The 64,874-nt window shown below is 49.4% G+C and overlaps 4 long non-coding RNA genes and 3 pseudogenes across 4 annotated transcripts; 3 read left to right on the forward strand and 4 right to left on the reverse strand.

Moving 5' to 3' along the window:
* Positions 1-3,954: 3,954 nt before the first annotated feature.
* Positions 3,955-5,209, reverse strand: LOC119142152. The gene is made up of 3 exons (XR_005102173.1): positions 5,161-5,209; positions 4,786-4,899; positions 3,955-4,199 (listed from the first exon to the last, which is right to left on the reverse strand). It is a non-coding gene; the product is annotated as an uncharacterized LOC119142152 (long non-coding RNA).
* A 4,957-nt stretch (positions 5,210-10,166) lies between these two features.
* On the forward strand, positions 10,167-11,525 carry LOC119142146 (annotated as a pseudogene).
* Positions 11,526-13,063: 1,538 nt separating this feature from the next.
* Positions 13,064-14,381, reverse strand: LOC119142148. The gene is made up of 3 exons (XR_005102172.1): positions 14,337-14,381; positions 13,962-14,075; positions 13,064-13,374 (listed from the first exon to the last, which is right to left on the reverse strand). It is a non-coding gene; the product is annotated as an uncharacterized LOC119142148 (long non-coding RNA).
* Positions 14,382-17,976: 3,595 nt separating this feature from the next.
* Positions 17,977-19,335, forward strand: LOC119142145 (annotated as a pseudogene).
* Positions 19,336-19,436: 101 nt separating this feature from the next.
* Positions 19,437-22,191, reverse strand: LOC119142147. Its single transcript, XR_005102171.1, has 4 exons — positions 22,147-22,191; positions 21,772-21,885; positions 21,000-21,184; positions 19,437-20,506 (listed from the first exon to the last, which is right to left on the reverse strand). It is a non-coding gene; the product is annotated as an uncharacterized LOC119142147 (long non-coding RNA).
* Positions 22,192-38,657: 16,466 nt separating this feature from the next.
* LOC119142154 lies at positions 38,658-40,016 on the forward strand (annotated as a pseudogene).
* Positions 40,017-41,597: 1,581 nt separating this feature from the next.
* On the reverse strand, positions 41,598-42,873 carry LOC119142155. The gene is made up of 3 exons (XR_005102175.1): positions 42,829-42,873; positions 42,454-42,567; positions 41,598-41,867 (listed from the first exon to the last, which is right to left on the reverse strand). It is a non-coding gene; the product is annotated as an uncharacterized LOC119142155 (long non-coding RNA).
* Positions 42,874-64,874: the final 22,001 nt, after the last annotated feature.

The following is a 64,874-nucleotide window of genomic DNA, read 5'->3' on the forward strand; positions in this document are numbered from 1 at the left end:
ATTCTCCAACCATCAAAGTAATTCCACTACTGTTCAGGCTCCCAAGGTACTTTCACCCGTTCAAGCCATCGCAGGCCTGACGGCCCTTTCTCTCCTTGTACCACCACCACTCCAGAAAAGCAGAGGAAAGTGATGGAGACAGCACACGGGTGAGCTACAGAGCCCTGATACCATTACTAAACACGAAGAGTGTGAGCAGGGAAGGACTAGAAAGGCACTCCACTTACCGTTTAGCTGCTTTCTGCCAATGAGTGTCGGTGGAATTGGGGTCAGCCTTGATTATTGCGTAATCCGTCCGTGGATCTAAAAAGAATATTTTTTATATCTATCTATATATGTAGATGACATTTTATATTATAATATAGGGCCAGGTAGGACAGGCCACCGCTTCTGTCTCGTGCCCTAAGTAACTGCCTACTGCCAGTATTGGCACTGACTCACCAGCGGTCAGCTACAAGCACTTCTGCTCTTCAGCAGAGCACAAGCATTCCTCTGCTTTGAGAAGAGAGCATTGTGCTCATGAAACATTGAAAAGACTGACTTCTATGCCTCTCAGCTATAACCAAGAGAATCCTTCCTTCTCCGCACCAAAAAAATTAATGCTGACTTTTCAAGGATGCTATGGATGAGTTTCATAACCAAGGGTTGTCATCCACCTGGCCACACAATTTGTCTCCTGCAAGTTCGATTAAGCATGCCAAGACATCCTATGGATGTGACAACACCTCATCACCTCTGCTCTGTTGCCCCTTCTTCCCCCAGTTTCTTACTGGAACTAGTAACTCCAGCTCACCAGTTCCTTGAGCATGGCTTCAATCGGTTCCTGAGCCACATGCACATCTTCTGTAGGTCCTTCCAAAGTGATGTTATCCTGTGGCGAGCAGCCTCACAGTTTGCCCTCTTGCCTGTGATAACAATTGTCTCCGAGTTGCTGTTCTTTGCTGGGAGATCAATTATGGTGTTGCTTTCTTTACGGATCTGCCACAAAGGAAAAAAAAAAAAAAAAATCATCTCAGAAGCGTCCCATGTCAGAAGAAAAACCCTCGCAGGCTATATTGGACATCACCAATGGGCAGGAGAGAGCATCCAGTGGGATTGTGCTGCAGGCAGTGATCATCACGAGCACTTGAGTTAGGAGCAATATCTCACCTTCTTGATGTTGGCACCTCCTTTCCCTACGATGTTCTTGTGGAACTGTTTGCAGATGGGGACAGAAATAGAAAAGCTGTTTTCAACCTAAGGGAGAAAGGAAGGGAGAACTGAAGATTACACTGTCGTGGCAAGGGAGGCCCGACTTCAGGAACTCTGATAAACGAGCTTTTGAAAAGAGGCTTAGACCCAAGGAAGTTCTCTATACGAGGGACTTGTAAGACTAAACAAAGGCAAGGACATTCCCCTATAGCCTTCCCATAACAGGTACTACCCCCTGCCTCCATTCAGCCAAAACAGCGTCGACAGCTCCCTCCTCTTGAGGTGTTTTAGCTCTACCCAAGCCAGTAGAGCTCTGCTTTGCCCCAGGGTTATCCAGGCACGGAGGAGGGAAGTGCAGGCAGAAGACCTCCTTACCAGGTCTGCCACCGTCTTTTGCATGTACTCGGTGCACTTCTCCACCTCGTTTTTGGGACCTCGGAGTTGGACGATGTCACTCTTGCGTGCAGGGTCTGGGAAGTTGATGATAACCTGCAGGAGCGGTCATTTAGAGTTAGCTCAAGCAAAAGCAAGAACCCTTGTGTCAGACACATGCAAAGGTTGGGGGGATCCTACACATGCCCTTTTCCCATTCAGAAACGGGGAACCGTGTTAGCGGCCTCTGGCTAAAAGAACTATCTTCTCAGACACTTGCGCTACAGAGCCACTAAAGTTACGACTTCTGTGACGACAGGCCTACTACCCATGTAGGAAAGAACCCCTCTGGATTCCTCCTCTCCTACAAAGCCTTACCTCTGGGAATTGCTCCCGGATTTCCCAGACCCGCTCAGCCTTCTGCCCAGTGATGGTCCGGTGGAATTTCTGCTCAACGATTAGGTCCGCAGCGTGTTCATTTTCCTGACGGGAACAGAGGGCACACTGAGTGTTCAGCCGGAGAGCCATCTACTTTGACTTAGCGGTTTGCTGCCCGACGGTTTACTTGCCAGCACTGTCCCTCTTTTCTCCAGACCAAATTCACTCTGCGTTGACAGAGAAGGGCTACCCGAGGGAACAGGGGAAGACATTTGTGAAGAGGAACTTGCACTTGTCATGAGATCCAAGTGCTCCGTGGGCAAGGGGCACACACTCGCACCAGAAGGTTACAAGGGAACACGAGAGCGCAAACCCTGCAGTCTCCCAAACATCACGTCCTACCCACTCACCATACGGGAAGCGAGTTCCAGCAGCTCGCTCTTGGCCTGTGGGACCCCCTGTGGGTCTCCTTCCATTCTGATCGGGTTGCTCTTCTCGTTGTCCGGGGGAATGCGCACAGACACCTTGTACAGATCCTTCATCCTGTTCACTTCGAGGCAAGGACTGTGGTGACGCCGTCTGCTAGGCAAAGACCTGGAAGCAAGGCACCTGGATTATCACTGCTCAGAGGCTGATGAAGAAGTAAAGCCGCCTCTGGGAAGGGCTCGGTGGGGTAGGGTTGAGCCAGGGGAAATTGCCTCTTCCCCCTGGAGTTCAGCGAGAGCAGACCTGTGCCACACGAGAGCCTGTCCAAGTAAATACCGTGGCATCTACAGAGCCCATTGTTCCCTTGTCAGAGCCAGGCGTGTTTCTTCCCCAAACAGTATCACATTTAGAGCAGAGGATAATCGTTCCTTTCTACCCCAAACTCTTGGCTGGGGACACGTTGCAGTGCTATCAAACTAGCAGACCGCAACAAGGCTTTAGCGTTGGCCATATTCTACTGCCGGTGCTGTAGCACCTTCCTCCAGAGGCCAGACCACACTGCTCCTCCTCCAGCTGACACCCTCTCCCACAAGCCACAGGGCTATTTAACCCCTTAGCGGGAACCAGCTACACCTGCACATCGCCCATGTCAATCAACCCACTGCCTCTGAGGCAAGGCCACAGCTGCGTGTTATCAATGCTAATCAACCCACCGCCTTCATTCCTCTACAGGGACAAGCTCACCAAGCACATTTCCACCACCCACAACTGGCTGCTAAAATGTCATTCGCACAGAGCAGCGTGTGGAAAAAAAAAAAAAAAAAAAATTCCTCCAGGACACATCAAAGTAATTCCACTACTGTTCAGGCTCCCAAGGTACTTTCACCCGTTCAAGCCATCGCAAGGCCTGACGGCCCATTTCTCTCCTTGTACCACCACCACTCCAGAAAAGCAGAGGAAATGTGATGGAGACAGCACACTGGGTGAGCTACAGAGCCCCTGATACCATCTACTAAACACGAAGAGTGTGAGCATGGGAAGGACTAGAAAGGCACTCCACTTACCGTTTAGCTGCTTTCTTGCCAATGAGGTGTCGGTGGAATTGGTGGTCAGCCTTGATTATTGCGTAATCCGTCCCGTGGATCTAAAAAGAATTATATCTTTTATATCTATCTATATATGTATGGATGTACATTATTTTATATTATAATATATAGGGCCAGGTAGGACAGGCCACCGCTTCTGTCTCGTGCCCTAAGTAACTGCCTACTGCCAGTATTGGCACTGACTCACCAGCGGTCAGCTACAAGCACTTCTGCTCTTCAGCAGAGCACAAGCATTCCTCTGCTTTGAGAAGAGAGCATTGTGCTCATGAAACATTGAAAAGACTCACTTCTACGCCTCTCCAGCTATAACCAAGAGAATCCTTCCTTCTCCGCACCAAAAAAAATAATGCTGACTTTTCAAGGATGCTATGGATGAGGTTCATAACCAAGGGGTGTCATCCACCTGGCCACACAATTTGTCTCCTGCAAGTTCGATTAAGCATGCCAAGACATCCTATGGATGTGACAAACACCTCATCACCTCTGCTCTGTTGCCCCTTCTTCCCCCAGTTTCTTACTGGAACTAGTAACTCCAGCTCACCAGTTCCTTGAGCATGGCTTCAATCGGTTCCTGAGCCACATGCACATCTTCTGTAGGTCCTTCCAAAGTGATGTTATCCTGTGGCGAGCAGCCTCACAGTTTGCCCTCTTGCCTGTGATAACAATTGTCTCCGAGTTGCTGTTCTTTGCTGGGAGATCAATTTTGGTGTTGCTTTCTTTACGGATCTGCCACAAAGGAAAAAAAAAAAAAAATCATCTCAGAAGTGTCCCATGTCAGAAGAAAAACCCTCGCAGGCTATATTGGACATCACCAATGGGCAGGAGAGAGCATCCAGTGGGATTTTGCTGCAGGCAGTGATCATCACGAGCACTTGAGTTAGGAGCAATATCTCACCTTCTTGATGTTGGCACCTCCTTTCCCTACGATGTTCTTGTGGAACTGTTTGCAGATGGGGACAGAAATAGAAAAGCTGTTTTCAACCTAAGGGAGAAAGGAAGGGAGAACTGAAGATTACACTGTCGTGGCAAGGGAGGCCCGACTTCAGGAACTCTGATAAACGAGCTTTTGAAAAGAGGCTTAGACCCAAGGAAGTTCTCTATGCGAGGGACTTGTAAGACTAAACAAAGGCAAGGACGTTCCCCTATAGCCTTCCCATAACAGGTACTACCCCCTGCCTCCATTCAGCCAAAACAGCGTCGACAGCTCCCTCCTCTTGAGGTGTTTTAGCTCTACCCAAGCCAGTAGAGCTCTGCTTTGCCCCAGGGTTATCCAGGCACGGAGGAGGGAAGTGCAGGCAGAAGACCTCCTTACCAGGTCTGCCACCGTCTTTTGCATGTACTCGGTGCACTTCTCCACCTCGTTTTTGGGACCTCGGAGTTGGACGATGTCACTCTTGTGTGCAGGGTCTGGGAAGTTGATGATAACCTGCAGGAGCGGTCATTTAGAGTTAGCTCAAGCAAAAGCAAGAACCCTTGTGTCAGACACATGCAAAGGTTGGGGGGATCCTACACATGCCCTTTTCCCATTCAGAAAAGGGGAACCGTGTTAGCGGCCTCTGGCTAAAAGAACTATCTTCTCAGACACTTGCGCTACAGAGCCACTAAAGTTACGACTTCTGTGACGACAGGCCTACTACCCATGTAGGAAAGAACCCCTCTGGATTCCTCCTCTCCTACAAAGCCTTACCTCTGGGAATTGCTCCCGGATTTCCCAGATCCGCTCAGCCTTCTGCCCAGTGATGGTCCGGTGGAATTTCTGCTCAACGATTAGGTCCGCAGCGTGTTCATTTTCCTGACGGGAACAGAGGGCACACTGAGTGTTCAGCCGGAGAGCCGTCTACTTTGACTTAGCGGTTTGCTGCCCGACGGTTTACTTGCCAGCACTGTCCCTCTTTTCTCCAGACCAAATTCACTCTGCGTTGACAGAGAAGGGCTACCCGAGGGAACAGGGGAAGACATTTGTGAAGAGGAACTTGCACTTGTCATGAGATCCAAGTGCTCCGTGGGCAAGGGGCACACACTCGCACCAGAAGGTTACAAGGGAACACGAGAGCCCAAACCCTGCAGTCTCCCAAACATCACGTCCTACCCACTCACCATACGGGAAGCGAGTTCCAGCAGCTCGCTCTTGGCCTGTGGGACCCCCTGTGGGTCTCCTTCCATTCTGATCGGGTTGCTCTTCTCGTTGTCCGGGGGAATGCGCACAGACACCTTGTACAGATCCTTCATCCTGTTCACTTCGAGGCAAGGACTGTGGTGACGCCGTCTGCTAGGCAAAGACCTGGAAGCAAGGCACCTGGATTATCACTGCTCAGAGGCTGATGAAGAAGTAAAGCCGCCTCTGGGAAGGGCTCGGTGGGGTAGGGTTGAGCCAGGGGAAATTGCCTCTTCCCCCTGGAGTTCAGCGAGAGCAGACCTGTGCCACACGAGAGCCTGTCCAAGTAAATACCGTGGCATCTACAGAGCCCATTGTTCCCTTGTCAGAGCGAGGCGTGTTTCTTCCCCAAACAGTATCACATTTAGAGCAGAGGATAATCGTTCCTTTCTACCCCAAACTCTTGGCTGGGGACACGTTGCAGTGCTATCAAACTAGCAGACCGCAACAAGGCTTTAGCGTTGGCCATATTCTACTGCCGGTGCTGTAGCACCTTCCTCCAGAGGCCAGACCACACTGCTCCTCCTCCAGCTGACACCCTCTCCCACAAGCCACAGGGCTATTTAACCCCTTAGCGGGAACCAGCTACACCTGCACATCGTCCATGTCAATCAACCCACTGCCTCTGAGGCAAGGCCACAGCTGCGTGTTATCAATGCTAATCAACCCACCGCCTTCATTCCTCTACAGGGAGAAGCTCACCAAGCACATTTCCACCACCCACAACTGGCTGCTAAAATGTCATTCGCACAGAGCAACGTGTGGAAAAAAAAAAAAAAAAAAATTCCTCCAGGACACATCAAAGTAATTCCACTACTGTTCAGGCTCCCAAGGTACTTTCACCCGTTCAAGCCATCGCAAGGCCTGACGGCCCATTTCTCTCCTTGTACCACCACCACTCCAGAAAAGCAGAGGAAATGTGATGGAGACAGCACACTGGGTGAGCTACAGAGCCCCTGATACCATCTACTAAACACGAAGAGTGTGAGCATGGGAAGGACTAGAAAGGCACTCCACTTACCGTTTAGCTGCTTTCTTGCCAATGAGGTGTCGGTGGAATTGGTGGTCAGCCTTGATTATTGCGTAATCCGTCCCGTGGATCTAAAAAGAATTATATCTTTTATATCTATCTATATATGTATGGATGTACATTATTTTATATTATAATATATAGGGCCAGGTAGGACAGGCCACCGCTTCTGTCTCGTGCCCTAAGTAACTGCCTACTGCCAGTATTGGCACTGACTCACCAGCGGTCAGCTACAAGCACTTCTGCTCTTCAGCAGAGCACAAGCATTCCTCTGCTTTGAGAAGAGAGCATTGTGCTCATGAAACATTGAAAAGACTTACTTCTATGCCTCTCCAGCTATAACCAAGAGAATCCTTCCTTCTCCGCACCAAAAAAAATAATGCTGACTTTTCAAGGATGCTATGGATGAGGTTCATAACCAAGGGGTGTCATCCACCTGGCCACACAATTTGTCTCCTGCAAGTTCGATTAAGCATGCCAAGACATCCTATGGATGTGACAAACACCTCATCACCTCTGCTCTGTTGCCCCTTCTTCCCCCAGTTTCTTACTGGAACTAGTAACTCCAGCTCACCAGTTCCTTGAGCATGGCTTCAATCGGTTCCTGAGCCACATGCACATCTTCTGTAGGTCCTTCCAAAGTGATGTTATCCTGTGGCGAGCAGCCTCACAGTTTGCCCTCTTGCCTGTGATAACAATTGTCTCCGAGTTGCTGTTCTTTGCTGGGAGATCAATTTTGGTGTTGCTTTCTTTACGGATCTGCCACAAAAGAAAAAAAAAAAAAAATCATCTCAGAAGCGTCCCATGTCAGAAGAAAAACCCTCGCAGGCTATATTGGACATCACCAATGGGCAGGAGAGAGCATCCAGTGGGATTTTGCTGCAGGCAGTGATCATCACGAGCACTTGAGTTAGGAGCAATATCTCACCTTCTTGATGTTGGCACCTCCTTTCCCTACGATGTTCTTGTGGAACTGTTTGCAGATGGGGACAGAAATAGAAAAGCTGTTTTCAACCTAAGGGAGAAAGGAAGGGAGAACTGAAGATTACACTGTCGTGGCAAGGGAGGCCCGACTTCAGGAACTCTGATAAACGAGCTTTTGAAAAGAGGCTTAGACCCAAGGAAGTTCTCTATACGAGGGACTTGTAAGACTAAACAAAGGCAAGGACGTTCCCCTATAGCCTTCCCATAACAGGTACTACCCCCTGCCTCCATTCAGCCAAAACAGCGTCGACAGCTCCCTCCTCTTGAGGTGTTTTAGCTCTACCCAAGCCAGTAGAGCTCTGCTTTGCCCCAGGGTTATCCAGGCACGGAGGAGGGAAGTGCAGGCAGAAGACCTCCTTACCAGGTCTGCCACCGTCTTTTGCATGTACTCGGTGCACTTCTCCACCTCGTTTTTGGGACCTCGGAGTTGGACGATGTCACTCTTGCGTGCAGGGTCTGGGAAGTTGATGATAACCTGCAGGAGCGGTCATTTAGAGTTAGCTCAAGCAAAAGCAAGAACCCTTGTGTCAGACACATGCAAAGGTTGGGGGGATCCTACACATGCCCTTTTCCCATTCAGAAAAGGGGAACCGTGTTAGCGGCCTCTGGCTAAAAGAACTATCTTCTCAGACACTTGCGCTACAGAGCCACTAAAGTTACGACTTCTGTGACGACAGGCCTACTACCCATGTAGGAAAGAACCCCTCTGGATTCCTCCTCTCCTACAAAGCCTTACCTCTGGGAATTGCTCCCGGATTTCCCAGACCCGCTCAGCCTTCTGCCCAGTGATGGTCCGGTGGAATTTCTGCTCAACGATTAGGTCCGCAGCGTGTTCATTTTCCTGACGGGAACAGAGGGCACACTGAGTGTTCAGCCGGAGAGCCATCTACTTTGACTTAGCGGTTTGCTGCCCGACGGTTTACTTGCCAGCACTGTCCCTCTTTTCTCCAGACCAAATTCACTCTGCGTTGACAGAGAAGGGCTACCCGAGGGAACAGGGGAAGACATTTGTGAAGAGGAACTTGCACTTGTCATGAGATCCAAGTGCTCCGTGGGCAAGGGGCACACACTCGCACCAGAAGGTTACAAGGGAACACGAGAGCCCAAACCCTGCAGTCTCCCAAACATCACGTCCTACCCACTCACCATACGGGAAGCGAGTTCCAGCAGCTCGCTCTTGGCCTGTGGGACCCCACAGTAGCGTCGGTGTCGGTATCGGCTGCCTGCGGTAAAGGTTCACGGAAAGGTCTTACATTCTTCGCTGGGATCCATCTAGGTCCTTTTCCTGTAGAGACACAAGCATAACCTTTTCCCCGTGTAACAAGAGGATATGGTCCCATAATTTTACCTGTTTCTGCATCTCGGACCGATACCGGGCCTTTAACCCGTGCCTCGACGGAGGTAGCTGCAGTGAAACGTCGACCTATCGGTGGGTCGTTATCTATTCAAGAACAATTCAAAAAATTAAAAACATACAACGCTTTCTGTAACCGTTCCTCGGGAATAGCCATGCCCATTCCCCCTTTTTGTTGTTGTCATAAACGTTTCAGAGACCGATGAGACCCTTCAATGAGAGATCGACCGGTGGGGGAATGAGCAATGCCGGTAATGTGAGTTCTACCCCATAGGGCAAAAGAGGTTTTTACAGTTGTTGAAACGTAAAGATAAAGACCGACAACGGTCCAGCTTAAGGGAATACCTAAAGCAGCAAAAGCACGCATTAAATGTCTACGAACAGCTCGTGCCTTTTCTCCTGTGTGACACGAGGCAACCAAGGCACCTGAAAATGTATCAATGGAAGAGTGGATATATTTAAGGCTACCAAATTCAGAATCATGCGTGACATCTGTTTGCCATAACGGTAGGCTTTGTAATCCTCTAGGATTAACTCCTGCAGCAACTGATGGGAAAGAATGTTTTTGACAGTCGGGACAGACAGCAATAATACTTGATGCTTGTTGAGCAGCAAGGCCAAACTGTCGCTTAAGAGCTCCAGCGTTTCGATGGAAAAAAAGAGTGCCTTCGCTTAGCTTGTGCAATACGGTCTGGCAGTACTTGAACTGGTCACGGCAATAGGTCAGCTCGTCGATTGCCTTCTGCAAGAAAACCAGGTAGCGAGGTATGAGACCTAATATGCATAACAAAATAAGGCGCAGATCGAGAGTCCAAAAGGAAAATAAGTTCCTGTAACAGGGTAAAGGGTTGTGAATGCGAAACACTCCGCAGCACAGAAGCTTCAGCTCGTGGAACAATACCTGCAACATAAGCAGAATCAGTAACAAGGTGGAGTGGTACATTCCATTCTCGGAAAACACGAACAACTGCATTCAGTTCTCCTGTTTGAGGTGAACCGGAGACCGTCTCTATGTCCGAATCCCATTGTCTCCGTTGAAAACCTTAGGAAGACAGGAATTGAACCTGCACAGAAGAGATCAAAGCGCTCCATACTCCCCTTATATTACTTCCCAGTAGGGTCAGCTAAACAAAAGCTATCGGGCCCATACCCCGAAAATGATGGTTTAACCTCTTCCTCTACTAAATGAGCCCCGTCACAAAACTAACGTTCTCCTTAAGCCTTCTACTAGGAACAACCATCACAATTTCAAGCAACCACTGACTGCTAGCCTGGCCTGGACTAGAAATCAACACCCTTGCCATTATCCCCTTCCTTTCAAAATCACACCACCCTCGAGCTATGGAAGCTGCAATCAAATACTTTCTCGTCCAAGCAACCGCCTCCGCATTAATCCTCTTCTCAAGCACAATCAACGCACAGTTCACCGGACAATGAGACATTCCGCGACTAAGCCACCCAACAGCCTCCCTACTACTAACTACAGCAGTCGCAATAAAACTAGGCCTAGTACCCTTTCACTTCTGATGTCCAGAGGTCATACAAGGCTCACCTATAACCACTGCCCTACTCGTCTCTACATGAATAAAACTCCCCCCACTCACTCTTCTTTTCTTAACTGCCCCCTCACTGAACCCACTCCTACTGACAACCGTGGCCATTGCATCCGCAGCCATCGGAGGGCGAACAGGACTTAACCAAACACAAATCCGAAAAGTCCTAGCTTTCTCATCGATCGCCCACCTAGGCTGAATAACCATCATCCTCATATACAACCCCAAGCTAACATTAATAACCTTCTACCCATACTCCTTAAGAACCGCCTCCATTTTCTTAGCCCTCAACACAACCAACTCCTCAAAACTATCCACAATAATAACCTCCTGAACAAAAATACCATCACTAAACGCATCCTTGACGCTAGCACTACTATCCCTAGCCGGCCTGCCCCCACTCCCTGGCTTTTTACCAAAATGACTCATTATCCAGGAACTAACTAAGCAAGAGATATCAACCGCAGCCATAATTATTTCAATACTCTCCCTACTAGGTTTATTTTTCTACCTACGCCTTGCATATTGCTCCACACTCCCACCAAACACTACAAGCTTCATAAAACAATGATACAATAACAAATCCACAGGCACACCAATTGCTACCTTAATTTCTCTGTCAGTCCTCCTTCTCCCCCCTTCTCCCGCAATCCTGACCGTTACCTAAGAAACTTAGGATCCCCTGCCTACCAAACCGAAGGCCTTCAAAGCCTTAACTAAGAGTTAAATCCTCTTAGTTTCTGCCCACACCACTAAGGCCCGCAGGACACTAAACCTGCACCATCTAAATGCAACTCAGATACTCTAATTCAGCTAGGGCCTCCACGATAAGCCTAGACAGACGGGCCTCGATCCCATAAACTTCTAATTAACAGCTAGACGCTCAAACCAACGAGCTTCTGTCTACCAGACTCCGGCACACTCTCAGCGTACATCAATGAGTTTGCAACTCAACATGAACTTCACCACAGAGTCGATAAGAAGAGGAATTCAACCTCTGTAAAAAGGACTACAGCCTAACGCCTAAACACTCAGCCACCTGACCCGTGACCTTCATCAACCGATGACTAGTTTCAACAAACCACAATGACATCGGCACCCTATACCTACTCTTCGGAGCATGGGCAGGCATAGCCGAGTACCGCCCTCAGCCTCCTTATTCGAGCAGAACTTGGCCAACCAGGAACTCTCCTAGGAGACGACCAAATCTACAATGTCATCATCACCGCCCATGCCTTCGTAAGAATCTTCTTCACAGTTATAGCTATTATAATCGAAGGGTTTGGAAACTGACTAGTCCCCCTTATAATTGGAGCCCCAGACATAGCATTCCCCCGCATAAACAACATCAGTTTCTGAACTACTTCCTCCGTCCTTCCTACTGCTCCTAGCGTCCTCCACAGTAGAAGCTGGAGTCGGAACAGGATGAACCATATACCCGCCCCTAGCAGGCAACCTAGCCCATGCTGGCGCCTCAGTAGACCTAGCCATCTTCTCCCTACACCTCGCAGGTGTGTCTTCCATCTTAGGGGCCATCAACTTTAACACAACAGCCATTAACATAACCCCCCCTGCCTTATCGCAATATCCAACTCCCCTATTCGTATGATCCATACTCCTAGTGCCCTCACTTCCAGTCCTGGCCGCCGGCATCACCATACTACTGACCGACCGAAACCTAAACACTTTTCATTGACCCCGCTGGAGGGGGAGACCCCATTCTCTACCAGCACCTGTTCTGATTCTTTGGCCACCAGGAAGTTTACATCTTAATCCTTCACGGCTTTGGAATCATCTCACATGTTGTAACGTATTACGCAGGCAAAAAAGAACCATTCGGCTACATAGGAATAGTCTGAGCTATACTATCGATTGGATTCCTGGGCTTTGTCATATGAGCCCACCACATATTCACTGTCGGAATAGACGTAGACAGCCGATCATACTTCATCTCCGCCACTATAATCATCGCCATCCCAACCGGCATTCAGGTATTCAGCTGACTAGCCACACCACACGGAGGCACCATCAAATGAGATCCACCGATACTGTGAGCCTTGGGCTTCATCTTCCTCTTCACACTTGCCAATAAGGTGTCGGTGGAATTGGTGCTCAGCCTTGATTACTGCGTAATCCATCCCGTGGATCTAAAAAGAATTTTATATATATATAATATTGTACGCACATACATACATATATATATTATATAGGGCCAGGTAGGACAGGCCACCGCTTCTGTCTCGTGCCCTAAGTAACTGCCTACTGCCAGTATTGGCACTGACTCACCAGCGGTCAGCTACAAGCACTTCTGCTCTTCAGCAGAGCACAAGCATTCCTCTGCTTTGAGAAGAGAGCATTGTGCTCATGAAACATTGAAAAGACTGACTTCTATGCCTCTCCAGCTATAACCAAGAGAATCCTTCCTTCTCCGCACCAAAAAAATTAATGCTGACTTTTCAAGGATGCTATGGATGAGGTTCATAACCAAGGGGTGTCATCCACCTGGCCACACAATTTGTCTCCTGCAAGTTCGATTAAGCATGCCAAGACATCCTATGGATGTGACAAACACCTCATCACCTCTGCTCTGTTGCCCCTTCTTCCCCCAGTTTCTTACTGGAACTAGTAACTCCAGCTCACCAGTTCCTTGAGCATGGCTTCAATCGGTTCCTGAGCCACATGCACATCTTCTGTAGGTCCTTCCAAAGTGATGTTATCCTGTGGCGAGCAGCCTCACAGTTTGCCCTCTTGCCTGTGATAACAATTGTCTCCGAGTTGCTGTTCTTTGCTGGGAGATCAATTTTGGTGTTGCTTTCTTTACGGATCTGCCACAAAGGAAAAAAAAAAAAAAAATCATCTCAGAAGCGTCCCATGTCAGAAGAAAAACCCTCGCAGGCTATATTGGACATCACCAATGGGCAGGAGAGAGCATCCAGTGGGATTGTGCTGCAGGCAGTGATCATCACGAGCACTTGAGTTAGGAGCAATATCTCACCTTCTTGATGTTGGCACCTCCTTTCCCTACGATGTTCTTGTGGAACTGTTTGCAGATGGGGACAGAAATAGAAAAGCTGTTTTCAACCTAAGGGAGAAAGGAAGGGAGAACTGAAGATTACACTGTCGTGGCAAGGGAGGCCCGACTTCAGGAACTCTGATAAACGAGCTTTTGAAAAGAGGCTTAGACCCAAGGAAGTTCTCTATGCGAGGGACTTGTAAGACTAAACAAAGGCAAGGACGTTCCCCTATAGCCTTCCCATAACAGGTACTACCCCCTGCCTCCATTCAGCCAAAACAGCGTCGACAGCTCCCTCCTCTTGAGGTGTTTTAGCTCTACCCAAGCCAGTAGAGCTCTGCTTTGCCCCAGGGTTATCCAGGCACGGAGGAGGGAAGTGCAGGCAGAAGACCTCCTTACCAGGTCTGCCACCGTCTTTTGCATGTACTCGGTGCACTTCTCCACCTCGTTTTTGGGACCTCGGAGTTGGACGATGTCACTCTTGTGTGCAGGGTCTGGGAAGTTGATGATAACCTGCAGGAGCGGTCATTTAGAGTTAGCTCAAGCAAAAGCAAGAACCCTTGTGTCAGACACATGCAAAGGTTGGGGGGATCCTACACATGCCCTTTTCCCATTCAGAAACGGGGAACCGTGTTAGCGGCCTCTGGCTAAAAGAACTATCTTCTCAGACACTTGCGCTACAGAGCCACTAAAGTTACGACTTCTGTGACGACAGGCCTACTACCCATGTAGGAAAGAACCCCTCTGGATTCCTCCTCTCCTACAAAGCCTTACCTCTGGGAATTGCTCCCGGATTTCCCAGACCCGCTCAGCCTTCTGCCCAGTGATGGTCCGGTGGAATTTCTGCTCAACGATTAGGTCCGCAGCGTGTTCATTTTCCTGATGGGAACAGAGGGCACACTGAGTGTTCAGCCGGAGAGCCATCTACTTTGACTTAGCGGTTTGCTGCCCGACGGTTTACTTGCCAGCACTGTCCCTCTTTTCTCCAGACCAAATTCACTCTGCGTTGACAGAGAAGGGCTACCCGAGGGAACAGGGGAAGACATTTGTGAAGAGGAACTTGCACTTGTCATGAGATCCAAGTGCTCCGTGGGCAAGGGGCACACACTCGCACCAGAAGGTTACAAGGGAACACGAGAGCCCAAACCCTGCAGTCTCCCAAACATCACGTCCTACCCACTCACCATACGGGAAGCGAGTTCCAGCAGCTCGCTCTTGGCCTGTGGGACCCCCTGTGGGTCTCCTTCCATTCTGATCGGGTTGCTCTTCTCGTTGTCCGGGGGAATGCGCACAGACACCTTGTACAGATCCTTCATCCTGTTAACTTCGAGGCAAGGACTGTGGTGACGCCGTCTGCTAGGCAAAGACCTGGAAGCAAGGCACCTGGATTATCACTGCTCAGAGGCTGATGAAGAAGTAAAGCCGCCTCTGGGAAGGGCTCGGTGGGGTAGGGTTGAGCCAGGGGAAATTGCCTCTTCCCCCTGGAGTTCAGCGAGAGCAGACCTGTGCCACACGAGAGCCTGTCCAAGTAAATACCGTGGCATCTACAGAGCCCATTGTTCCCTTGTCAGAGCCAGGCGTGTTTCTTCCCCAAACAGTATCACATTTAGAGCAGAGGATAATCGTTCCTTTCTACCCCAAACTCTTGGCTGGGGACACGTTGCAGTGCTATCAAACTAGCAGACCGCAACAAGGCTTTAGCGTTGGCCATATTCTACTGCCGGTGCTGTAGCACCTTCCTCCAGAGGCCAGACCACACTGCTCCTCCTCCAGCTGACACCCTCTCCCACAAGCCACAGGGCTATTTAACCCCTTAGCGGGAACCAGCTACACCTGCACATCGCCCATGTCAATCAACCCACTGCCTCTGAGGCAAGGCCACAGCTGCGTGTTATCAATGCTAATCAACCCACCGCCTTCATTCCTCTACAGGGAGAAGCTCACCAAGCACATTTCCACCACCCACAACTGGCTGCTAAAATGTCATTCGCACAGAGCAGCGTGTGGAAAAAAAAAAAAAAAAAAAATTCCTCCAGGACACATCAAAGTAATTCCACTACTGTTCAGGCTCCCAAGGTACTTTCACCCGTTCAAGCCATCGCAAGGCCTGACGGCCCATTTCTCTCCTTGTACCACCACCACTCCAGAAAAGCAGAGGAAATGTGATGGAGACAGCACACTGGGTGAGCTACAGAGCCCCTGATACCATCTACTAAACACGAAGAGTGTGAGCATGGGAAGGACTAGAAAGGCACTCCACTTACCGTTTAGCTGCTTTCTTGCCAATGAGGTGTCGGTGGAATTGGTGGTCAGCCTTGATTATTGCGTAATCCGTCCCGTGGATCTAAAAAGAATTATATTTTTTATATCTATCTATATATGTATGGATGTACATTATTTTATATTATAATATATAGGGCCAGGTAGGACAGGCCACCGCTTCTGTCTCGTGCCCTAAGTAACTGCCTACTGCCAGTATTGGCACTGACTCACCAGCGGTCAGCTACAAGCACTTCTGCTCTTCAGCAGAGCACAAGCATTCCTCTGCTTTGAGAAGAGAGCATTGTGCTCATGAAACATTGAAAAGACTGACTTCTATGCCTCTCCAGCTATAACCAAGAGAATCCTTCCTTCTCCGCACCAAAAAAATTAATGCTGACTTTTCAAGGATGCTATGGATGAGGTTCATAACCAAGGGGTGTCATCCACCTGGCCACACAATTTGTCTCCTGCAAGTACGATTAAGCATGCCAAGACATCCTATGGATGTGACAAACACCTCATCACCTCTGCTCTGTTGCCCCTTCTTCCCCGAGTTCCTGTTCTCCTTCATAATACCTAGTTGTTCTCTCATTATGAATCCTCCCTTCCCCTTATCAGTGTCAATGGAATCATCGTTCCATGGACAATGAGTCGTCCCGTTCCCCCGCTTGGTCCGAGAGTATTACCTCTGTTCAGTGGCTTGATCCAGGGTGATAGTGCTCGTTCTAGGCGCTGTAAAAAGCGAAATCTATATCCTATGTCCTGATTTTGGGTATCTAACATTAATGCAAAACAGTAATCCTCACACAGTTTTTATTTCATTCTGTAGCGTCGGTGTCGGTATCGGCTGCCTGCGGTAAAGGTTCACGGAAAGGTCTTACATTCTTCGCTGGGATCCATCGAGGTCCTTTTTCTGTAGAGACACAAGCATAACCTTTTCCCCGTGTAACAAGAGGATATGGTCCCATAATTTTACCTGTTTCTGCATCTCGGACCGATACCGGGCCTTTAACCCGTGCCTCGACGGAGGTAGCTGCAGTGAAACGTCGACCTATCGGTGGGTCGTTATCTATTCAAGAACAATTCAAAAAATTAAAAACATACAACGCTTTCTGTAACCGTTCCTCGGGAATAGCCATGCCCATTCCCCCTTTTTGTTGTTGTCATAAACGTTTCAGAGACCGATGAGACCCTTCAATGAGAGATCGACCGGTGGGGGAATGAGCAATGCCGGTAATATGAGTTCTACCCCATAGGGCAAAAGAGGTTTTTACAGTTGTTGAAACGTAAAGATAAAGACCGACAACGGTCCAGCTTAAGGGAATACCTAAAGCAGCAAAAGCACGCATTAAATGTCTACGAACAGCTCGTGCCTTTTCTCCTGTGTGACACGAGGCAACCAAGGCACCTGAAAATGTATCAATGGAAGAGTGGATATATTTAAGGCTACCAAATTCAGAATCATGCGTGACATCTGTTTGCCATAACGGTAGGCTTTGTAATCCTCTAGGATTAACTCCTGCAGCAACTGATGGGAAAGAATGTTTTTGACAGTCGGGACAGACAGCAATAATACTTGATGCTTGTTGAGCAGCAAGGCCAAACTGTCGCTTAAGAGCTCCAGCGTTTCGATGGAAAAAAAGAGTGCCTTCGCTTAGCTTGTGCAATACGGTCTGGCAGTACTTGAACTGGTCACGGCAATAGGTCAGCTCGTCGATTGCCTTCTGCAAGAAAACCAGGTAGCGAGGTATGAGACCTAATATGCATAACAAAATAAGGCGCAGATCGAGAGTCCAAAAGGAAAATAAGTTCCTGTAACAGGGTAAAGGGTTGTGAATGCGAAACACTCCGCAGCACAGAAGCTTCAGCTCGTGGAACAATACCTGCAACATAAGCAGAATCAGTAACAAGGTGGAGTGGTACATTCCATTCTCGGAAAACACGAACAACTGCATTCAGTTCTCCTGTTTGAGGTGAACCGGAGACCGTCTCTATGTCCGAATCCCATTGTCTCCGTTGAAAACCTTAGGAAGACAGGAATTGAACCTGCACAGAAGAGATCAAAGCGCTCCATACTCCCCTTATATTACTTCCCAGTAGGGTCAGCTAAACAAAAGCTATCGGGCCCATACCCCGAAAATGATGGTTTAACCTCTTCCTCTACTAAATGAGCCCCGTCACAAAACTAACGTTCTCCTTAAGCCTTCTACTAGGAACAACCATCACAATTTCAAGCAACCACTGACTGCTAGCCTGGCCTGGACTAGAAATCAACACCCTTGCCATTATCCCCTTCCTTTCAAAATCACACCACCCTCGAGCTATGGAAGCTGCAATCAAATACTTTCTCGTCCAAGCAACCGCCTCCGCATTAATCCTCTTCTCAAGCACAATCAACGCACAGTTCACCGGACAATGAGACATTCCGCGACTAAGCCACCCAACAGCCTCCCTACTACTAACTACAGCAGTCGCAATAAAACTAGGCCTAGTACCCTTTCACTTCTGATGTCCAGAGGTCATACAAGGCTCACCTATAACCACTGCCCTACTCGTCTCTACATGAATAAAACTCCCCCCACTCACTCTTCTTTTCTTAACTGCCCCCTCACTGAACCCACTCCTACTGACAACCGTGGCCATTGCATCCGCAGCCATCGGAGGGCGAACAGGACTTAACCAAACACAAATCCGAAAAGTCCTAGCTTTCTCATCGATCGCCCACCTAGGCTGAATAACCATCATCCTCATATACAACCCCAAGCTAACATTAATAACCTTCTACCCATACTCCTTAAGAACCGCCTCCATTTTCTTAGCCCTCAACACAACCAACTCCTCAAAACTATCCACAATAATAACCTCCTGAACAAAAATACCATCACTAAACGCATCCTTGACGCTAGCACTACTATCCCTAGCCGGCCTGCCCCCACTCCCTGGCTTTTTACCAAAATGACTCATTATCCAGGAACTAACTAAGCAAGAGATATCAACCGCAGCCATAATTATTTCAATACTCTCCCTACTAGGTTTATTTTTCTACCTACGCCTTGCATATTGCTCCACACTCCCACCAAACACTACAAGCTTCATAAAACAATGATACAATAACAAATCCACAGGCACACCAATTGCTACCTTAATTTCTCTGTCAGTCCTCCTTCTCCCCCCTTCTCCCGCAATCCTGACCGTTACCTAAGAAACTTAGGATCCCCTGCCTACCAAACCGAAGGCCTTCAAAGCCTTAACTAAGAGTTAAATCCTCTTAGTTTCTGCCCACACCACTAAGGCCCGCAGGACACTAAACCTGCACCATCTAAATGCAACGCAGATACTCTAATTCAGCTAGGGCCTCCACGATAAGCCTAGACAGACGGGCCTCGATCCCATAAACTTCTAATTAACAGCTAGACGCTCAAACCAACGAGCTTCTGTCTACCAGACTCCGGCACACTCTCAGCGTACATCAATGAGTTTGCAACTCAACATGAACTTCACCACAGAGTCGATAAGAAGAGGAATTCAACCTCTGTAAAAAGGACTACAGCCTAACGCCTAAACACTCAGCCACCTGACCCGTGACCTTCATCAACCGATGACTAGTTTCAACAAACCACAATGACATCGGCACCCTATACCTACTCTTCGGAGCATGGGCAGGCATAGCCGAGTACCGCCCTCAGCCTCCTTATTCGAGCAGAACTTGGCCAACCAGGAACTCTCCTAGGAGACGACCAAATCTACAATGTCATCATCACCGCCCATGCCTTCGTAAGAATCTTCTTCACAGTTATAGCCATTATAATCGAAGGGTTTGGAAACTGACTAGTCCCCCTTATAATTGGAGCCCCAGACATAGCATTCCCCCGCATAAACAACATCAGTTTCTGAACTACTTCCTCCGTCCTTCCTACTGCTCCTAGCGTCCTCCACAGTAGAAGCTGGAGTCGGAACAGGATGAACCATATACCCGCCCCTAGCAGGCAACCTAGCCCATGCTGGCGCCTCAGTAGACCTAGCCATCTTCTCCCTACACCTCGCAGGTGTGTCTTCCATCTTAGGGGCCATCAACTTTAACACAACAGCCATTAACATAACCCCCCCTGCCTTATCGCAATATCCAACTCCCCTATTCGTATGATCCATACTCCTAGTGCCCTCACTTCCAGTCCTGGCCGCCGGCATCACCATACTACTGACCGACCGAAACCTAAACACTATTCATTGACCCCGCTGGAGGGGGAGACCCCATTCTCTACCAGCACCTGTTCTGATTCTTTGGCCACCAGGAAGTTTACATCTTAATCCTTCACGGCTTTGGAATCATCTCACATGTTGTAACGTATTACGCAGGCAAAAAAGAACCATTCGGCTACATAGGAATAGTCTGAGCTATACTATCGATTGGATTCCTGGGCTTTGTCATATGAGCCCACCACATATTCACTGTCGGAATAGACGTAGACAGCCGATCATACTTCATCTCCGCCACTATAATCATCGCCATCCCAACCGGCATTCAGGTATTCAGCTGACTAGCCACACCACACGGAGGCACCATCAAATGAGATCCACCGATACTGTGAGCCTTGGGCTTCATCTTCCTCTTCACACTTGCCAATAAGGTGTCGGTGGAATTGGTGGTCAGCCTTGATTACTGCGTAATCCATCCCGTGGATCTAAAAAGAATTTTATATATATATAATATTGTACGCACATACATACATATATATATTATATAGGGCCAGGTAGGACAGGCCACCGCTTCTGTCTCGTGCCCTAAGTAACTGCCTACTGCCAGTATTGGCACTGACTCACCAGCGGTCAGCTACAAGCACTTCTGCTCTTCAGCAGAGCACAAGCATTCCTCTGCTTTGAGAAGAGAGCATTGTGCTCATGAAACATTGAAAAGACTGACTTCTATGCCTCTCCAGCTATAACCAAGAGAATCCTTCCTTCTCCGCACCAAAAAAATTAATGCTGACTTTTCAAGGATGCTATGGATGAGGTTCATAACCAAGGGGTGTCATCCACCTGGCCACACAATTTGTCTCCTGCAAGTTCGATTAAGCATGCCAAGACATCCTATGGATGTGACAAACACCTCATCACCTCTGCTCTGTTGCCCCTTCTTCCCCCAGTTTCTTACTGGAACTAGTAACTCCAGCTCACCAGTTCCTTGAGCATGGCTTCAATCGGTTCCTGAGCCACATGCACATCTTCTGTAGGTCCTTCCAAAGTGATGTTATCCTGTGGCGAGCAGCCTCACAGTTTGCCCTCTTGCCTGTGATAACAATTGTCTCCGAGTTGCTGTTCTTTGCTGGGAGATCAATTTTGGTGTTGCTTTCTTTACGGATCTGCCACAAAGGAAAAAAAAAAAAAAAATCATCTCAGAAGTGTCCCATGTCAGAAGAAAAACCCTCGCAGGCTATATTGGACATCACCAATGGGCAGGAGAGAGCATCCAGTGGGATTTTGCTGCAGGCAGTGATCATCACGAGCACTTGAGTTAGGAGCAATATCTCACCTTCTTGATGTTGGCACCTCCTTTCCCTACGATGTTCTTGTGGAACTGTTTGCAGATGGGGACAGAAATAGAAAAGCTGTTTTCAACCTAAGGGAGAAAGGAAGGGAGAACTGAAGATTACACTGTCGTGGCAAGGGAGGCCCGACTTCAGGAACTCTGATAAACGAGCTTTTGAAAAGAGGCTTAGACCCAAGGAAGTTCTCTATACGAGGGACTTGTAAGACTAAACAAAGGCAAGGACGTTCCCCTATAGCCTTCCCATAACAGGTACTACCCCCTGCCTCCATTCAGCCAAAACAGCGTCGACAGCTCCCTCCTCTTGAGGTGTTTTAGCTCTACCCAAGCCAGTAGAGCTCTGCTTTGCCCCAGGGTTATCCAGGCACGGAGGAGGGAAGTGCAGGCAGAAGACCTCCTTACCAGGTCTGCCACCGTCTTTTGCATGTACTCGGTGCACTTCTCCACCTCGTTTTTGGGACCTCGGAGTTGGACGATGTCACTCTTGTGTGCAGGGTCTGGGAAGTTGATGATAACCTGCAGGAGCGGTCATTTAGAGTTAGCTCAAGCAAAAGCAAGAACCCTTGTGTCAGACACATGCAAAGGTTGGGGGGATCCTACACATGCCCTTTTCCCATTCAGAAACGGGGAACCGTGTTAGCGGCCTCTGGCTAAAAGAACTATCTTCTCAGACACTTGCGCTACAGAGCCACTAAAGTTACGACTTCTGTGACGACAGGCCTACTACCCATGTAGGAAAGAACCCCTCTGGATTCCTCCTCTCCTACAAAGCCTTACCTCTGGGAATTGCTCCCGGATTTCCCAGACCCGCTCAGCCTTCTGCCCAGTGATGGTCCGGTGGAATTTCTGCTCAACGATTAGGTCCGCAGCGTGTTCATTTTCCTGACGGGAACAGAGGGCACACTGAGTGTTCAGCCGGAGAGCCATCTACTTTGACTTAGCGGTTTGCTGCCCGACGGTTTACTTGCCAGCACTGTCCCTCTTTTCTCCAGACCAAATTCACTCTGCGTTGACAGAGAAGGGCTACCCGAGGGAACAGGGGAAGACATTTGTGAAGAGGAACTTGCACTTGTCATGAGATCCAAGTGCTCCGTGGGCAAGGGGCACACACTCGCACCAGAAGGTTACAAGGGAACACGAGAGCCCAAACCCTGCAGTCTCCCAAACATCACGTCCTACCCACTCACCATACGGGAAGCGAGTTCCAGCAGCTCGCTCTTGGCCTGTGGGACCCCCTGTGGGTCTCCTTCCATTCTGATCGGGTTGCTCTTCTCGTTGTCCGGGGGAATGCGCACAGACACCTTGTACAGATCCTTCATCCTGTTAACTTCGAGGCAAGGACTGTGGTGACGCCGTCTGCTAGGCAAAGACCTGGAAGCAAGGCACCTGGATTATCACTGCTCAGAGGCTGTTGAAGAAGTAAAGCCGCCTCTGGGAAGGGCTCAGTGGGGTAGGGTTGAGCCAGGGGAAATTGCCTCTTCCCCCTGGAGTTCAGCGAGAGCAGACCTGTGCCACACGAGAGCCTGTCCAAGTAAATACCGTGGCATCTACAGAGCCCATTGTTCCCTTGTCAGAGCCAGGCGTGTTTCTTCCCCAAACAGTATCACATTTAGAGCAGAGGATAATCGTTCCTTTCTACCCCAAACTCTTGGCTGGGGACACGTTGCAGTGCTATCAAACTAGCAGACCGCAACAAGGCTTTAGCGTTGGCCATATTCTACTGCCGGTGCTGTAGCACCTTCCTCCAGAGGCCAGACCACACTGCTCCTCCTCCAGCTGACACCCTCTCCCACAAGCCACAGGGCTATTTAACCCCTTAGCGGGAACCAGCTACACCTGCACGTCGTCCATGTCAATCAACCCACTGCCTCTGAGGCAAGGCCACAGCTGCGTGTTATCAATGCTAATCAACCCACCGCCTTCATTCCTCTACAGGGACAAGCTCACCAAGCACATTTCCACCACCCACAACTGGCTGCTAAAATGTCATTCGCACAGAGCAACGTGGAAAAAAAAAAAAAAAAAAAAATTCCTCCAGGACACATCAAAGTAATTCCACTACTGTTCAGGCTCCCAAGGTACTTTCACCCGTTCAAGCCATCGCAAGGCCTGACGGCCCATTTCTCTCCTTGTACCACCACCACTCCAGAAAAGCAGAGGAAATGTGATGGAGACAGCACACTGGGTGAGCTACAGAGCCCCTGATACCATCTACTAAACACGAAGAGTGTGAGCATGGGAAGGACTAGAAAGGCACTCCACTTACCGTTTAGCTGCTTTCTTGCCAATGAGGTGTCGGTGGAATTGGTGGTCAGCCTTGATTATTGCGTAATCCGTCCCGTGGATCTAAAAAGAATTATATCTTTTATATCTATCTATATATGTATGGATGTACATTATTTTATATTATAATATATAGGGCCAGGTAGGACAGGCCACCGCTTCTGTCTCGTGCCCTAAGTAACTGCCTACTGCCACTATTGGCACTGACTCACCAGCGGTCAGCTACAAGCACTTCTGCTCTTCAGCAGAGCACAAGCATTCCTCTGCTTTGAGAAGAGAGCATTGTGCTCATGAAACATTGAAAAGACTGACTTCTACGCCTCTCCAGCTATAACCAAGAGAATCCTTCCTTCTCCGCACCAAAAAAATTAATGCTGACTTTTCAAGGATGCTATGGATGAGGTTCATAACCAAGGGGTGTCATCCACCTGGCCACACAATTTGTCTCCTGCAAGTTCGATTAAGCATGCCAAGACATCCTATGGATGTGACAAACACCTCATCACCTCTGCTCTGTTGCCCCTTCTTCCCCCAGTTTCTTACTGGAACTAGTAACTCCAGCTCACCAGTTCCTTGAGCATGGCTTCAATCGGTTCCTGAGCCACATGCACATCTTCTGTAGGTCCTTCCAAAGTGATGTTATCCTGTGGCGAGCAGCCTCACAGTTTGCCCTCTTGCCTGTGATAACAATTGTCTCCGAGTTGCTGTTCTTTGCTGGGAGATCAATTATGGTGTTGCTTTCTTTACGGATCTGCCACAAAGAAAAAAAAAAAAAAAATCATCTCAGAAGCGTCCCATGTCAGAAGAAAAACCCTCGCAGGCTATATTGGACATCACCAATGGGCAGGAGAGAGCATCCAGTGGGATTTTGCTGCAGGCAGTGATCATCACGAGCACTTGAGTTAGGAGCAATATCTCACCTTCTTGATGTTGGCACCTCCTTTCCCTACGATGTTCTTGTGGAACTGTTTGCAGATGGGGACAGAAATAGAAAAGCTGTTTTCAACCTAAGGGAGAAAGGAAGGGAGAACTGAAGATTACACTGTCGTGGCAAGGGAGGCCCGACTTCAGGAACTCTGATAAACGAGCTTTTGAAAAGAGGCTTAGACCCAAGGAAGTTCTCTATACGAGGGACTTGTAAGACTAAACAAAGGCAAGGACGTTCCCCTATAGCCTTCACATAACAGGTACTACCCCCTGCCTCCATTCAGCCAAAACAGCGTCGACAGCTCCCTCCTCTTGAGGTGTTTTAGCTCTACCCAAGCCAGTAGAGCTCTGCTTTGCCCCAGGGTTATCCAGGCACGGAGGAGGGAAGTGCAGGCAGAAGACCTCCTTACCAGGTCTGCCACCATCTTTTGCATGTACTCGGTGCACTTCTCCACCTCGTTTTTGGGACCTCGGAGTTGGACGATGTCACTCTTGTGTGCAGGGTCTGGGAAGTTGATGATAACCTGCAGGAGCGGTCATTTAGAGTTAGCTCAAGCAAAAGCAAGAACCCTTGTGTCAGACACATGCAAAGGTTGGGGGGATCCTACACATGCCCTTTTCCCATTCAGAAACGGGGAACCGTGTTAGCGGCCTCTGGCTAAAAGAACTATCTTCTCAGACACTTGCGCTACAGAGCCACTAAAGTTACGACTTCTGTGACGACAGGCCTACTACCCATGTAGGAAAGAACCCCTCTGGATTCCTCCTCTCCTACAAAGCCTTACCTCTGGGAATTGCTCCCGGATTTCCCAGACCCGCTCAGCCTTCTGCCCAGTGATGGTCCGGTGGAATTTCTGCTCAACGATTAGGTCCGCAGCGTGTTCATTTTCCTGATGGGAACAGAGGGCACACTGAGTGTTCAGCCGGAGAGCCATCTACTTTGACTTAGCGGTTTGCTGCCCGACGGTTTACTTGCCAGCACTGTCCCTCTTTTCTCCAGACCAAATTCACTCTGCGTTGACAGAGAAGGGCTACCCGAGGGAACAGGGGAAGACATTTGTGAAGAGGAACTTGCACTTGTCATGAGATCCAAGTGCTCCGTGGGCAAGGGGCACACACTCGCACCAGAAGGTTACAAGGGAACACGAGAGCCCAAACCCTGCAGTCTCCCAAACATCACGTCCTACCCACTCACCATACGGGAAGCGAGTTCCAGCAGCTCTTTCTTGGCCTGTGGGACCCCCTGTGGGTCTCCTTCCATTCTGATCGGGTTGCTCTTCTCGTTGTCCGGGGGAATGCGCACAGACACCTTGTACAGATCCTTCATCCTGTTAACTTCGAGGCAAGGACTGTGGTGACGCCGTCTGCTAGGCAAAGACCTGGAAGCAAGGCACCTGGATTATCACTGCTCAGAGGCTGATGAAGAAGTAAAGCCGCCTCTGGGAAGGGCTCGGTGGGGTAGGGTTGAGCCAGGGGAAATTGCCTCTTCCCCCTGGAGTTCAGCGAGAGCAGACCTGTGCCACACGAGAGCCTGTCCAAGTAAATACCGTGGCATCTACAGAGCCCATTGTTCCCTTGTCAGAGCCAGGCGTGTTTCTTCCCCAAACAGTATCACATTTAGAGCAGAGGATAATCGTTCCTTTCTACCCCAAACTCTTGGCTGGGGACACGTTGCAGTGCTATCAAACTAGCAGACCGCAACAAGGCTTTAGCGTTGGCCATATTCTACTGCCGGTGCTGTAGCACCTTCCTCCAGAGGCCAGACCACACTGCTCCTCCTCCAGCTGACACCCTCTCCCACAAGCCACAGGGCTATTTAACCCCTTAGCGGGAACCAGCTACACCTGCACATCGCCCATGTCAATCAACCCACTGCCTCTGAGGCAAGGCCACAGCTGCGTGTTATCAATGCTAATCAACCCACCGCCTTCATTCCTCTACAGGGACAAGCTCACCAAGCACATTTCCACCACCCACAACTGGCTGCTAAAATGTCATTCGCACAGAGCAACGTGTGGAAAAAAAAAAAAAAAAAAAATTCCTCCAGGACACATCAAAGTAATTCCACTACTGTTCAGGCTCCCAAGGTACTTTCACCCGTTCAAGCCATCGCAAGGCCTGACGGCCCATTTCTCTCCTTGTACCACCACCACTCCAGAAAAGCAGAGGAAATGTGATGGAGACAGCACACTGGGTGAGCTACAGAGCCCCTGATACCATCTACTAAACACGAAGAGTGTGAGCATGGGAAGGACTAGAAAGGCACTCCACTTACCGTTTAGCTGCTTTCTTGCCAATGAGGTGTCGGTGGAATTGGTGGTCAGCCTTGATTATTGCGTAATCCGTCCCGTGGATCTAAAAAGAATTATATTTTTTATATCTATCTATATATGTATGGATGTACATTATTTTATATTATAATATATAGGGCCAGGTAGGACAGGCCACCGCTTCTGTCTCGTGCCCTAAGTAACTGCCTACTGCCAGTATTGGCACTGACTCACCAGCGGTCAGCTACAAGCACTTCTGCTCTTCAGCAGAGCACAAGCATTCCTCTGCTTTGAGAAGAGAGCATTGTGCTCATGAAACATTGAAAAGACTGACTTCTATGCCTCTCCAGCTATAACCAAGAGAATCCTTCCTTCTCCGCACCAAAAAAAATAATGCTGACTTTTCAAGGATGCTATGGATGAGGTTCATAACCAAGGGGTGTCATCCACCTGGCCACACAATTTGTCTCCTGCAAGTACGATTAAGCATGCCAAGACATCCTATGGATGTGACAAACACCTCATCACCTCTGCTCTGTTGCCCCTTCTTCCCCCAGTTTCTTACTGGAACTAGTAACTCCAGCTCACCAGTTCCTTGAGCATGGCTTCAATCGGTTCCTGAGCCACATGCACATCTTCTGTAGGTCCTTCCAAAGTGATGTTATCCTGTGGCGAGCAGCCTCACAGTTTGCCCTCTTGCCTGTGATAACAATTGTCTCCGAGTTGCTGTTCTTTGCTGGGAGATCAATTATGGTGTTGCTTTCTTTACGGATCTGCCACAAAGAAAAAAAAAAAAAAAATCATCTCAGAAGCGTCCCATGTCAGAAGAAAAACCCTCGCAGGCTATATTGGACATCACCAATGGGCAGGAGAGAGCATCCAGTGGGATTTTGCTGCAGGCAGTGATCATCACGAGCACTTGAGTTAGGAGCAATATCTCACCTTCTTGATGTTGGCACCTCCTTTCCCTACGATGTTCTTGTGGAACTGTTTGCAGATGGGGACAGAAATAGAAAAGCTGTTTTCAACCTAAGGGAGAAAGGAAGGGAGAACTGAAGATTACACTGTCGTGGCAAGGGAGGCCCGACTTCAGGAACTCTGATAAACGAGCTTTTGAAAAGAGGCTTAGACCCAAGGAAGTTCTCTATACGAGGGACTTGTAAGACTAAACAAAGGCAAGGACGTTCCCCTATAGCCTTCCCATAACAGGTACTACCCCCTGCCTCCATTCAGCCAAAACAGCGTCGACAGCTCCCTCCTCTTGAGGTGTTTTAGCTCTACCCAAGCCAGTAGAGCTCTGCTTTGCCCCAGGGTTATCCAGGCACGGAGGAGGGAAGTGCAGGCAGAAGACCTCCTTACCAGGTCTGCCACCGTCTTTTGCATGTACTCGGTGCACTTCTCCACCTCGTTTTTGGGACCTCGGAGTTGGACGATGTCACTCTTGTGTGCAGGGTCTGGGAAGTTGATGATAACCTGCAGGAGCGGTCATTTAGAGTTAGCTCAAGCAAAAGCAAGAACCCTTGTGTCAGACACATGCAAAGGTTGGGGGGATCCTACACATGCCCTTTTCCCATTCAGAAACGGGGAACCGTGTTAGCGGCCTCTGGCTAAAAGAACTATCTTCTCAGACACTTGCGCTACAGAGCCACTAAAGTTACGACTTCTGTGACGACAGGCCTACTACCCATGTAGGAAAGAACCCCTCTGGATTCCTCCTCTCCTACAAAGCCTTACCTCTGGGAATTGCTCCCGGATTTCCCAGATCCGCTCAGCCTTCTGCCCAGTGATGGTCCGGTGGAATTTCTGCTCAACGATTAGGTCCGCAGCGTGTTCATTTTCCTGACGGGAACAGAGGGCACACTGAGTGTTCAGCCGGAGAGCCATCTACTTTGACTTAGCGGTTTGCTGCCCGACGGTTTACTTGCCAGCACTGTCCCTCTTTTCTCCAGACCAAATTCACTCTGCGTTGACAGAGAAGGGCTACCCGAGGGAACAGGGGAAGACATTTGTGAAGAGGAACTTGCACTTGTCATGAGATCCAAGTGCTCCGTGGGCAAGGGGCACACACTCGCACCAGAAGGTTACAAGGGAACACGAGAGCCCAAACCCTGCAGTCTCCCAAACATCACGTCCTACCCACTCACCATACGGGAAGCGAGTTCCAGCAGCTCGCTCTTGGCCTGTGGGACCCCCTGTGGGTCTCCTTCCATTCTGATCGGGTTGCTCTTCTCGTTGTCCGGGGGAATGCGCACAGACACCTTGTACAGATCCTTCATCCTGTTAACTTCGAGGCAAGGACTGTGGTGACGCCGTCTGCTAGGCAAAGACCTGGAAGCAAGGCACCTGGATTATCACTGCTCAGAGGCTGATGAAGAAGTAAAGCCGCCTCTGGGAAGGGCTCAGTGGGGTAGGGTTGAGCCAGGGGAAATTGCCTCTTCCCCCTGGAGTTCAGCGAGAGCAGACCTGTGCCACACGAGAGCCTGTCCAAGTAAATACCGTGGCATCTACAGAGCCCATTGTTCCCTTGTCAGAGCCAGGCGTGTTTCTTCCCCAAACAGTATCACATTTAGAGCAGAGGATAATCGTTCCTTTCTACCCCAAACTCTTGGCTGGGGACACGTTGCAGTGCTATCAAACTAGCAGACCGCAACAAGGCTTTAGCGTTGGCCATATTCTACTGCCGGTGCTGTAGCACCTTCCTCCAGAGGCCAGACCACACTGCTCCTCCTCCAGCTGACACCCTCTCCCACAAGCCACAGGGCTATTTAACCCCTTAGCGGGAACCAGCTACACCTGCACATCGCCCATGTCAATCAACCCACTGCCTCTGAGGCAAGGCCACAGCTGCGTGTTATCAATGCTAATCAACCCACCGCCTTCATTCCTCTACAGGGACAAGCTCACCAAGCACATTTCCACCACCCACAACTGGCTGCTAAAATGTCATTCGCACAGAGCAGCGTGTGAAAAAAAAAAAAAAAAAAAATTCCTCCAGGACACATCAAAGTAATTCCACTACTGTTCAGGCTCCCAAGGTACTTTCACCCGTTCAAGCCATCGCAAGGCCTGACGGCCCATTTCTCTCCTTGTACCACCACCACTCCAGAAAAGCAGAGGAAATGTGATGGAGACAGCACACTGGGTGAGCTACAGAGCCCCTGATACCATCTACTAAACACGAAGAGTGTGAGCATGGGAAGGACTAGAAAGGCACTCCACTTACCGTTTAGCTGCTTTCTTGCCAATGAGGTGTCGGTGGAATTGGTGGTCAGCCTTGATTATTGCGTAATCCGTCCCGTGGATCTAAAAAGAATTATATCTTTTATATCTATCTATATATGTATGGATGTACATTATTTTATATTATAATATATAGGGCCAGGTAGGACAGGCCACCGCTTCTGTCTCGTGCCCTAAGTAACTGCCTACTGCCACTATTGGCACTGACTCACCAGCGGTCAGCTACAAGCACTTCTGCTCTTCAGCAGAGCACAAGCATTCCTCTGCTTTGAGAAGAGAGCATTGTGCTCATGAAACATTGAAAAGACTGACTTCTATGCCTCTCCAGCTATAACCAAGAGAATCCTTCCTTCTCCGCACCAAAAAAATTAATGCTGACTTTTCAAGGATGCTATGGATGAGGTTCATAACCAAGGGGTGTCATCCACCTGGCCACACAATTTGTCTCCTGCAAGTTCGATTAAGCATGCCAAGACATCCTATGGATGTGACAAACACCTCATCACCTCTGCTCTGTTGCCCCTTCTTCCCCCAGTTTCTTACTGGAACTAGTAACTCCAGCTCACCAGTTCCTTGAGCATGGCTTCAATCGGTTCCTGAGCCACATGCACATCTTCTGTAGGTCCTTCCAAAGTGATGTTATCCTGTGGCGAGCAGCCTCACAGTTTGCCCTCTTGCCTGTGATAACAATTGTCTCCGAGTTGCTGTTCTTTGCTGGGAGATCAATTATGGTGTTGCTTTCTTTACGGATCTGCCACAAAAGAAAAAAAAAAAAAAAATCATCTCAGAAGCGTCCCATGTCAGAAGAAAAACCCTCGCAGGCTATATTGGACATCACCAATGGGCAGGAGAGAGCATCCAGTGGGATTTTGCTGCAGGCAGTGATCATCACGAGCACTTGAGTTAGGAGCAATATCTCACCTTCTTGATGTTGGCACCTCCTTTCCCTACGATGTTCTTGTGGAACTGTTTGCAGATGGGGACAGAAATAGAAAAGCTGTTTTCAACCTAAGGGAGAAAGGAAGGGAGAACTGAAGATTACACTGTCGTGGCAAGGGAGGCCCGACTTCAGGAACTCTGATAAACGAGCTTTTGAAAAGAGGCTTAGACCCAAGGAAGTTCTCTATACGAGGGACTTGTAAGACTAAACAAAGGCAAGGACGTTCCCCTATAGCCTTCCCATAACAGGTACTACCCCCTGCCTCCATTCAGCCAAAACAGCGTCGACAGCTCCCTCCTCTTGAGGTGTTTTAGCTCTACCCAAGCCAGTAGAGCTCTGCTTTGCCCCAGGGTTATCCAGGCACGGAGGAGGGAAGTGCAGGCAGAAGACCTCCTTACCAGGTCTGCCACCGTCTTTTGCATGTACTCGGTGCACTTCTCCACCTCGTTTTTGGGACCTCGGAGTTGGACGATGTCACTCTTGTGTGCAGGGTCTGGGAAGTTGATGATAACCTGCAGGAGCGGTCATTTAGAGTTAGCTCAAGCAAAAGCAAGAACCCTTGTGTCAGACACATGCAAAGGTTGGGGGGATCCTACACATGCCCTTTTCCCATTCAGAAACGGGGAACCGTGTTAGCGGCCTCTGGCTAAAAGAACTATCTTCTCAGACACTTGCGCTACAGAGCCACTAAAGTTACGACTTCTGTGACGACAGGCCTACTACCCATGTAGGAAAGAACCCCTCTGGATTCCTCCTCTCCTACAAAGCCTTACCTCAGGGAATTGCTCCCGGATTTCCCAGACCCGCTCAGCCTTCTGCCCAGTGATGGTCCGGTGGAATTTCTGCTCAACGATTAGGTCCGCAGCGTGTTCATTTTCCTGACGGGAACAGAGGGCACACTGAGTGTTCAGCCGGAGAGCCATCTACTTTGACTTAGCGGTTTGCTGCCCGACGGTTTACTTGCCAGCACTGTCCCTCTTTTCTCCAGACCAAATTCACTCTGCGTTGACAGAGAAGGGCTACCCGAGGGAACAGGGGAAGACATTTGTGAAGAGGAACTTGCACTTGTCATGAGATCCAAGTGCTCCGTGGGCAAGGGGCACACACTCGCACCAGAAGGTTACAAGGGAACACGAGAGCCCAAACCCTGCAGTCTCCCAAACATCACGTCCTACCCACTCACCATACGGGAAGCGAGTTCCAGCAGCTCGCTCTTGGCCTGTGGGACCCCCTGTGGGTCTCCTTCCATTCTGATCGGGTTGCTCTTCTCGTTGTCCGGGGGAATGCGCACAGACACCTTGTACAGATCCTTCATCCTGTTAACTTCGAGGCAAGGACTGTGGTGACGCCGTCTGCTAGGCAAAGACCTGGAAGCAAGGCACCTGGATTATCACTGCTCAGAGGCTGATGAAGAAGTAAAGCCGCCTCTGGGAAGGGCTCGGTGGGGTAGGGTTGAGCCAGGGGAAATTGCCTCTTCCCCCTGGAGTTCAGCGAGAGCAGACCTGTGCCACACGAGAGCCTGTCCAAGTAAATACCGTGGCATCTACAGAGCCCATTGTTCCCTTGTCAGAGCCAGGCGTGTTTCTTCCCCAAACAGTATCACATTTAGAGCAGAGGATAATCGTTCCTTTCTACCCCAAACTCTTGGCTGGGGACACGTTGCAGTGCTATCAAACTAGCAGACCGCAACAAGGCTTTAGCGTTGGCCATATTCTACTGCCGGTGCTGTAGCACCTTCCTCCAGAGGCCAGACCACACTGCTCCTCCTCCAGCTGACACCCTCTCCCACAAGCCACAGGGCTATTTAACCCCTTAGCGGGAACCAGCTACACCTGCACATCGCCCATGTCAATCAACCCACTGCCTCTGAGGCAAGGCCACAGCTGCGTGTTATCAATGCTAATCAACCCACCGCCTTCATTCCTCTACAGGGAGAAGCTCACCAAGCACATTTCCACCACCCACAACTGGCTGCTAAAATGTCATTCGCACAGAGCAACGTGTGGAAAAAAAAAAAAAAAAAAATTCCTCCAGGACACATCAAAGTAATTCCACTACTGTTCAGGCTCCCAAGGTACTTTCACCCGTTCAAGCCATCGCAAGGCCTGACGGCCCATTTCTCTCCTTGTACCACCACCACTCCAGAAAAGCAGAGGAAATGTGATGGAGACAGCACACTGGGTGAGCTACAGAGCCCCTGATACCATCTACTAAACACGAAGAGTGTGAGCATGGGAAGGACTAGAAAGGCACTCCACTTACCGTTTAGCTGCTTTCTTGCCAATGAGGTGTCGGTGGAATTGGTGGTCAGCCTTGATTATTGCGTAATCCGTCCCGTGGATCTAAAAAGAATTATATTTTTTATATCTATCTATATATGTATGGATGTACATTATTTTATATTATAATATATAGGGCCAGGTAGGACAGGCCACCGCTTCTGTCTCGTGCCCTAAGTAACTGCCTACTGCCAGTATTGGCACTGACTCACCAGCGGTCAGCTACAAGCACTTCTGCTCTTCAGCAGAGCACAAGCATTCCTCTGCTTTGAGAAGAGAGCATTGTGCTCATGAAACATTGAAAAGACTCACTTCTATGCCTCTCCAGCTATAACCAAGAGAATCCTTCCTTCTCCGCACCAAAAAAATTAATGCTGACTTTTCAAGGATGCTATGGATGAGGTTCATAACCAAGGGGTGTCATCCACCTGGCCACACAATTTGTCTCCTGCAAGTACGATTAAGCATGCCAAGACATCCTATGGATGTGACAAACACCTCATCACCTCTGCTCTGTTGCCCCTTCTTCCCCCAGTTTCTTACTGGAACTAGTAACTCCAGCTCACCAGTTCCTTGAGCATGGCTTCAATCGGTTCCTGAGCCACATGCACATCTTCTGTAGGTCCTTCCAAAGTGATGTTATCCTGTGGCGAGCAGCCTCACAGTTTGCCCTCTTGCCTGTGATAACAATTGTCTCCGAGTTGCTGTTCTTTGCTGGGAGATCAATTATGGTGTTGCTTTCTTTACGGATCTGCCATAAAGAAAAAAAAAAAAAAATCATCTCAGAAGTGTCCCATGTCAGAAGAAAAACCCTCGCAGGCTATATTGGACATCACCAATGGGCAGGAGAGAGCATCCAGTGGGATTTTGCTGCAGGCAGTGATCATCACGAGCACTTGAGTTAGGAGCAATATCTCACCTTCTTGATGTTGGCACCTCCTTTCCCTACGATGTTCTTGTGGAACTGTTTGCAGATGGGGACAGAAATAGAAAAGCTGTTTTCAACCTAAGGGAGAAAGGAAGGGAGAACTGAAGATTACACTGTCGTGGCAAGGGAGGCCCGACTTCAGGAACTCTGATAAACGAGCTTTTGAAAAGAGGCTTAGACCCAAGGAAGTTCTCTATACGAGGGACTTGTAAGACTAAACAAAGGCAAGGACGTTCCCCTATAGCCTTCCCATAACAGGTACTACCCCCTGCCTCCATTCAGCCAAAACAGCGTCGACAGCTCCCTCCTCTTGAGGTGTTTTAGCTCTACCCAAGCCAGTAGAGCTCTGCTTTGCCCCAGGGTTATCCAGGCACGGAGGAGGGAAGTGCAGGCAGAAGACCTCCTTACCAGGTCTGCCACCGTCTTTTGCATGTACTCGGTGCACTTCTCCACCTCGTTTTTGGGACCTCGGAGTTGGACGATGTCACTCTTGTGTGCAGGGTCTGGGAAGTTGATGATAACCTGCAGGAGCGGTCATTTAGAGTTAGCTCAAGCAAAAGCAAGAACCCTTGTGTCAGACACATGCAAAGGTTGGGGGGATCCTACACATGCCCTTTTCCCATTCAGAAACGGGGAACCGTGTTAGCGGCCTCTGGCTAAAAGAACTATCTTCTCAGACACTTGCGCTACAGAGCCACTAAAGTTACGACTTCTGTGACGACAGGCCTACTACCCATGTAGGAAAGAACCCCTCTGGATTCCTCCTCTCCTACAAAGCCTTACCTCTGGGAATTGCTCCCGGATTTCCCAGACCCGCTCAGCCTTCTGCCCAGTGATGGTCCGGTGGAATTTCTGCTCAACGATTAGGTCCGCAGCGTGTTCATTTTCCTGACGGGAACAGAGGGCACACTGAGTGTTCAGCCGGAGAGCCGTCTACTTTGACTTAGCGGTTTGCTGCCCGACGGTTTACTTGCCAGCACTGTCCCTCTTTTCTCCAGACCAAATTCACTCTGCGTTGACAGAGAAGGGCTACCCGAGGGAACAGGGGAAGACATTTGTGAAGAGGAACTTGCACTTGTCATGAGATCCAAGTGCTCCGTGGGCAAGGGGCACACACTCGCACCAGAAGGTTACAAGGGAACACGAGAGCCCAAACCCTGCAGTCTCCCAAACATCACGTCCTACCCACTCACCATACGGGAAGCGAGTTCCAGCAGCTCGCTCTTGGCCTGTGGGACCCCCTGTGGGTCTCCTTCCATTCTGATCGGGTTGCTCTTCTCGTTGTCCGGGGGAATGCGCACAGACACCTTGTACAGATCCTTCATCCTGTTCACTTCGAGGCAAGGACTGTGGTGACGCCGTCTGCTAGGCAAAGACCTGGAAGCAAGGCACCTGGATTATCACTGCTCAGAGGCTGATGAAGAAGTAAAGCCGCCTCTGGGAAGGGCTCGGTGGGGTAGGGTTGAGCCAGGGGAAATTGCCTCTTCCCCCTGGAGTTCAGCGAGAGCAGACCTGTGCCACACGAGAGCCTGTCCAAGTAAATACCGTGGCATCTACAGAGCCCATTGTTCCCTTGTCAGAGCCAGGCGTGTTTCTTCCCCAAACAGTATCACATTTAGAGCAGAGGATAATCGTTCCTTTCTACCCCAAACTCTTGGCTGGGGACACGTTGCAGTGCTATCAAACTAGCAGACCGCAACAAGGCTTTAGCGTTGGCCATATTCTACTGCCGGTGCTGTAGCACCTTCCTCCAGAGGCCAGACCACACTGCTCCTCCTCCAGCTGACACCCTCTCCCACAAGCCACAGGGCTATTTAACCCCTTAGCGGGAACCAGCTACACCTGCACATCGCCCATGTCAATCAACCCACTGCCTCTGAGGCAAGGCCACAGCTGCGTGTTATCAATGCTAATCAACCCACCGCCTTCATTCCTCTACAGGGACAAGCTCACCAAGCACATTTCCACCACCCACAACTGGCTGCTAAAATGTCATTCGCACAGAGCAACGTGTGGAAAAAAAAAAAAAAAAAATTCCTCCAGGACACATCAAAGTAATTCCACTACTGTTCAGGCTCCCAAGGTACTTTCACCCGTTCAAGCCATCGCAAGGCCTGACGGCCCATTTCTCTCCTTGTACCACCACCACTCCAGAAAAGCAGAGGAAATGTGATGGAGACAGCACACTGGGTGAGCTACAGAGCCCCTGATACCATCTACTAAACACGAAGAGTGTGAGCATGGGAAGGACTAGAAAGGCACTCCACTTACCGTTTAGCTGCTTTCTTGCCAATGAGGTGTCGGTGGAATTGGTGGTCAGCCTTGATTATTGCGTAATCCGTCCCGTGGATCTAAAAAGAATTATATCTTTTATATCTATCTATATATGTATGGATGTACATTATTTTATATTATAATATATAGGGCCAGGTAGGACAGGCCACCGCTTCTGTCTCGTGCCCTAAGTAACTGCCTACTGCCAGTATTGGCACTGACTCACCAGCGGTCAGCTACAAGCACTTCTGCTCTTCAGCAGAGCACAAGCATTCCTCTGCTTTGAGAAGAGAGCATTGTGCTCATGAAACATTGAAAAGACTGACTTCTATGCCTCTCCAGCTATAACCAAGAGAATCCTTCCTTCTCCGCACCAAAAAAATTAATGCTGACTTTTCAAGGATGCTATGGATGAGGTTCATAACCAAGGGGTGTCATCCACCTGGCCACACAATTTGTCTCCTGCAAGTACGATTAAGCATGCCAAGACATCCTATGGATGTGACAAACACCTCATCACCTCTGCTCTGTTGCCCCTTCTTCCCCCAGTTCCTGTTCTCCTTCATAATACCTAGTTGTTCTCTCATTATGAATCCTCCCTTCCCCTTATCAGTGTCAATGGAATCATCGTTCCATGGACAATGAGTCGTCCCTTTCCCCCGCTTGGTCCGAGAGTATTACCTCTGTTCAGTGGCTTGATCCAGGGTGATAGTGCTCGTTCTAGGCGCTGTAAAAAGCGAAATCTATATCCTATGTCCTGATTTTGGGTATCTAACATTAATGCAAAACAGTAATCCTCACACAGTTTTTATTTCATTCTGTAGCGTCGGTGTCGCTATCAGCTGCCTGCGGTAAAGGTTCACGGAAAGGTCTTACATTCTTCGCTGGGATCCATCTAGGTCCTTTTTCTGTAGAGACACAAGCATAACCTTTTCCCCGTGTAACAAGAGGATATGGTCCCATAATTTTACCTGTTTCTGCATCTCGGACCGATACCGGGCCTTTAACCCGTGCCTCGACGGAGGTAGCTGCAGTGAAACGTCGACCTATCGGTGGGTCGTTATCTATTCAAGAACAATTCAAAAAATTAAAAACATACAACGCTTTCTGTAACCGTTCCTCGGGAATAGCCATGCCCATTCCCCCTTTTTGTTGTTGTCATAAACGTTTCAGAGACCGATGAGACCCTTCAATGAGAGATCGACCGGTGGGGGAATGAGCAATGCCGGTAATGTGAGTTCTACCCCATAGGGCAAAAGAGGTTTTTACAGTTGTTGAAACGTAAAGATAAAGACCGACAACGGTCCAGCTTAAGGGAATACCTAAAGCAGCAAAAGCACGCATTAAATGTCTACGAACAGCTCGTGCCTTTTCTCCTGTGTGACACGAGGCAACCAAGGCACCTGAAAATGTATCAATGGAAGAGTGGATATATTTAAGGCTACCAAATTCAGAATCATGCGTGACATCTGTTTGCCATAACGGTAGGCTTTGTAATCCTCTAGGATTAACTCCTGCAGCAACTGATGGGAAAGAATGTTTTTGACAATCGGGACAGACAGCAATAATACTTGATGCTTGTTGAGCAGCAAGGCCAAACTGTCGCTTAAGAGCTCCAGCGTTTCGATGGAAAAAAAGAGTGCCTTCGCTTAGCTTGTGCAATACGGTCTGGCAGTACTTGAACTGGTCACGGCAATAGGTCAGCTCGTCGATTGCCTTCTGCAAGAAAACCAGGTAGCGAGGTATGAGACCTAATATGCATAACAAAATAAGGCGCAGATCGAGAGTCCAAAAGGAAAATAAGTTCCTGTAACAGGGTAAAGGGTTGTGAATGCGAAACACTCCGCAGCACAGAAGCTTCAGCTCGTGGAACAATACCTGCAACATAAGCAGAATCAGTAACAAGGTGGAGTGGTACATTCCATTCTCGGAAAACACGAACAACTGCATTCAGTTCTCCTGTTTGAGGTGAACCGGAGACCGTCTCTATGTCCGAATCCCATTGTCTCCGTTGAAAACCTTAGGAAGACAGGAATTGAACCTGCACAGAAGAGATCAAAGCGCTCCATACTCCCCTTATATTACTTCCCAGTAGGGTCAGCTAAACAAAAGCTATCGGGCCCATACCCCGAAAATGATGGTTTAACCTCTTCCTCTACTAAATGAGCCCCGTCACAAAACTAACGTTCTCCTTAAGCCTTCTACTAGGAACAACCATCACAATTTCAAGCAACCACTGACTGCTAGCCTGGCCTGGACTAGAAATCAACACCCTTGCCATTATCCCCTTCCTTTCAAAATCACACCACCCTCGAGCTATGGAAGCTGCAATCAAATACTTTCTCGTCCAAGCAACCGCCTCCGCATTAATCCTCTTCTCAAGCACAATCAACGCACAGTTCACCGGACAATGAGACATTCCGCGACTAAGCCACCCAACAGCCTCCCTACTACTAACTACAGCAGTCGCAATAAAACTAGGCCTAGTACCCTTTCACTTCTGATGTCCAGAGGTCATACAAGGCTCACCTATAACCACTGCCCTACTCGTCTCTACATGAATAAAACTCCCCCCACTCACTCTTCTTTTCTTAACTGCCCCCTCACTGAACCCACTCCTACTGACAACCGTGGCCATTGCATCCGCAGCCATCGGAGGGCGAACAGGACTTAACCAAACACAAATCCGAAAAGTCCTAGCTTTCTCATCGATCGCCCACCTAGGCTGAATAACCATCATCCTCATATACAACCCCAAGCTAACATTAATAACCTTCTACCCATACTCCTTAAGAACCGCCTCCATTTTCTTAGCCCTCAACACAACCAACTCCTCAAAACTATCCACAATAATAACCTCCTGAACAAAAATACCATCACTAAACGCATCCTTGACGCTAGCACTACTATCCCTAGCCGGCCTGCCCCCACTCCCTGGCTTTTTACCAAAATGACTCATTATCCAGGAACTAACTAAGCAAGAGATATCAACCGCAGCCATAATTATTTCAATACTCTCCCTACTAGGTTTATTTTTCTACCTACGCCTTGCATATTGCTCCACACTCCCACCAAACACTACAAGCTTCATAAAACAATGATACAATAACAAATCCACAGGCACACCAATTGCTACCTTAATTTCTCTGTCAGTCCTCCTTCTCCCCCCTTCTCCCGCAATCCTGACCGTTACCTAAGAAACTTAGGATCCCCTGCCTACCAAACCGAAGGCCTTCAAAGCCTTAACTAAGAGTTAAATCCTCTTAGTTTCTGCCCACACCACTAAGGCCCGCAGGACACTAAACCTGCACCATCTAAATGCAACTCAGATACTCTAATTCAGCTAGGGCCTCCACGATAAGCCTAGACAGACGGGCCTCGATCCCATAAACTTCTAATTAACAGCTAGACGCTCAAACCAACGAGCTTCTGTCTACCAGACTCCGGCACACTCTCAGCGTACATCAATGAGTTTGCAACTCAACATGAACTTCACCACAGAGTCGATAAGAAGAGGAATTCAACCTCTGTAAAAAGGACTACAGCCTAACGCCTAAACACTCAGCCACCTGACCCGTGACCTTCATCAACCGATGACTAGTTTCAACAAACCACAATGACATCGGCACCCTATACCTACTCTTCGGAGCATGGGCAGGCATAGCCGAGTACCGCCCTCAGCCTCCTTATTCGAGCAGAACTTGGCCAACCAGGAACTCTCCTAGGAGACGACCAAATCTACAATGTCATCATCACCGCCCATGCCTTCGTAAGAATCTTCTTCACAGTTATAGCTATTATAATCGAAGGGTTTGGAAACTGACTAGTCCCCCTTATAATTGGAGCCCCAGACATAGCATTCCCCCGCATAAACAACATCAGTTTCTGAACTACTTCCTCCGTCCTTCCTACTGCTCCTAGCGTCCTCCACAGTAGAAGCTGGAGTCGGAACAGGATGAACCATATACCCACCCCTAGCAGGCAACCTAGCCCATGCTGGCGCCTCAGTAGACCTAGCCATCTTCTCCCTACACCTCGCAGGTGTGTCTTCCATCTTAGGGGCCATCAACTTTAACACAACAGCCATTAACATAACCCCCCCTGCCTTATCGCAACATCCAACTCCCCTATTCGTATGATCCATACTCCTAGTGCCCTCACTTCCAGTCCTGGCCGCCGGCATCACCATACTACTGACCGACCGAAACGTAAACACTACATTCTTTGACCCCGCTGGAGGGGGAGACCCCATTCTCTACCAGCACCTGTTCTGATTCTTTGGCCACCAGGAAGTTTACATCTTAATCCTTCACGGCTTTGGAATCATCTCACATGTTGTAACGTATTACGCAGGCAAAAAAGAACCATTCGGCTACATAGGAATAGTCTGAGCTATACTATCGATTGGATTCCTGGGCTTTGTCATATGAGCCCACCACATATTCACTGTCGGAATAGACGTAGACAGCCGATCATACTTCATCTCCGCCACTATAATCATCGCCATCCCAACCGGCATTCAGGTATTCAGCTGACTAGCCACACCACACGGAGGCACCATCAAATGAGATCCACCGATACTGTGAGCCTTGGGCTTCATCTTCCTCTTCACACTTGCCAATAAGGTGTCGGTGGAATTGGTGCTCAGCCTTGATTACTGCGTAATCCATCCCGTGGATCTAAAAAGAATTTTATATATATATAATATTGTACGCACATACATACATATATATATTATATAGGGCCAGGTAGGACAGGCCACCGCTTCTGTCTCGTGCCCTAAGTAACTGCCTACTGCCAGTATTGGCACTGACTCGCCAGCGGTCAGCTACAAGCACTTCTGCTCTTCAGCAGAGCACAAGCATTCCTCTGCTTTGAGAAGAGAGCATTGTGCTCATGAAACATTGAAAAGACTCACTTCTATGCCTCTCCAGCTATAACCAAGAGAATCCTTCCTTCTCCGCACCAAAAAAATTAATGCTGACTTTTCAAGGATGCTATGGATGAGGTTCATAACCAAGGGGTGTCATCCACCTGGCCACACAATTTGTCTCCTGCAAGTTCGATTAAGCATGCCAAGACATCCTATGGATGTGACAAACACCTCATCACCTCTGCTCTGTTGCCCCTTCTTCCCCCAGTTTCTTACTGGAACTAGTAACTCCAGCTCACCAGTTCCTTGAGCATGGCTTCAATCGGTTCCTGAGCCACATGCACATCTTCTGTAGGTCCTTCCAAAGTGATGTTATCCTGTGGCGAGCAGCCTCACAGTTTGCCCTCTTGCCTGTGATAACAATTGTCTCCGAGTTGCTGTTCTTTGCTGGGAGATCAATTTTGGTGTTGCTTTCTTTACGGATCTGCCACAAAGGGAAAAAAAAAAAAAATCATCTCAGAAGCGTCCCATGTCAGAAGAAAAACCCTCGCAGGCTATATTGGACATCACCAATGGGCAGGAGAGAGCATCCAGTGGGATTTTGCTGCAGGCAGTGATCATCACGAGCACTTGAGTTAGGAGCAATATCTCACCTTCTTGATGTTGGCACCTCCTTTCCCTACGATGTTCTTGTGGAACTGTTTGCAGATGGGGACAGAAATAGAAAAGCTGTTTTCAACCTAAGGGAGAAAGGAAGGGAGAACTGAAGATTACACTGTCGTGGCAAGGGAGGCCCGACTTCAGGAACTCTGATAAACGAGCTTTTGAAAAGAGGCTTAGACCCAAGGAAGTTCTCTATACGAGGGACTTGTAAGACTAAACAAAGGCAAGGACGTTCCCCTATAGCCTTCCCATAACAGGTACTACCCCCTGCCTCCATTCAGCCAAAACAGCGTCGACAGCTCCCTCCTCTTGAGGTGTTTTAGCTCTACCCAAGCCAGTAGAGCTCTGCTTTGCCCCAGGGTTATCCAGGCACGGAGGAGGGAAGTGCAGGCAGAAGACCTCCTTACCAGGTCTGCCACCGTCTTTTGCATGTACTCGGTGCACTTCTCCACCTCGTTTTTGGGACCTCGGAGTTGGACGATGTCACTCTTGTGTGCAGGGTCTGGGAAGTTGATGATAACCTGCAGGAGCGGTCATTTAGAGTTAGCTCAAGCAAAAGCAAGAACCCTTGTGTCAGACACATGCAAAGGTTGGGGGGATCCTACACATGCCCTTTTCCCATTCAGAAACGGGGAACCGTGTTAGCGGCCTCTGGCTAAAAGAACTATCTTCTCAGACACTTGCGCTACAGAGCCACTAAAGTTACGACTTCTGTGACGACAGGCCTACTACCCATGTAGGAAAGAACCCCTCTGGATTCCTCCTCTCCTACAAAGCCTTACCTCTGGGAATTGCTCCCGGATTTCCCAGACCCGCTCAGCCTTCTGCCCAGTGATGGTCCGGTGGAATTTCTGCTCAACGATTAGGTCCGCAGCGTGTTCATTTTCCTGACGGGAACAGAGGGCACACTGAGTGTTCAGCCGGAGAGCCATCTACTTTGACTTAGCGGTTTGCTGCCCGACGGTTTACTTGCCAGCACTGTCCCTCTTTTCTCCAGACCAAATTCACTCTGCGTTGACAGAGAAGGGCTACCCGAGGGAACAGGGGAAGACATTTGTGAAGAGGAACTTGCACTTGTCATGAGATCCAAGTGCTCCGTGGGCAAGGGGCACACACTCGCACCAGAAGGTTACAAGGGAACACGAGAGCCCAAACCCTGCAGTCTCCCAAACATCACGTCCTACCCACTCACCATACGGGAAGCGAGTTCCAGCAGCTCGCTCTTGGCCTGTGGGACCCCCTGTGGGTCTCCTTCCATTCTGATCGGGTTGCTCTTCTCGTTGTCCGGGGGAATGCGCACAGACACCTTGTACAGATCCTTCATCCTGTTCACTTCGAGGCAAGGACTGTGGTGACGCCGTCTGCTAGGCAAAGACCTGGAAGCAAGGCACCTGGATTATCACTGCTCAGAGGCTGTTGAAGAAGTAAAGCCGCCTCTGGGAAGGGCTCGGTGGGGTAGGGTTGAGCCAGGGGAAATTGCCTCTTCCCCCTGGAGTTCAGCGAGAGCAGACCTGTGCCACACGAGAGCCTGTCCAAGTAAATACCGTGGCATCTACAGAGCCCATTGTTCCCTTGTCAGAGCCAGGCGTGTTTCTTCCCCAAACAGTATCACATTTAGAGCAGAGGATAATCGTTCCTTTCTACCCCAAACTCTTGGCTGGGGACACGTTGCAGTGCTATCAAACTAGCAGACCGCAACAAGGCTTTAGCGTTGGCCATATTCTACTGCCGGTGCTGTAGCACCTTCCTCCAGAGGCCAGACCACACTGCTCCTCCTCCAGCTGACACCCTCTCCCACAAGCCACAGGGCTATTTAACCCCTTAGCGGGAACCAGCTACACCTGCACATCGCCCATGTCAATCAACCCACTGCCTCTGAGGCAAGGCCACAGCTGCGTGTTATCAATGCTAATCAACCCACCGCCTTCATTCCTCTACAGGGACAAGCTCACCAAGCACATTTCCACCACCCACAACTGGCTGCTAAAATGTCATTCGCACAGAGCAACGTGTGTAAAAAAAAAAAAAAAAAAAAATTCCTCCAGGACACATCAAAGTAATTCCACTACTGTTCAGGCTCCCAAGGTACTTTCACCCGTTCAAGCCATCGCAAGGCCTGACGGCCCATTTCTCTCCTTGTACCACCACCACTCCAGAAAAGCAGAGGAAATGTGATGGAGACAGCACACTGGGTGAGCTACAGAGCCCCTGATACCATCTACTAAACACGAAGAGTGTGAGCATGGGAAGGACTAGAAAGGCACTCCACTTACCGTTTAGCTGCTTTCTTGCCAATGAGGTGTCGGTGGAATTGGTGGTCAGCCTTGATTATTGCGTAATCCGTCCCGTGGATCTAAAAAGAATTATATTTTTTATATCTATCTATATATGTATGGATGTACATTATTTTATATTATAATATATAGGGCCAGGTAGGACAGGCCACCGCTTCTGTCTCGTGCCCTAAGTAACTGCCTACTGCCAGTATTGGCACTGACTCACCAGCGGTCAGCTACAAGCACTTCTGCTCTTCAGCAGAGCACAAGCATTCCTCTGCTTTGAGAAGAGAGCATTGTGCTCATGAAACATTGAAAAGACTGACTTCTACGCCTCTCCAGCTATAACCAAGAGAATCCTTCCTTCTCCGCACCAAAAAAATTAATGCTGACTTTTCAAGGATGCTATGGATGAGGTTCATAACCAAGGGGTGTCATCCACCTGGCCACACAATTTGTCTCCTGCAAGTACGATTAAGCATGCCAAGACATCCTATGGATGTGACAAACACCTCATCACCTCTGCTCTGTTGCCCCTTCTTCCCCCAGTTTCTTACTGGAACTAGTAACTCCAGCTCACCAGTTCCTTGAGCATGGCTTCAATCGGTTCCTGAGCCACATGCACATCTTCTGTAGGTCCTTCCAAAGTGATGTTATCCTGTGGCGAGCAGCCTCACAGTTTGCCCTCTTGCCTGTGATAACAATTGTCTCCGAGTTGCTGTTCTTTGCTGGGAGATCAATTATGGTGTTGCTTTCTTTACGGATCTGCCATAAAGAAAAAAAAAAAAAAATCATCTCAGAAGCGTCCCATGTCAGAAGAAAAACCCTCGCAGGCTATATTGGACATCACCAATGGGCAGGAGAGAGCATCCAGTGGGATTTTGCTGCAGGCAGTGATCATCACGAGCACTTGAGTTAGGAGCAATATCTCACCTTCTTGATGTTGGCACCTCCTTTCCCTACGATGTTCTTGTGGAACTGTTTGCAGATGGGGACAGAAATAGAAAAGCTGTTTTCAACCTAAGGGAGAAAGGAAGGGAGAACTGAAGATTACACTGTCGTGGCAAGGGAGGCCCGACTTCAGGAACTCTGATAAACGAGCTTTTGAAAAGAGGCTTAGACCCAAGGAAGTTCTCTATACGAGGGACTTGTAAGACTAAACAAAGGCAAGGACGTTCCCCTATAGCCTTCCCATAACAGGTACTACCCCCTGCCTCCATTCAGCCAAAACAGCGTCGACAGCTCCCTCCTCTTGAGGTGTTTTAGCTCTACCCAAGCCAGTAGAGCTCTGCTTTGCCCCAGGGTTATCCAGGCACGGAGGAGGGAAGTGCAGGCAGAAGACCTCCTTACCAGGTCTGCCACCGTCTTTTGCATGTACTCGGTGCACTTCTCCACCTCGTTTTTGGGACCTCGGAGTTGGACGATGTCACTCTTGTGTGCAGGGTCTGGGAAGTTGATGATAACCTGCAGGAGCGGTCATTTAGAGTTAGCTCAAGCAAAAGCAAGAACCCTTGTGTCAGACACATGCAAAGGTTGGGGGGATCCTACACATGCCCTTTTCCCATTCAGAAACGGGGAACCGTGTTAGCGGCCTCTGGCTAAAAGAACTATCTTCTCAGACACTTGCGCTACAGAGCCACTAAAGTTACGACTTCTGTGACGACAGGCCTACTACCCATGTAGGAAAGAACCCCTCTGGATTCCTCCTCTCCTACAAAGCCTTACCTCTGGGAATTGCTCCCGGATTTCCCAGACCCGCTCAGCCTTCTGCCCAGTGATGGTCCGGTGGAATTTCTGCTCAACGATTAGGTCCGCAGCGTGTTCATTTTCCTGACGGGAACAGAGGGCACACTGAGTGTTCAGCCGGAGAGCCGTCTACTTTGACTTAGCGGTTTGCTGCCCGACGGTTTACTTGCCAGCACTGTCCCTCTTTTCTCCAGACCAAATTCACTCTGCGTTGACAGAGAAGGGCTACCCGAGGGAACAGGGGAAGACATTTGTGAAGAGGAACTTGCACTTGTCATGAGATCCAAGTGCTCCGTGGGCAAGGGGCACACACTCGCACCAGAAGGTTACAAGGGAACACGAGAGCCCAAACCCTGCAGTCTCCCAAACATCACGTCCTACCCACTCACCATACGGGAAGCGAGTTCCAGCAGCTCGCTCTTGGCCTGTGGGACCCCCTGTGGGTCTCCTTCCATTCTGATCGGGTTGCTCTTCTCGTTGTCCGGGGGAATGCGCACAGACACCTTGTACAGATCCTTCATCCTGTTAACTTCGAGGCAAGGACTGTGGTGACGCCGTCTGCTAGGCAAAGACCTGGAAGCAAGGCACCTGGATTATCACTGCTCAGAGGCTGATGAAGAAGTAAAGCCGCCTCTGGGAAGGGCTCAGTGGGGTAGGGTTGAGCCAGGGGAAATTGCCTCTTCCCCCTGGAGTTCAGCGAGAGCAGACCTGTGCCACACGAGAGCCTGTCCAAGTAAATACCGTGGCATCTACAGAGCCCATTGTTCCCTTGTCAGAGCGAGGCGTGTTTCTTCCCCAAACAGTATCACATTTAGAGCAGAGGATAATCGTTCCTTTCTACCCCAAACTCTTGGCTGGGGACACGTTGCAGTGCTATCAAACTAGCAGACCGCAACAAGGCTTTAGCGTTGGCCATATTCTACTGCCGGTGCTGTAGCACCTTCCTCCAGAGGCCAGACCACACTGCTCCTCCTCCAGCTGACACCCTCTCCCACAAGCCACAGGGCTATTTAACCCCTTAGCGGGAACCAGCTACACCTGCACATCGTCCATGTCAATCAACCCACTGCCTCTGAGGCAAGGCCACAGCTGCGTGTTATCAATGCTAATCAACCCACCGCCTTCATTCCTCTACAGGGACAAGCTCACCAAGCACATTTCCACCACCCACAACTGGCTGCTAAAATGTCATTCGCACAGAGCAACGTGTGGAAAAAAAAAAAAAAAAAAATTCCTCCAGGACACATCAAAGTAATTCCACTACTGTTCAGGCTCCCAAGGTACTTTCACCCGTTCAAGCCATCGCAAGGCCTGACGGCCCATTTCTCTCCTTGTACCACCACCACTCCAGAAAAGCAGAGGAAATGTGATGGAGACAGCACACTGGGTGAGCTACAGAGCCCCTGATACCATCTACTAAACACGAAGAGTGTGAGCATGGGAAGGACTAGAAAGGCACTCCACTTACCGTTTAGCTGCTTTCTTGCCAATGAGGTGTCGGTGGAATTGGTGGTCAGCCTTGATTATTGCGTAATCCGTCCCGTGGATCTAAAAAGAATTATATTTTTTATATCTATCTATATATGTATGGATGTACATTATTTTATATTATAATATATAGGGCCAGGTAGGACAGGCCACCGCTTCTGTCTCGTGCCCTAAGTAACTGCCTACTGCCAGTATTGGCACTGACTCACCAGCGGTCAGCTACAAGCACTTCTGCTCTTCAGCAGAGCACAAGCATTCCTCTGCTTTGAGAAGAGAGCATTGTGCTCATGAAACATTGAAAAGACTGACTTCTACGCCTCTCCAGCTATAACCAAGAGAATCCTTCCTTCTCCGCACCAAAAAAAATAATGCTGACTTTTCAAGGATGCTATGGATGAGGTTCATAACCAAGGGGTGTCATCCACCTGGCCACACAATTTGTCTCCTGCAAGTACGATTAAGCATGCCAAGACATCCTATGGATGTGACAAACACCTCATCACCTCTGCTCTGTTGCCCCTTCTTCCCCCAGTTTCTTACTGGAACTAGTAACTCCAGCTCACCAGTTCCTTGAGCATGGCTTCAATCGGTTCCTGAGCCACATGCACATCTTCTGTAGGTCCTTCCAAAGTGATGTTATCCTGTGGCGAGCAGCCTCACAGTTTGCCCTCTTGCCTGTGATAACAATTGTCTCCGAGTTGCTGTTCTTTGCTGGGAGATCAATTATGGTGTTGCTTTCTTTACGGATCTGCCACAAAGGGAAAAAAAAAAAAAAATCATCTCAGAAGCGTCCCATGTCAGAAGAAAAACCCTCGCAGGCTATATTGGACATCACCAATGGGCAGGAGAGAGCATCCAGTGGGATTTTGCTGCAGGCAGTGATCATCACGAGCACTTGAGTTAGGAGCAATATCTCACCTTCTTGATGTTGGCACCTCCTTTCCCTACGATGTTCTTGTGGAACTGTTTGCAGATGGGGACAGAAATAGAAAAGCTGTTTTCAACCTAAGGGAGAAAGGAAGGGAGAACTGAAGATTACACTGTCGTGGCAAGGGAGGCCCGACTTCAGGAACTCTGATAAACGAGCTTTTGAAAAGAGGCTTAGACCCAAGGAAGTTCTCTATACGAGGGACTTGTAAGACTAAACAAAGGCAAGGACGTTCCCCTATAGCCTTCCCATAACAGGTACTACCCCCTGCCTCCATTCAGCCAAAACAGCGCCGACAGCTCCCTCCTCTTGAGGTGTTTTAGCTCTACCCAAGCCAGTAGAGCTCTGCTTTGCCCCAGGGTTATCCAGGCACGGAGGAGGGAAGTGCAGGCAGAAGACCTCCTTACCAGGTCTGCCACCGTCTTTTGCATGTACTCGGTGCACTTCTCCACCTCGTTTTTGGGACCTCGGAGTTGGACGATGTCACTCTTGTGTGCAGGGTCTGGGAAGTTGATGATAACCTGCAGGAGCGGTCATTTAGAGTTAGCTCAAGCAAAAGCAAGAACCCTTGTGTCAGACACATGCAAAGGTTGGGGGGATCCTACACATGCCCTTTTCCCATTCAGAAAAGGGGAACCGTGTTAGCGGCCTCTGGCTAAAAGAACTATCTTCTCAGACACTTGCGCTACAGAGCCACTAAAGTTACGACTTCTGTGACGACAGGCCTACTACCCATGTAGGAAAGAACCCCTCTGGATTCCTCCTCTCCTACAAAGCCTTACCTCTGGGAATTGCTCCCGGATTTCCCAGACCCGCTCAGCCTTCTGCCCAGTGATGGTCCGGTGGAATTTCTGCTCAACGATTAGGTCCGCAGCGTGTTCATTTTCCTGATGGGAACAGAGGGCACACTGAGTGTTCAGCCGGAGAGCCATCTACTTTGACTTAGCGGTTTGCTGCCCGACGGTTTACTTGCCAGCACTGTCCCTCTTTTCTCCAGACCAAATTCACTCTGCGTTGACAGAGAAGGGCTACCCGAGGGAACAGGGGAAGACATTTGTGAAGAGGAACTTGCACTTGTCATGAGATCCAAGTGCTCCGTGGGCAAGGGGCACACACTCGCACCAGAAGGTTACAAGGGAACACGAGAGCCCAAACCCTGCAGTCTCCCAAACATCACGTCCTACCCACTCACCATACGGGAAGCGAGTTCCAGCAGCTCTTTCTTGGCCTGTGGGACCCCCTGTGGGTCTCCTTCCATTCTGATCGGGTTGCTCTTCTCGTTGTCCGGGGGAATGCGCACAGACACCTTGTACAGATCCTTCATCCTGTTCACTTCGAGGCAAGGACTGTGGTGACGCCGTCTGCTAGGCAAAGACCTGGAAGCAAGGCACCTGGATTATCACTGCTCAGAGGCTGTTGAAGAAGTAAAGCCGCCTCTGGGAAGGGCTCGGTGGGGTAGGGTTGAGCCAGGGGAAATTGCCTCTTCCCCCTGGAGTTCAGTGAGAGCAGACCTGTGCCACACGAGAGCCTGCCCAAGTAAATACCGTGGCATCTACAGAGCCCATTGTTCCCTTGTCAGAGCGAGGCGTGTTTCTTCCCCAAACAGTATCACATTTAGAGCAGAGGATAATCGTTCCTTTCTACCCCAAACTCTTGGCTGGGGACACGTTGCAGTGCTATCAAACTAGCAGACCGCAACAAGGCTTTAGCGTTGGCCATATTCTACTGCCAGTGCTGTAGCACCTTCCTCCAGAGGCCAGACCACACTGCTCCTCCTCCAGCTGACACCCTCTCCCACAAGCCACAGGGCTATTTAACCACTTAGTGGGAACCAGCTACACCTGCACGTCGTCCACGTCAATCAACCCACTGCCTCTGAGGCAAGGCCACAGCTGCGTGTTATCAATGCTAATCAACCCACCGCCTTCATTCCTCTACAGGGAGAAGCTCACCAAGCACATTTCCACCACCCACAACTGGCTGCTAAAATGTCATTCGCACAGAGCAACGTGTGGAAAAAAAAAAAAAAAAAAATTCCTCCAGGACACATCAAAGTAATTCCACTACTGTTCAGGCTCCCAAGGTACTTTCACCCGTTCAAGCCATCGCAAGGCCTGACGGCCCATTTCTCTCCTTGTACCACCACCACTCCAGAAAAGCAGAGGAAATGTGATGGAGACAGCACACTGGGTGAGCTACAGAGCCCCTGATACCATCTACTAAACACGAAGAGTGTGAGCATGGGAAGGACTAGAAAGGCACTCCACTTACCGTTTAGCTGCTTTCTTGCCAATGAGGTGTCGGTGGAATTGGTGGTCAGCCTTGATTATTGCGTAATCCGTCCCGTGGATCTAAAAAGAATTATATTTTTTATATCTATCTATATATGTATGGATGTACATTATTTTATATTATAATATATAGGGCCAGGTAGGACAGGCCACCGCTTCTGTCTCGTGCCCTAAGTAACTGCCTACTGCCAGTATTGGCACTGACTCACCAGCGGTCAGCTACAAGCACTTCTGCTCTTCAGCAGAGCACAAGCATTCCTCTGCTTTGAGAAGAGAGCATTGTGCTCATGAAACATTGAAAAGACTGACTTCTACTGCCTCTCCAGCTATAACCAAGAGAATCCTTCCTTCTCCGCACCAAAAAAATTAATGCTGACTTTTCAAGGATGCTATGGATGAGGTTCATAACCAAGGGGTGTCATCCACCTGGCCACACAATTTGTCTCCTGCAAGTACGATTAAGCATGCCAAGACATCCTATGGATGTGACAAACACCTCATCACCTCTGCTCTGTTGCCCCTTCTTCCCCCAGTTTCTTACTGGAACTAGTAACTCCAGCTCACCAGTTCCTTGAGCATGGCTTCAATCGGTTCCTGAGCCACATGCACATCTTCTGTAGGTCCTTCCAAAGTGATGTTATCCTGTGGCGAGCAGCCTCACAGTTTGCCCTCTTGCCTGTGATAACAATTGTCTCCGAGTTGCTGTTCTTTGCTGGGAGATCAATTATGGTGTTGCTTTCTTTACGGATCTGCCACAAAAGAAAAAAAAAAAAAAAAATCATCTCAGAAGCGTCCCATGTCAGAAGAAAAACCCTCGCAGGCTATATTGGACATCACCAATGGGCAGGAGAGAGCATCCAGTGGGATTTTGCTGCAGGCAGTGATCATCACGAGCACTTGAGTTAGGAGCAATATCTCACCTTCTTGATGTTGGCACCTCCTTTCCCTACGATGTTCTTGTGGAACTGTTTGCAGATGGGGACAGAAATAGAAAAGCTGTTTTCAACCTAAGGGAGAAAGGAAGGGAGAACTGAAGATTACACTGTCGTGGCAAGGGAGGCCCGACTTCAGGAACTCTGATAAACGAGCTTTTGAAAAGAGGCTTAGACCCAAGGAAGTTCTCTATACGAGGGACTTGTAAGACTAAACAAAGGCAAGGACGTTCCCCTATAGCCTTCCCATAACAGGTACTACCCCCTGCCTCCATTCAGCCAAAACAGCGTCGACAGCTCCCTCCTCTTGAGGTGTTTTAGCTCTACCCAAGCCAGTAGAGCTCTGCTTTGCCCCAGGGTTATCCAGGCACGGAGGAGGGAAGTGCAGGCAGAAGACCTCCTTACCAGGTCTGCCACCGTCTTTTGCATGTACTCGGTGCACTTCTCCACCTCGTTTTTGGGACCTCGGAGTTGGACGATGTCACTCTTGTGTGCAGGGTCTGGGAAGTTGATGATAACCTGCAGGAGCGGTCATTTAGAGTTAGCTCAAGCAAAAGCAAGAACCCTTGTGTCAGACACATGCAAAGGTTGGGGGGATCCTACACATGCCCTTTTCCCATTCAGAAACGGGGAACCGTGTTAGCGGCCTCTGGCTAAAAGAACTATCTTCTCAGACACTTGCGCTACAGAGCCACTAAAGTTACGACTTCTGTGACGACAGGCCTACTACCCATGTAGGAAAGAACCCCTCTGGATTCCTCCTCTCCTACAAAGCCTTACCTCTGGGAATTGCTCCCGGATTTCCCAGATCCGCTCAGCCTTCTGCCCAGTGATGGTCCGGTGGAATTTCTGCTCAACGATTAGGTCCGCAGCGTGTTCATTTTCCTGACGGGAACAGAGGGCACACTGAGTGTTCAGCCGGAGAGCCAGTCTACTTTGACTTAGCGGTTTGCTGCCCGACGGTTTACTTGCCAGCACTGTCCCTCTTTTCTCCAGACCAAATTCACTCTGCGTTGACAGAGAAGGGCTACCCGAGGGAACAGGGGAAGACATTTGTGAAGAGGAACTTGCACTTGTCATGAGATCCAAGTGCTCCGTGGGCAAGGGGCACACACTCGCACCAGAAGGTTACAAGGGAACACGAGAGCCCAAACCCTGCAGTCTCCCAAACATCACGTCCTACCCACTCACCATACGGGAAGCGAGTTCCAGCAGCTCTTTCTTGGCCTGTGGGACCCCCTGTGGGTCTCCTTCCATTCTGATCGGGTTGCTCTTCTCGTTGTCCGGGGGAATGCGCACAGACACCTTGTACAGATCCTTCATCCTGTTCACTTCGAGGCAAGGACTGTGGTGACGCCGTCTGCTAGGCAAAGACCTGGAAGCAAGGCACCTTGATTATCACTGCTCAGAGGCTGTTGAAGAAGTAAAGCCGCCTCTGGGAAGGGCTCAGTGGGGTAGGGTTGAGCCAGGGGAAATTGCCTCTTCCCCCTGGAGTTCAGCGAGAGCAGACCTGTGCCACACGAGAGCCTGTCCAAGTAAATACCGTGGCATCTACAGAGCCCATTGTTCCCTTGTCAGAGCCAGGCGTGTTTCTTCCCCAAACAGTATCACATTTAGAGCAGAGGATAATCGTTCCTTTCTACCCCAAACTCTTGGCTGGGGACACGTTGCAGTGCTATCAAACTAGCAGACCGCAACAAGGCTTTAGCGTTGGCCATATTCTACTGCCGGTGCTGTAGCACCTTCCTCCAGAGGCCAGACCACACTGCTCCTCCTCCAGCTGACACCCTCTCCCACAAGCCACAGGGCTATTTAACCCCTTAGCGGGAACCAGCTACACCTGCACATCGCCCATGTCAATCAACCCACTGCCTCTGAGGCAAGGCCACAGCTGCGTGTTATCAATGCTAATCAACCCACCGCCTTCATTCCTCTACAGGGAGAAGCTCACCAAGCACATTTCCACCACCCACAACTGGCTGCTAAAATGTCATTCGCACAGAGCAACGTGTGGAAAAAAAAAAAAAAAAAAATTCCTCCAGGACACATCAAAGTAATTCCACTACTGTTCAGGCTCCCAAGGTACTTTCACCCGTTCAAGCCATCGCAAGGCCTGACGGCCCATTTCTCTCCTTGTACCACCACCACTCCAGAAAAGCAGAGGAAATGTGATGGAGACAGCACACTGGGTGAGCTACAGAGCCCCTGATACCATCTACTAAACACGAAGAGTGTGAGCATGGGAAGGACTAGAAAGGCACTCCACTTACCGTTTAGCTGCTTTCTTGCCAATGAGGTGTCGGTGGAATTGGTGGTCAGCCTTGATTATTGCGTAATCCGTCCCGTGGATCTAAAAAGAATTATATTTTTTATATCTATCTATATATGTATGGATGTACATTATTTTATATTATAATATATAGGGCCAGGTAGGACAGGCCACCGCTTCTGTCTCGTGCCCTAAGTAACTGCCTACTGCCACTATTGGCACTGACTCACCAGCGGTCAGCTACAAGCACTTCTGCTCTTCAGCAGAGCACAAGCATTCCTCTGCTTTGAGAAGAGAGCATTGTGCTCATGAAACATTGAAAAGACTGACTTCTATGCCTCTCCAGCTATAACCAAGAGAATCCTTCCTTCTCCGCACCAAAAAAATTAATGCTGACTTTTCAAGGATGCTATGGATGAGGTTCATAACCAAGGGGTGTCATCCACCTGGCCACACAATTTGTCTCCTGCAAGTTCGATTAAGCATGCCAAGACATCCTATGGATGTGACAAACACCTCATCACCTCTGCTCTGTTGCCCCTTCTTCCCCCAGTTTCTTACTGGAACTAGTAACTCCAGCTCACCAGTTCCTTGAGCATGGCTTCAATCGGTTCCTGAGCCACATGCACATCTTCTGTAGGTCCTTCCAAAGTGATGTTATCCTGTGGCGAGCAGCCTCACAGTTTGCCCTCTTGCCTGTGATAACAATTGTCTCCGAGTTGCTGTTCTTTGCTGGGAGATCAATTATGGTGTTGCTTTCTTTACGGATCTGCCATAAAGAAAAAAAAAAAAAAAATCATCTCAGAAGCGTCCCATGTCAGAAGAAAAACCCTCGCAGGCTATATTGGACATCACCAATGGGCAGGAGAGAGCATCCAGTGGGATTTTGCTGCAGGCAGTGATCATCACGAGCACTTGAGTTAGGAGCAATATCTCACCTTCTTGATGTTGGCACCTCCTTTCCCTACGATGTTCTTGTGGAACTGTTTGCAGATGGGGACAGAAATAGAAAAGCTGTTTTCAACCTAAGGGAGAAAGGAAGGGAGAACTGAAGATTACACTGTCGTGGCAAGGGAGGCCCGACTTCAGGAACTCTGATAAACGAGCTTTTGAAAAGAGGCTTAGACCCAAGGAAGTTCTCTATGCGAGGGACTTGTAAGACTAAACAAAGGCAAGGACGTTCCCCTATAGCCTTCCCATAACAGGTACTACCCCCTGCCTCCATTCAGCCAAAACAGCGTCGACAGCTCCCTCCTCTTGAGGTGTTTTAGCTCTACCCAAGCCAGTAGAGCTCTGCTTTGCCCCAGGGTTATCCAGGCACGGAGGAGGGAAGTGCAGGCAGAAGACCTCCTTACCAGGTCTGCCACCGTCTTTTGCATGTACTCGGTGCACTTCTCCACCTCGTTTTTGGGACCTCGGAGTTGGACGATGTCACTCTTGTGTGCAGGGTCTGGGAAGTTGATGATAACCTGCAGGAGCGGTCATTTAGAGTTAGCTCAAGCAAAAGCAAGAACCCTTGTGTCAGACACATGCAAAGGTTGGGGGGATCCTACACATGCCCTTTTCCCATTCAGAAACGGGGAACCGTGTTAGCGGCCTCTGGCTAAAAGAACTATCTTCTCAGACACTTGCGCTACAGAGCCACTAAAGTTACGACTTCTGTGACGACAGGCCTACTACCCATGTAGGAAAGAACCCCTCTGGATTCCTCCTCTCCTACAAAGCCTTACCTCTGGGAATTGCTCCCGGATTTCCCAGACCCGCTCAGCCTTCTGCCCAGTGATGGTCCGGTGGAATTTCTGCTCAACGATTAGGTCCGCAGCGTGTTCATTTTCCTGATGGGAACAGAGGGCACACTGAGTGTTCAGCCGGAGAGCCGTCTACTTTGACTTAGCGGTTTGCTGCCCGACGGTTTACTTGCCAGCACTGTCCCTCTTTTCTCCAGACCAAATTCACTCTGCGTTGACAGAGAAGGGCTACCCGAGGGAACAGGGGAAGACATTTGTGAAGAGGAACTTGCACTTGTCATGAGATCCAAGTGCTCCGTGGGCAAGGGGCACACACTCGCACCAGAAGGTTACAAGGGAACACGAGAGCCCAAACCCTGCAGTCTCCCAAACATCACGTCCTACCCACTCACCATACGGGAAGCGAGTTCCAGCAGCTCTTTCTTGGCCTGTGGGACCCCCTGTGGGTCTCCTTCCATTCTGATCGGGTTGCTCTTCTCGTTGTCCGGGGGAATGCGCACAGACACCTTGTACAGATCCTTCATCCTGTTAACTTCGAGGCAAGGACTGTGGTGACGCCGTCTGCTAGGCAAAGACCTGGAAGCAAGGCACCTGGATTATCACTGCTCAGAGGCTGATGAAGAAGTAAAGCCGCCTCTGGGAAGGGCTCGGTGGGGTAGGGTTGAGCCAGGGGAAATTGCCTCTTCCCCCTGGAGTTCAGCGAGAGCAGACCTGTGCCACACGAGAGCCTGTCCAAGTAAATACCGTGGCATCTACAGAGCCCATTGTTCCCTTGTCAGAGCGAGGCGTGTTTCTTCCCCAAACAGTATCACATTTAGAGCAGAGGATAATCGTTCCTTTCTACCCCAAACTCTTGGCTGGGGACACGTTGCAGTGCTATCAAACTAGCAGACCGCAACAAGGCTTTAGCGTTGGCCATATTCTACTGCCGGTGCTGTAGCACCTTCCTCCAGAGGCCAGACCACACTGCTCCTCCTCCAGCTGACACCCTCTCCCACAAGCCACAGGGCTATTTAACCCCTTAGCGGGAACCAGCTACACCTGCACATCGTCCATGTCAATCAACCCACTGCCTCTGAGGCAAGGCCACAGCTGCGTGTTATCAATGCTAATCAACCCACCGCCTTCATTCCTCTACAGGGAGAAGCTCACCAAGCACATTTCCACCACCCACAACTGGCTGCTAAAATGTCATTCGCACAGAGCAACGTGTGGAAAAAAAAAAAAAAAAAAAATTCCTCCAGGACACATCAAAGTAATTCCACTACTGTTCAGGCTCCCAAGGTACTTTCACCCGTTCAAGCCATCGCAAGGCCTCACGGCCCATTTCTCTCCTTGTACCACCACCACTCCAGAAAAGCAGAGGAAATGTGATGGAGACAGCACACTGGGTGAGCTACAGAGCCCCTGATACCATCTACTAAACACGAAGAGTGTGAGCATGGGAAGGACTAGAAAGGCACTCCACTTACCGTTTAGCTGCTTTCTTGCCAATGAGGTGTCGGTGGAATTGGTGGTCAGCCTTGATTATTGCGTAATCCGTCCCGTGGATCTAAAAAGAATTATATCTTTTATATCTATCTATATATGTATGGATGTACATTATTTTATATTATAATATATAGGGCCAGGTAGGACAGGCCACCGCTTCTGTCTCGTGCCCTAAGTAACTGCCTACTGCCAGTATTGGCACTGACTCACCAGCGGTCAGCTACAAGCACTTCTGCTCTTCAGCAGAGCACAAGCATTCCTCTGCTTTGAGAAGAGAGCATTGTGCTCATGAAACATTGAAAAGACTGACTTCTACGCCTCTCCAGCTATAACCAAGAGAATCCTTCCTTCTCCGCACCAAAAAAATTAATGCTGACTTTTCAAGGATGCTATGGATGAGGTTCATAACCAAGGGGTGTCATCCACCTGGCCACACAATTTGTCTCCTGCAAGTTCGATTAAGCATGCCAAGACATCCTATGGATGTGACAAACACCTCATCACCTCTGCTCTGTTGCCCCTTCTTCCCCCAGTTTCTTACTGGAACTAGTAACTCCAGCTCACCAGTTCCTTGAGCATGGCTTCAATCGGTTCCTGAGCCACATGCACATCTTCTGTAGGTCCTTCCAAAGTGATGTTATCCTGTGGCGAGCAGCCTCACAGTTTGCCCTCTTGCCTGTGATAACAATTGTCTCCGAGTTGCTGTTCTTTGCTGGGAGATCAATTATGGTGTTGCTTTCTTTACGGATCTGCCATAAAGAAAAAAAAAAAAAAAATCATCTCAGAAGCGTCCCATGTCAGAAGAAAAACCCTCGCAGGCTATATTGGACATCACCAATGGGCAGGAGAGAGCATCCAGTGGGATTTTGCTGCAGGCAGTGATCATCACGAGCACTTGAGTTAGGAGCAATATCTCACCTTCTTGATGTTGGCACCTCCTTTCCCTACGATGTTCTTGTGGAACTGTTTGCAGATGGGGACAGAAATAGAAAAGCTGTTTTCAACCTAAGGGAGAAAGGAAGGGAGAACTGAAGATTACACTGTCGTGGCAAGGGAGGCCCGACTTCAGGAACTCTGATAAACGAGCTTTTGAAAAGAGGCTTAGACCCAAGGAAGTTCTCTATGCGAGGGACTTGTAAGACTAAACAAAGGCAAGGACGTTCCCCTATAGCCTTCCCATAACAGGTACTACCCCCTGCCTCCATTCAGCCAAAACAGCGTCGACAGCTCCCTCCTCTTGAGGTGTTTTAGCTCTACCCAAGCCAGTAGAGCTCTGCTTTGCCCCAGGGTTATCCAGGCACGGAGGAGGGAAGTGCAGGCAGAAGACCTCCTTACCAGGTCTGCCACCGTCTTTTGCATGTACTCGGTGCACTTCTCCACCTCGTTTTTGGGACCTCGGAGTTGGACGATGTCACTCTTGTGTGCAGGGTCTGGGAAGCTGATGATAACCTGCAGGAGCGGTCATTTAGAGTTAGCTCAAGCAAAAGCAAGAACCCTTGTGTCAGACACATGCAAAGGTTGGGGGGATCCTACACATGCCCTTTTCCCATTCAGAAAAGGGGAACCGTGTTAGCGGCCTCTGGCTAAAAGAACTATCTTCTCAGACACTTGCGCTACAGAGCCACTAAAGTTACGACTTCTGTGACGACAGGCCTACTACCCATGTAGGAAAGAACCCCTCTGGATTCCTCCTCTCCTACAAAGCCTTACCTCTGGGAATTGCTCCCGGATTTCCCAGACCCGCTCAGCCTTCTGCCCAGTGATGGTCCGGTGGAATTTCTGCTCAACGATTAGGTCCGCAGCGTGTTCATTTTCCTGATGGGAACAGAGGGCACACTGAGTGTTCAGCCGGAGAGCCATCTACTTTGACTTAGCGGTTTGCTGCCCGACGGTTTACTTGCCAGCACTGTCCCTCTTTTCTCCAGACAAAATTCACTCTGCGTTGACAGAGAAGGGCTACCCGAGGGAACAGGGGAAGACATTTGTGAAGAGGAACTTGCACTTGTCATGAGATCCAAGTGCTCCGTGGGCAAGGGGCACACACTCGCACCAGAAGGTTACAAGGGAACACGAGAGCCCAAACCCTGCAGTCTCCCAAACATCACGTCCTACCCACTCACCATACGGGAAGCGAGTTCCAGCAGCTCGCTCTTGGCCTGTGGGACCCCCTGTGGGTCTCCTTCCATTCTGATCGGGTTGCTCTTCTCGTTGTCCGGGGGAATGCGCACAGACACCTTGTACAGATCCTTCATCCTGTTCACTTCGAGGCAAGGACTGTGGTGACGCCGTCTGCTAGGCAAAGACCTGGAAGCAAGGCACCTGGATTATCACTGCTCAGAGGCTGATGAAGAAGTAAAGCCGCCTCTGGGAAGGGCTCGGTGGGGTAGGGTTGAGCCAGGGGAAATTGCCTCTTCCCCCTGGAGTTCAGCGAGAGCAGACCTGTGCCACACGAGAGCCTGTCCAAGTAAATACCGTGGCATCTACAGAGCCCATTGTTCCCTTGTCAGAGCCAGGCGTGTTTCTTCCCCAAACAGTATCACATTTAGAGCAGAGGATAATCGTTCCTTTCTACCCCAAACTCTTGGCTGGGGACACGTTGCAGTGCTATCAAACTAGCAGACCGCAACAAGGCTTTAGCGTTGGCCATATTCTACTGCCGGTGCTGTAGCGCCTTCCTCCAGAGGCCAGACCACACTGCTCCTCCTCCAGCTGACACCCTCTCCCACAAGCCACAGGGCTATTTAACCCCTTAGCGGGAACCAGCTACACCTGCACATCGTCCATGTCAATCAACCCACTGCCTCTGAGGCAAGGCCACAGCTGCGTGTTATCAATGCTAATCAACCCACCGCCTTCATTCCTCTACAGGGACAAGCTCACCAAGCACATTTCCACCACCCACAACTGGCTGCTAAAATGTCATTCGCACAGAGCAACGTGTGGAAAAAAAAAAAAAAAAAAAAATTCCTCCAGGACACATCAAAGTAATTCCACTACTGTTCAGGCTCCCAAGGTACTTTCACCCGTTCAAGCCATCGCAAGGCCTGACGGCCCATTTCTCTCCTTGTACCACCACCACTCCAGAAAAGCAGAGGAAATGTGATGGAGACAGCACACTGGGTGAGCTACAGAGCCCCTGATACCATCTACTAAACACGAAGAGTGTGAGCATGGGAAGGACTAGAAAGGCACTCCACTTACCGTTTAGCTGCTTTCTTGCCAATGAGGTGTCGGTGGAATTGGTGGTCAGCCTTGATTATTGCGTAATCCGTCCCGTGGATCTAAAAAGAATTATATTTTTTATATCTATCTATATATGTATGGATGTACATTATTTTATATTATAATATATAGGGCCAGGTAGGACAGGCCACCGCTTCTGTCTCGTGCCCTAAGTAACTGCCTACTGCCACTATTGGCACTGACTCACCAGCGGTCAGCTACAAGCACTTCTGCTCTTCAGCAGAGCACAAGCATTCCTCTGCTTTGAGAAGAGAGCATTGTGCTCATGAAACATTGAAAAGACTGACTTCTACTGCCTCTCCAGCTATAACCAAGAGAATCCTTCCTTCTCCGCACCAAAAAAATTAATGCTGACTTTTCAAGGATGCTATGGATGAGGTTCATAACCAAGGGGTGTCATCCACCTGGCCACACAATTTGTCTCCTGCAAGTACGATTAAGCATGCCAAGACATCCTATGGATGTGACAAACACCTCATCACCTCTGCTCTGTTGCCCCTTCTTCCCCCAGTTTCTTACTGGAACTAGTAACTCCAGCTCACCAGTTCCTTGAGCATGGCTTCAATCGGTTCCTGAGCCACATGCACATCTTCTGTAGGTCCTTCCAAAGTGATGTTATCCTGTGGCGAGCAGCCTCACAGTTTGCCCTCTTGCCTGTGATAACAATTGTCTCCGAGTTGCTGTTCTTTGCTGGGAGATCAATTATGGTGTTGCTTTCTTTACGGATCTGCCATAAATAAAAAAAAAAAAAAAAAATCATCTCAGAAGCGTCCCATGTCAGAAGAAAAACCCTCGCAGGCTATATTGGACATCACCAATGGGCAGGAGAGAGCATCCAGTGGGATTTTGCTGCAGGCAGTGATCATCACGAGCACTTGAGTTAGGAGCAATATCTCACCTTCTTGATGTTGGCACCTCCTTTCCCTACGATGTTCTTGTGGAACTGTTTGCAGATGGGGACAGAAATAGAAAAGCTGTTTTCAACCTAAGGGAGAAAGGAAGGGAGAACTGAAGATTACACTGTCGTGGCAAGGGAGGCCCGACTTCAGGAACTCTGATAAACGAGCTTTTGAAAAGAGGCTTAGACCCAAGGAAGTTCTCTATACGAGGGACTTGTAAGACTAAACAAAGGCAAGGACGTTCCCCTATAGCCTTCCCATAACAGGTACTACCCCCTGCCTCCATTCAGCCAAAACAGCGTCGACAGCTCCCTCCTCTTGAGGTGTTTTAGCTCTACCCAAGCCAGTAGAGCTCTGCTTTGCCCCAGGGTTATCCAGGCACGGAGGAGGGAAGTGCAGGCAGAAGACCTCCTTACCAGGTCTGCCACCGTCTTTTGCATGTACTCGGTGCACTTCTCCCCCTCGTTTTTGGGACCTCGGAGTTGGACAGATGTCACTCTTGTGTGCAGGGTCTGGGAAGTTGATGATAACCTGCAGGAGCGGTCATTTAGAGTTAGCTCAAGCAAAAGCAAGAACCCTTGTGTCAGACACATGCAAAGGTTGGGGGGATCCTACACATGCCCTTTTCCCATTCAGAAACGGGGAACCGTGTTAGCGGCCTCTGGCTAAAAGAACTATCTTCTCAGACACTTGCGCTACAGAGCCACTAAAGTTACGACTTCTGTGACGACAGGCCTACTACCCATGTAGGAAAGAACCCCTCTGGATTCCTCCTCTCCTACAAAGCCTTACCTCTGGGAATTGCTCCCGGATTTCCCAGACCCGCTCAGCCTTCTGCCCAGTGATGGTCCGGTGGAATTTCTGCTCAACGATTAGGTCCGCAGCGTGTTCATTTTCCTGACGGGAACAGAGGGCACACTGAGTGTTCAGCCGGAGAGCCATCTACTTTGACTTAGCGGTTTGCTGCCCGACGGTTTACTTGCCAGCACTGTCCCTCTTTTCTCCAGACCAAATTCACTCTGCGTTGACAGAGAAGGGCTACCCGAGGGAACAGGGGAAGACATTTGTGAAGAGGAACTTGCACTTGTCATGAGATCCAAGTGCTCCGTGGGCAAGGGGCACACACTCGCACCAGAAGGTTACAAGGGAACACGAGAGCCCAAACCCTGCAGTCTCCCAAACATCACGTCCTACCCACTCACCATACGGGAAGCGAGTTCCAGCAGCTCGCTCTTGGCCTGTGGGACCCCCTGTGGGTCTCCTTCCATTCTGATCGGTTGCTCTTCTCGTTGTCCGGGGGAATGCGCACAGACACCTTGTACAGATCCTTCATCCTGTTCACTTCGAGGCAAGGACTGTGGTGACGCCGTCTGCTAGGCAAAGACCTGGAAGCAAGGCACCTGGATTATCACTGCTCAGAGGCTGATGAAGAAGTAAAGCCGCCTCTGGGAAGGGCTCGGTGGGGTAGGGTTGAGCCAGGGGAAATTGCCTCTTCCCCCTGGAGTTCAGCGAGAGCAGACCTGTGCCACACGAGAGCCTGTCCAAGTAAATACCGTGGCATCTACAGAGCCCATTGTTCCCTTGTCAGAGCGAGGCGTGTTTCTTCCCCAAACAGTATCACATTTAGAGCAGAGGATAATCGTTCCTTTCTACCCCAAACTCTTGGCTGGGGACACGTTGCAGTGCTATCAAACTAGCAGACCGCAACAAGGCTTTAGCGTTGGCCATATTCTACTGCCGGTGCTGTAGCACCTTCCTCCAGAGGCCAGACCACACTGCTCCTCCTCCAGCTGACACCCTCTCCCACAAGCCACAGGGCTATTTAACCCCTTAGCGGGAACCAGCTACACCTGCACATCGCCCATGTCAATCAACCCACTGCCTCTGAGGCAAGGCCACAGCTGCGTGTTATCAATGCTAATCAACCCACCGCCTTCATTCCTCTACAGGGACAAGCTCACCAAGCACATTTCCACCACCCACAACTGGCTGCTAAAATGTCATTCGCACAGAGCAACGTGTGGAAAAAAAAAAAAAAAAAATTCCTCCAGGACACATCAAAGTAATTCCACTACTGTTCAGGCTCCCAAGTTACTTTCACCCGTTCAAGCCATCGCAAGGCCTGACGGCCCATTTCTCTCCTTGTACCACCACCACTCCAGAAAAGCAGAGGAAATGTGATGGAGACAGCACACTGGGTGAGCTACAGAGCCCCTGATACCATCTACTAAACACGAAGAGTGTGAGCATGGGAAGGACTAGAAAGGCACTCCACTTACCGTTTAGCTGCTTTCTTGCCAATGAGGTGTCGGTGGAATTGGTGGTCAGCCTTGATTATTGCGTAATCCGTCCCGTGGATCTAAAAAGAATTATATTTTTTATATCTATCTATATATGTATGGATGTACATTATTTTATATTATAATATATAGGGCCAGGTAGGACAGGCCACCGCTTCTGTCTCGTGCCCTAAGTAACTGCCTACTGCCACTATTGGCACTGACTCACCAGCGGTCAGCTACAAGCACTTCTGCTCTTCAGCAGAGCACAAGCATTCCTCTGCTTTGAGAAGAGAGCATTGTGCTCATGAAACATTGAAAAGACTGACTTCTATGCCTCTCCAGCTATAACCAAGAGAATCCTTCCTTCTCCGCACCAAAAAAATTAATGCTGACTTTTCAAGGATGCTATGGATGAGGTTCATAACCAAGGGGTGTCATCCACCTGGCCACACAATTTGTCTCCTGCAAGTACGATTAAGCATGCCAAGACATCCTATGGATGTGACAAACACCTCATCACCTCTGCTCTGTTGCCCCTTCTTCCCCCAGTTTCTTACTGGAACTAGTAACTCCAGCTCACCAGTTCCTTGAGCATGGCTTCAATCGGTTCCTGAGCCACATGCACATCTTCTGTAGGTCCTTCCAAAGTGATGTTATCCTGTGGCGAGCAGCCTCACAGTTTGCCCTCTTGCCTGTGATAACAATTGTCTCCGAGTTGCTGTTCTTTGCTGGGAGATCAATTTTGGTGTTGCTTTCTTTACGGATCTGCCACAAAGAAAAAAAAAAAAAAATCATCTCAGAAGTGTCCCATGTCAGAAGAAAAACCCTCGCAGGCTATATTGGACATCACCAATGGGCAGGAGAGAGCATCCAGTGGGATTGTGCTGCAGGCAGTGATCATCACGAGCACTTGAGTTAGGAGCAATATCTCACCTTCTTGATGTTGGCACCTCCTTTCCCTACGATGTTCTTGTGGAACTGTTTGCAGATGGGGACAGAAATAGAAAAGCTGTTTTCAACCTAAGGGAGAAAGGAAGGGAGAACTGAAGATTACACTGTCGTGGCAAGGGAGGCCCGACTTCAGGAACTCTGATAAACGAGCTTTTGAAAAGAGGCTTAGACCCAAGGAAGTTCTCTATACGAGGGACTTGTAAGACTAAACAAAGGCAAGGACGTTCCCCTATAGCCTTCCCATAACAGGTACTACCCCCTGCCTCCATTCAGCCAAAACAGCG

This window comes from Falco rusticolus, unplaced genomic scaffold (genome assembly GCF_015220075.1).
Source record: "Falco rusticolus isolate bFalRus1 unplaced genomic scaffold, bFalRus1.pri scaffold_62_arrow_ctg1, whole genome shotgun sequence".
NCBI classification, from domain to species: Eukaryota; Metazoa; Chordata; class Aves; order Falconiformes; family Falconidae; genus Falco; species Falco rusticolus.